This window comes from Haliotis rufescens, unplaced genomic scaffold (genome assembly GCF_023055435.1).
Source record: "Haliotis rufescens isolate VD_foot unplaced genomic scaffold, xgHalRufe1.0.p SCAF_2, whole genome shotgun sequence".
NCBI classification, from domain to species: domain Eukaryota; kingdom Metazoa; phylum Mollusca; class Gastropoda; order Lepetellida; family Haliotidae; genus Haliotis; species Haliotis rufescens.
The window spans coordinates 41,606,906-41,666,121 of NW_025963890.1; the positions used below are offsets into that span (position 1 = coordinate 41,606,906).

Consider the following 59,216-nt stretch of genomic DNA (forward strand, 5'->3'; position numbering starts at 1 on the left):
TGTCTTTTTCTGTTCACTAACCATTGCAGGAGACATATGTCTGCAGCCTGTAGTGTGTACATGCATAATTTATGTTTTCTTTGTAACATATAACCCATGCACTAGTTAGAGTGATGGTATCCTTACCAACCCATCTCATGATGCCACTCAACCGTGAAGTCTTGGTCTTCAGCAACCCATTAAGAGGCGGCTAACGGGATCGGGTGGTCAGGCTCGCTGACTTGGCTGATGCATGTCATCGTATCCCAGTTGCGAAGATCGCTCTATACACTACACCACGGAGACAGTGATATGGGTAAATTTACAGCAGTGGAATACTATTTCATCAGATTTATTGCCTGTAAATTCTAGGTAAGAGTACAGATGAAACAGATAAATTCATATATGTAACGCATTGAATAACCAATGCATTTATCTGACAAGGGATACGCTCATCCTCTCGAGAACACCTGGGCCCACTTGCACAAAGTGATCTTAGCGCTAAGATGATCTTAACTCCCATACTTTAACATAGGCTTACAATAGTCGTAGCGCTAAGATCGCTTTGTGCAAGTGGTCCCTGGTATCATCACCATGTGACATTGATTCAGAAACACGATGCTCTTATGATCATGGAAATGATGCAGCGTCCTCTAAATTAACATTTTGTCAGTTTCACTGCAGGTTGGGCGAATCGCTTCTGTGAGTGAGTGAGTGAGTGAGTGAGTGAGTGTGTGAGTGAGTGAGTTGGGTTTAACGCCGCTTTTAACAGTATTCCAGTTATATCGCGGCGTGTCAGTTTAATGTGCATTCAGCTAACCAGATGGTTCGGCCGTTATTTAACCATTCGTTTCCGATGTTTGATAGCATTGTTTCACCTCAGAACAACGCCAGCTGTTATGAGATAACAAAGCCATGTGCAAATCCCAACTCTCATCATGTACATGCATATTTTAATAAATTCATCCGATATCTTGAAGTGGCTTTAAGAAGCTGTGGTGCCAATGAAGACATGACTAGCTAATGGGTTTCGAAACCTTCCTATTCTACCAGGGGCACGGGTGGCCCAGTCGTCTAAGGCGCCGCGATTCGCTGTGCAGAGTTGCGTCCCTTGGGCACGCCAGAAACCTATGATTGTGGGTTCGAATCCCGGTTCGCCCAGATTATGTTTCTAGGTTTGTCAGCACCTTACCCGTGCTCGTGGGTTTCACCGAAGTGGTAAACGTCTGAGACCTGCATCACTTCGGGCTTTCCTCCCACATTAAGCTGACACGCCGTGATATAACTGGAATACTGTTAAAAGCGGCGTTAAACCCAACTCACTCACTCACTCACTCCTATTCTACCAATATGGTGGATCAGTTGAGGTGCTGGTACAATTATCAAGCAAGTGATCAACATCTGGTTATGACATGGTTAAGTGTGGTTACTTATGTCTTTGCGATAAGTATGTAAGCGGGTCCCTGGACATTCATTTTTGGATGACACGCTGAAGGATATGTGCGATTTCGAAAGATGTACAATCACGTCCGTATTAATATATACATATTATCATTGATAGTGACTATATAAAAATGGGGGACAAACACAATTTGAACCAAATGGACATAAGAATACCCTGTAACCGTAGATTAATGTCAATTAGACTTAAGTTTGAGATTAGGAGGATTGACTGCTATCGGATCCCCATCCAAGACACGGGTCTCTTTAGTCTTTGTCCTGCTCCACAACAGGACTACCAGGTTACCCATTGGTGCCACACATAGCAGATGTACTAGGAGGGATGTTGACAGCGCATAGACAGTAACCCAGGTGTAGGAGGTGATCTGCAACATATTTGAACTTTCATGCACAACGTAATCTTTCAAGAGCACCGAAGCAGCTGGGCTTTTTTCAATTTTCAATCCATATCAATACACACAGCCTTGCTCATCCAATACTTACTGAGTGTTATTTTGAAGATGGATCCGAAATGAATATGCTATAATACCCAAGATATACATAAATATGCTTTTGTACCTCAACACTTCTATATGTAGATGTTATTGCACCAATAAAAGTGCAATCATCTTGGACGCGACGTTAAACCGAATTTCACCTCACCTCACCTCAGAGGCATCAGTAGATGGCATATCCCCCACGTTCCCATCATATTTCCGAGTTCATAATAGCAAAACTTGAAGACAGAGCTATTGTAAAGAACATGTTCGACAGTATTTGCTAACTCTTAAACACAGCCATCATTTATGGGACATAAAGTACAATCAATAAGTACACTCATGCCACAGTGTAGGTCACAGACTGTAGGTCTGACAGAAACAAACCGCATCCAAAGTCCAACTTGTTTTCATCAAATGGCAACAAAATATAAAATATAAATATATCCCTAAATATCAAATGGTATTATTTATCTACCTAATTGATATACGTGCAGAGTTAATGATAGAATGGTGAAAGCGTTTTTAGTTCTGCTTCGGAAAAGAAAAAGATGAAGACATGTTGACGGCTACATCTTCCGCACATCAGCTTATAGTTTTAATCAATCGCTCACTTTATGTGGACATTACAAACCGTATCAAACCCGTGAAGATCCGGGGTAGAATAGGTCTTCCGCAACCCATGCTTGCCATAAAAGGCGACTATGCTTGTCGTAAAAGGCGACTATGCTTGTCGTAAAAGGCGACTAACGGGATCGGGTGGTCAGGCTCGCTGACTTGGTTGATGCATGTCATCGATCCCAATGGCATGGATCGATGCTCATGATATTAATTACTGGATTGTCTGGTCCAGACTCGATTATTTACAGACCGCCGTCATATAGCTGGAATATTGCTGAGTGCGGCGTTAAACAACAAACCAACCAATCAACCAACCAACCAACAAACAAACCAACAAACCGTATCAAGCCAGGTGTAGTGCCAGTTGTCCTGTAATCTGGAGCTGTAGATATGACCCACGGCAATGCGGGTGAGAAAGGAGCTGTAGCCAAGCTTACTGAGGGGAGCCATCACCTTCCACGACAGAAACTTGTTGATGATGCCTGTTGATAAACGTATTCATACAATCAGAAATTCATGTAATCATTTTTTTTGTTTAACGCCGCACCCGGTAATATTGCAGCTACATGTACATGTATACGACAGCGGCCTGTAGATGATGCATCAGTTAGGTTATCTCGTATAGTAAGCATTGGTTCATGAGGATTGTAACACTGAATCTACATGGGGAGATATATTATCCACGTGTGTCTGTTTTATGTTTTGTGAAACCTTTCTCCTTTTCCACACACACACACACACACACACACACACACACACACACACAGACACACACACACACACACACACACACACACACACACACACACACACACACACACACACACACACAAAGGCACACATTGACACTCACATGCAAACACACACTCACACACATACAAACACACATACAAACACACACACACACACACACACACACACACACACACACACACACACACACACACACACCGACCTGCTCTAATTCCAAAAAACGTTATATTGAGTTCTCCAGTTCAAAGAGCCGTGACCCGGATCAGACTCCATAGCGGTACGTACCTCCATTCCCGGTAGAACAGGCGATAACGATCCATCCGAAACTTACAGTCCACAAAACCTTGAATACCGGTTCATGATAAAAGCCCAGGATGTCTCTGATGACTGCTTTACAAGTTAAACTCTCGCCAAAGACATGGAAGAAAATGACGCCAAGAGCACAACTCCAACCGATTATCTGTGCTGTCTAAGGCAACAAAACACAAGCAAAAAGTCCCTTAAGTTAATGGTTCGTACAAATGGAACGTCAATAAGATCTCAAACAGGAGAATCTATTGGAATATATACTACTCAACTATTCATAGGTATGGTCAATTAACTACAATAAAACCATATCCATAAATCATTGTACGATTCCGACTACTACTACTAGTATGTCATAAGCATGTTTTTATTAATCACTATCATATAGTGATCCTACCAGGTGTTTGCGAAAAGGTCTCAAATACTTTCTGCGAATATAAAGAAAGACCTCTCTTGATTGTATTAAGGATTATGGTCAATATTATATGTGTTCCAAATTACTATAATTTTGTTTTTCTACCTGATATGAAATATCTCAATATCCCTATCAATGGTTGAGTAGCATATATGCCAATCACATGCGTAGTTACATCAAATAGTTACACATGAAGCTTTAGTGCTTTCAGAATTGGCATACCTCTTACGACTAACACATACTTTTTATGTCTTCGTTTTAGTTGGTTCTAGACGCCAAGCCGAATAAATGCGGACGCCTTCATACGTTTCATCTGTAAAAGTGTTCCAATTTTTTCAATCAGCTGAAGCATTTTCGATCTCCAGAATCTTTAACAGTTGATGAGGCTTGAGTCACATTACAAACATAGAGTAGGAAGTACATTTTGAGGACAAAAGCAGATAAAGAGATCATGAGCTTGAAACCTACCTTGCTTAGTGCAATTTTGTCTTTGTTCTTGAACAGTATATAGCCAACGAGGACACCGACTATGTAGGATCCAAACCGTCTGAAATATTGACAAATGTACCAACCTACAATCGTAAAGACTTTGACAGACATTCACCTGATGAAGGAGCAACAAGTAGCTCAGAAGCGTCGTACAAAGAATAAAAGAAGTTGCTATCCATAAAAAAGTGTCATGTGTTCATCCAATCGTAAAGGCTTACATATATTCACTTTTGCATAACTATTATTACAACAATAGAAATATAACACGTTGACGCCGGAGAATATCCAGTCTCTATTATCCTCCGAAACAGATTCCCTTGGGCGAAAAAGACAAAATAGCGTGCTCTGCCATGCGACAGCGGCCTGTGAGAACAAAAAGACCATATCCCCACCCTTTTCAATATGTACATAAAATAACAAGAAAATATGTCATATACCTCATGATATCAAAATCCTAACGGTTGTAAGCACAACTGACATTATGATCAATGACTGAACCAAATGATTCCCTATTTTTTACATACTTTCTGCACCTTCCAACGACATGAAATAGTAATGGAACCTTTCAATCGTTGGTTGGTTGGCTTGTTCGGTGTTTAACACCGCACTCAGCAACATTCAAGTCTGGACCAGAAAATCCAGTGATTATTATCATGAACATCGATCCAGGCAATAGGGATCGATGACATGCATCAACAAAGTCAGCAGCCTGACCACCCGATCCCGATAGTCGCCTTTTACGACAAGCATAGTCACTTTTTACGGCAAGCATGAGTTGCTGAAGACCTATTCTACCCCGGAATCTTCAAGGGTCCTTTCAAGCGACAGAACTTTTAATTTGAGAGCAATGGTATATGTAATACTTTTTAAAGTTTCAATTGTAATTCCACAACAAAATAGAGTAAATGAGTGAGTTAATATTTAACGTCACATCGGCAGTATTTCACCCATATCGTGACGAGAAGTTATACATAAATGATACATATATTTAGACTTAATAAAAAGCAGTACAATAACTAGAATATCACAGATTTGATCTAACTAGTTGAGAATATTAAAAAGCAGTAAGTATAATGAAGAATACAAAATAGAAATAGTTATGGGTCTTTGTTTGCTTGATTTATAATACACACTTCATTATGTCTCACTCTATCAGGGTAGGATGTCACACAATCCACCACTCGATCCATTTAGTCACTTCTTAAAACAAGCATAGGTTGCTTTGAAATTTCGTACCTGAACATTTGTTGTGCGTACATTGTTTCCATAATTCTATCATCAAATGACATTATCAGGCATGTGATTCCATTTTCGCACAATAACCTGCATGTGAATAGTCTGCACATTGATGCACATAAAAATAGTTGTCGATAACCAATTAGACCTGTCTGTATACGTTCGATATCGGAACATTTTCAGATGTTGTTGTCACTCGCTGATACACTGCTGAAGAAATCCATTCCAGAACACGCACTATTAAGTAAAACATACTGTAACCACTGTCGCAAAAGTGAGTAGTCTCCCATGTTGTATTCACACACAGGTGGTTATTTATGAACTGTATATCTATGGAGAATTATGATAACTCAGTAATATAAACATTAGCGACAAACCCATTTGTACGATTCCTGTAACAGTAAGTAGTCTTGAACTTGAGTAATCATATTTGTGACGTTGTCACTACCTGTCACCCAATAATGGAATATTCTAAGACAACTGACCTATTTACCCATGTGAAATTACGCATTCCAAAAAAGTTTTAAAAGCGCCCGTGTCGTCATAGTATGCAGAATTTAAGGCAGTCAAAACAGAGTTAGTCTATCACCTAAATATTTCAACGGTTTATAAGATATGTCCATAAAATGAAACCATAAAAATTTGAACCAAAATCAAAACTTGTTATTTATTGTCTTAGACGCATAATATTTTATAACGCTCCTGAATAGCCAAATGCAACAGTTTATCACTTGTCTGGTGGACGGACAGACGGACGGACAAACAGACAGACAGACAGGTCAAGGACACGTTCCCCACAGTAATCGTGCGGAAAGGCGAGGTATCCGGACTAATGAAGCTTCAACGCCAGAAAATAACTAGTCTCGATTATCTGCCGAAACAGATTCCACTGGGCGCGAAGGGCAACACATGAGGAACATTATAGGAATGGATCACTGAAAATCAGTGATGACACCAGGTGTTCGCGGAAAGGGTACTCATGTCATGATCTACCGGTAGCTTTAGCTTAGAATTAATGCATGAGTATGGTTTTACGACAATTTTAGCAACATTCCAGCAATATCACTGCGGGGATACCAGAAAGGGGCCACACATTGTACCCATTTTGAATTAGAATTAGATGTAGCATTGGCTTTCATAATGGTCTCTTCTAATGGGCACTTTTTCTATTGTTATACTTACAACGTACATGTTAACAACTTCAAATAAGTCTTCACACAAGCAAACATTCACTCTCATCTCTACTTGTCGGAGGAGCCATACTACGTGTTAATTACCTTTTACCAAGCAGGCGATGCAGTAGCGAGTTTGGACGAAAGCGTACTTCACTCACAAGGTAGAATGACACACTCGCAACAATTGACAAGATGAACCCAGGGATTGGTGATCTGGAATAAACAAGTATGATCCCCAAACATGAAAAAGCATCACGTATTGGCAAATGATTACCAACAATGAAAAACCAGCTATGTGTTTTACATTGCAGTCTAATAACATATATGATTCATAATGCTCATGTATCGCAAAGTTCTCACTAATCCTACATATGATGCATTGCTTGTTAGTATCGCAAAGTTCTCACTAATCCTACACATGATGCATTGCTTGTTAGTATCGCAAAGTTCTCACTAATCCTACATATGACGCATTGCTTGTAAGTATCGCAAAGTTCTCACTAATCCTACATATGATGCATTGCTGTTAGTATCGCAAAGTTCTCACTAATCCTACATATGATGCATTGCTTGTTAGTATCGCAAAGTTCTCACTAATCCTACATATGATGCATCGCTGTTAGTATTGCAAAGTTCTCTCTAATCCTACATTTGATGCATTGCTTGTTAGTATCGCAAAGTTCTCACTAATCCTACATATGATGCATTGCTTGTTAGTATCGCAAAGTTCTCACTAATCCTACATATGATGCATTGCTTGTTAGTATCGCAAAGTTCTCACTAATCCTACATATGATGCATTGCTTGTTAGTATCGAAAAGTTCTCACTAATCCTACATATGATGCATTGCTTGTTAGTATCGCAAAGTTCTCACTAATCCTACATATGATGCATTGCTTGTTAGTATCGCAAAGTTCTCACTAATCCTACATATGATGCATTGCTTGTTAGTATCGCAAAGTTCTCACTAATCCTACATATGATGCATTGCTTGTTAGTATCGCAAAGTTCTCACTAATCCTACATATGATGCATTGCTTGTTAGTATCGCAAAGTTCTCGCTTATCCTACATATGATGCATTGCTTGTTAGTATCGCAAAGTTCTCACTAATCCTACATATGATGCATTGCTTGTTAGTATCGCAAAGTTCTCACTAATCCTATATATGATGCATTGCTTGTTAGTATCGCAAAGTTCTCGCTTATCCTACATATGATGCATTGCTTGTTAGTATCGCAAAGTTCTCACTAATCCTACATATGATGCATTGCTTGTTAGTATCGCAAAGTTCTCACTAATCCTACATATGATGCATTGCTTGTTAGTATCGCAAAGTTCTAACTAATCCTACATATGATGCATTGCTTGTTAGTATCGCAAAGTTCTCACTAATCCTACATTTGATGCATTGCTTGTTAGTATCGCAAAGTTCTCACTAATCCTACATATGATGCATTGCTTGTTAGTATCGCAAAGTTCTCACTAATCCTACATATGATGCATTGCTTGTTAGTATCGCAAAGTTCTCAATAATCCTACATATGATGCATTGCTTGTTGTATCGCAAAGTTCTCGCTTATCCTACATATGATGCATTGCTTGTTAGTATCGCAAAGTTCTCACTAATCCTACATATGATGCATTGCTTGTTAGTATCGCAAAGTTCTCACTAATCCTACATATGATGCATTGCTTGTTAGTATCGCAAAGTTCTCACTGATCCTACATATGATGCATTGCTTGTTAGTATCGCAAAGTTCTCACTTATCGTACATATGATGCATTGCTTGTAAGTATCGCAAATTTTTCACTAATCGTACATATGATTTATAACTTGAGAGTATTGTATAAGTCTCACTAATAGTACTCTGACAAGTGTATTAATGTTATATGTTCTACATGTTCATACAACAATGAAAATTCAATAACTTACCATGGACAGGTCATATAGCATTGAGGTCTTGTTTAATGCTATGTATTCATTTATAGAAAATACGATGTCTGAATCAGAAACGGCGTTTTCCAATTTAGCGCCTAATCTACACTACTGTCTAGAAGTTCATTCCCCTTACATGCATTGGCAATGCGAGCGCAACCCTTTGGTTACTCGTGCGGAACCCGTGATACACGCATTTCGGAGGTAACAAACTTTTGACCAAAGGAGGACCCATGTTAAGCTGAAAATGGAGGATATAATAAGGAGAGCCAGTTGTGTTGGTCCTGACGAAAATGTTGAAACACACTATGATATGTACCAGCTGATGTCTCCTTTTTAGATGTGAATTTGAGAAAAAATGAGTACTGTTGTGATCAATCAGATGCATCTTGTTTGTACGACCATTGGCTTCTACATGTTGTTTAGCGGTGATGTGAAAGGGATACAACGTTCCAAGTTATGAATTCTTCAAACATAGATTGTTTTTACTTGCCTTCCGCGGCAATCCATTGGTCTGTCCGCTAGAGTAACTGCCCTTTGTCAAAGGGAAGCTACTCTAACCCTAGTCTATGAGACGTCACGGCCTCGTTCAGACATTGTTGACAGTCGGCCTGTCCTGTCATAACGTTAAGAAGACTAGTGCAGTCCGATGTACACACAACGACAAAACGAACAATGTAACAATTCAAACATATTTCGGTCAAATATTAATCCAACTATTTTTATTTGTGGAAAAGGTTTCATGCCGCAGAGGTCTACAAGCACAGATATGGCTACCATCCCGCTTGGCTAGGCTTAGTGTCTTCGCAAAATTGTTTCGAAATTTATATCTCCAAAGTTGCCAAAACTTATAAAATGCCTTAGCTACGTCACAGTTAGACACGGATTTTCAGTATATTTAATGTTCTTTTGATGATAGCAATTATCCCTGTAGTTTATCCAGATTCTCGATGGTTAATTCTGACTTGATCGCCGAATGACAAGGGCGAGGCCATGTTTGTTTATAAACACTGAAAGTTGTCCCTACTCGACCTTTGATATTTGCATCTCTATCCGCATATGACCCCAACGGATATCGTTTTTATCCGTTGGCTTTATCCTGCCGAGAAACCGACCCATTATATGATAAATCAACGTGTTATCGGCTAATTAATTCTTTGAACAAAATATGTTGTTTTTACAGCGGCACTTCACGCCCAGATATGGGTGTATCCCGTCTGCTTTAGTAAACCTACATATATAAACACTTACTTTTGACAAATCCACTGTGCAAAATAACAGTGATTAATCAATCAACGTATTATCGGTCAATCCTTTAATCGATGTTTTTTGGCAACTCTATTGATCATTCCTCTCTTGCTGCACTGCCACATGAAGTATCTCCAAATCAGATCTGGATATATTACCCAATCGTATATTAAATAATTACCCCAGACACTATGCGAACCATTGAGTGCTTTATTACCATGACATCCTCATGGCCAGCGGTGAACGTTATTGAGAAATTTGGCAGTCTTTGTCAGGTGATCGGAGTACATGTACTTCTACCACTAATTATACCTGTAATAAAGTCATTAAATGGGAATCAAGTGAATGACGACAAATACACAGGTAGGAGGTTATGGATGACAAGGAGGGAATAATTGTCGTCTCGCATCAAAACACGGGCTGTGTACACCCTCTGTCCCTGGCTACAATGTGTGTGTTCCGATGATGGCGTCTATCTGGTACACAGCAATCAGTGGTTCTCATTTGTAGTATACACCCTCTGTCCCTGCCTACAATGTGTGTGTTCCTATGATGGCGTCTATCTGGTATACATCAATCAGTGGTTCTCATTTGTAATGTATTGATGTTAAATCAACACACCTACGGATACGGATTGAACATCATAAGTGGGTGTGTCTGGTTTCTTAATGATTAACTATATTTCTGGATAATTTGGTTCTGCGCGTTGCGTTTGAAGATAAATCGTTTAACCGGGTAAAATAGTTCAATACCTCTTTACACGGAAACATTTATATTAATTCCAGCGATAGAATAGAAAGCATTACTACAAAGTGTGTTTCGTATAAACGATGGTACAGAATAGTGTTTAGAAAAATATTTGTCGATTTCTGTTCATATTCAAGACCTCTATTTCAGTCCAGCTGCTTCAACACTGCTACATACCGACATAAATAATTCTTATAACGCCAGTCTATTGTTACAACCGTCTATTATTTCCAACGAACAATTTTAGCCAAACAGATGTGCCTAAAACCCGATATCAACTTGACGTAAATGCCGGTACGATCCCGCGCAAAGACTTAATTATTTCATTATGTTACTGCCTATTTGTTACTCCATGAAATGAACTAACGATTTGTTTTTAATTCATTGCCTTTGTCATTCATAATGCATCATGAAGTCGGACATCTCTCCACACAGACATTTCCCCACAATTCCCTATTAATTAAAGGACAATTAGCCACACCCATCGATACTTTAAAACATGAACATTATTTTATTTCATGGATTACATACAGATCTCACTAAGTATATATTTTACATTTTACCAGCACGGAGGATGGGATTAAAGGAGAATGCAAAATGTTTACTTTTGTTTTCATTACGTTATGATCATGTTTACGTTGATCCAAACAGTTTGAAATGGAAATGAATTAAATTGGAAAATGAGAGAAGAAATTAGTAGCCAATGTTTTCATAAAAACAACGGTTGTTATTTTAGTACTTGTCTAAAGGAATATAATTTCCAAAACCTTCTATTTCTCTGTTACAGTATGTAATGTTAGATGTAAACAAAACAATGAACGTGCAACAAAGCAGGATTCATGGACGTATCAGTTATCTTATTGTTGTGTCGAAATTAATTAAAACATTGTGTATAAATTATATGTCACGTGGGCATTTCTTTTTTTGTTATTTACACTACGCCTCCGCAGTAGCCATACAACCAGTGTGCAACCCGTTGAGCACCCGTGTCGCCCGTGTTCTCAAAGCGTGTAAGGGGAATGAACTTCTGGGCAGTAGCGTAAATGTATGTTACTATTGCTAATTAACACACGTTAGTTTAAATTACAAGCCATATGATCTATAAACCCATACTCACAACATAAGAGGTAGAAAGATGAGAGGACATGCCAAAGCATATATCAAATCCGTCCTTCTTGATAACACTTGAGGCAAACAGTCTGAAGGCTGGAACAGGAAGAGAGAAAAAAACACATAAATATCTTACACACAGTAAACTACGTATATAACGTTTTGGTTTGGGTTTGGTTTGTTGTTTAACGCCGCACTCAGCAATATTACAGCTATATGACGGCGGTCTGTAAATAATCGAGTCTGGACCAGACAATCCAGTGATTGACAACATGAGCATCGATCCATGGGACCGATGACATGTTTCAACCAAGTCACCGACCCTGACCACCCGATCCCGTTAGTCGTCTTTTACGACAAGCATAGTCGCCTTTTACGGCAAGCATGGGTTGCTGAATACCTATTCTACCCCGGATCTTCACGGGCAAAAGTATATAACGAACACGCTTATAAGGAACAGACGGATATAACGAACTTATTTTTTGGTCCCGACCATTTGCTGTTTATACAGGTAAACATGCTTATAACGAACTACATTTATATCGAACTAAAATCAGTGGTCCCTTTGGGTTCGTTTTAACCGTAGTTTACTGTATAATCCTCTACAAGGTGACAATGCTGTTGTTGCAACATCATGGTATGATGCCAAGTTTTAGCTTATATTCCCTTAGATGACAAACGGTGTGAGATAATTATTCTTAACATTGTTTCCTTTGCTTTTTGCCTTTAAACATGTGAAGATCATTTACCATTTGCATCGGATTTTGTTCTGTTTTAGAGAAGAAGAACCTCCTGATGGTTTGGTTTGAGCCTCCGGTGTAGGATTTGTTTGTTTGTTTGTTTGTTGTTTAATGCCGAACTCGAGAAAATATATTCGAGTCTGGGCCGGACAATCCAGCAATTGGGATACTATGATATGCATCAACTAAGCCAGCGAGCCTGACCACCCGATCCCTTTAGTCGCCTCTTACGACAAGCATAGTCGCTTTTTACGGCAAGCATGGGTTGCTGAAGACCTATTCTAACCCGTAACTAACATGGTAACGATTCACAGACAGGATATTATATTGAAGTCTCTACCCGTATATACAGATACGAAAAGCATTGTACGGCGATAAATAAATTCAAGCCACTCCAATGTGACGTGAAACAACAACCAAATATTTAAACCCTAGCATAAAAGAAATAAAGACAGGAAAATCATTATAATAATCTAGTAATATTGTGGTAGCTTCTAACTAATCGACCGCCTCCGTGGTCTAGTGGTAGAGCGTCCGCCCGGAGAGCGGAAGGTCCGGGGTTCGATCCCCGACCGCGTCATACCAAAAGACGTTAAAAGATGGTACTTGTTGTAACCCTGTCTGGCGCTCGGCACTAAAGGGCTGAAACAAGGACTGGTCGGCTCGGAGTCAGTATACTGTGTCTGAGTGGGGTATTCATGTTAAACTGCGGCATGGTATCTCAGTGAGCTAGCACTATAAATCGGCATCAGTCCGGACTAGTACAAGCAGCCACACAAACACACACACGTACATGCACGTCGCTATATAAGTGCAATAATCTTGGACGCGACGTTAAACAACATTTCACCTCACCTCACCTCTAACTAATCGAGTAAAGACCAACCAATGACACACAATAAGCCGAGTTATATGTTGTATTCAAATAGTCCCATTGCTGTCAGTGTTTCTAAGGAAAGGATTCTTGAAAGTTGTTCTGCGTTCGAATCCAGGACGATTCGTCATAACAGAGTCTTACCGGAGGATGATGTAATTTAATTGGTGTGACGAAACTCCACCATGGTAAACAGCGTTGCATGTTCACGCCTTGAGATCCATTAAGAAAATAAGGTAGGAACGTGGTCAGTAACACCAGGACAAGGATGGCCGGTGGTGTCGCTCTGAAAACAAGAAACAAAGGGCACATGTGTAGTGTTTAGCGCCGCTTTTAGCTTTGGGACTATCGTTTGTTTGTTGTTTAACGCCGCACTCAGCAATATTCCAGCTATATGACGGCGGTTTGTACAATCTAGGACCAGACAATCCAGTAATTGATATCATGAACATCGATCCACGCAATTGGGATACGATGACATGCATCAACCAAGTCAGCGAGACTGACCACCCGATCCCGTTAGTCGCCATTTGCTACTTGCATAGGCGCCTTTTACGGCAAGCATGGGTTGCTGAAAATCTATTCTACCCCGGATCTTCACGGGTCATGGGACTATCGACCAACTGCGAACGCTTTGATGTAGCTGAAATACAGTTCAAAGCGCCCTTAAACAAAAATGTAATGACTCCTCCTCCCAAACAATGTACTTTTGTAATTATATGTGTAATATTTTGTATTGACGCCTGCAACAACAGTGCTAATTGCTTACCGTAAATATCTTTGTAAATACAGCTTCTTCCAGTCTATTTTCCCTTTCTGCTTTTGTTCCAGACTGGTCAGAGTTGTCTGTAAACCACTTAAAATATAAAAAAATATCAACTAGTATACAGCTCATGCCTACATATACTGTTATACTCTGGATACAATTTTTTAGTAAGTTCTGTCAATATTCAATATTTTCATTTTCCTGTATTTGTGAAGCTTGAACTTTTGTCAGCTACAGCAAAGTCTCAAAGGGTAGTCATTTAAGTTACTTCTACAACCATAGTATTTTCATGAAATGTTTCAAATAACTAACCAAAGATTACCTCATAACATATGCTGATTCCGTCAGATAACCCCTTACATATGGCCTCAATATTCTCCATGTCAACGGTAGAGCTACATCGAACCCTTTCGTCACGACTTTATCTGCAACAAGATACATGCATTCAACAATGATACACATATCCAGCATCTGCAACAATGATACACATATCTAGCATCTGCAACAGTGATACACTCATATCCAACTTCTGCAACCTTGATACACCTATCCAACATCTGCAACAATGATACACGTATCCAACATCTTCAACAGTGACAAACATATCCAACATCTGCAACAGTGATACACGTATCCAACATCTACAACAATGATACACATATCCAACAACTACAACAGTGATACACATATCCAACAAATGCAACAATGATACACATATCCAACAAATGCAACAATGATACACGTATCCAACATCTGCAACAATGAAACACATATCCAACATCTGCAACAGTGATACACATGTCCAACATCTGCAACAATGATACACATATCCAACATCTGCAACAATGATACACGTATCTAACATCTGCAACAGTGATACACGTATCTAACATCTGCAACAATGATACACGTATCTAACATCTGCAACAGTGATACACATATCCAACATCTGCAACAGTGATACACATATCCAACATCTGCAGCAATGATTAACATATCCAACATCTGCAACAATGATTCACATATCCAACATCTGCAACAGTGATACACATATCCAACATCTGCAACAATGATTCACATATCCAACATCTGCAACAATGATACACGTATCTAAAATCTGCAACAGTGATACACATATCCAACATCTACAACAGTGATACACATATCCAACATCTGCAACAGTGATACACATATCCAACATCTGCAACAGTGATACACATATCCAACAACTACAACAGTGATACACATATCCAACATCTACAACAGTGATACACATATCCAACAACTACAACAGTGATACACAAATCCAACAACTACAACAGTGATACACATATCCAACAAATGCAACAATGAAACACGTATCCAACATCTGCAACAATGAAACACGTATCCAACATCTGCAACAATGATACACATGTCCAACATCTGCAACAGTTATACACATATCAAACATCTGCAACAGTGATACACATATCCAACAACTACAACAGTGATACACATATCCAACAAATGCAACAATGAAACACGTATCCAACATCTGCAACAATGAAACACATATCCAACATCTGCAACAGTGATACACATATCCAACATCTGCAACAATGATACACGCATCCAACATCTGCAACAGTGATACACATGTCCAACATCTGCAACAGTGATACACATATCCAACATCTGCAACAGTGATACACATATCCAACATCTGCAACAGTGATACACATATCCAACATCTGCAACAATGATACACGCATCCAACATCTGCAACAGTGATACACATGTCCAACATCTGCAACAGTGATACACATATCCAACATCTGCAACAGTGATACACATATCCAACATCTGCAACAGTGATACACATATCTAACATCTGCAACAGTGATACACATATCCAACAAATGCAACAATGAAACACGTATCCAACATCTGCAACAATGAAACACATATCCAACATCTGCAACAGTGATACACATGTCCAACATCTGCAACAATGATACACGTATCCAACATCTGCAACAGTGATACACATGTCCAACATTTGCAACAGTGATACACATATCCAACATCTGCAACAGTGATACACATGTCCAACATTTGCAACAGTGATACACATATCCAACATTTGCAACAGTGATACACATATCCAACATCTGCAACAGTGATACACGTATCTAACATCTGCAACACTGATACAAATATCAAACATCTGCAACAGTGATACACATATCCAACAAATGCAACAATGATACACGTATCCAACATCTGCAACAGTGATACAAATATCCAACAACTGCAACAATGATACACATGTCCAACATCTGCAACACTGATACACATATCCAACATCTGCAACAGTGATACACATATCAAACATCTGCAACAATGATACACATATCCAACAACTACAACAGTGATACACATATCCAACATCTGCAACAATGATACACATATCCAACATCTGCAACAATGATACACGTATCTAACATCTGCAACAGTGATACACATATCCAGCATCTGCAACAGTGAAACTCATATCCAACATCTGCAACAGTGATACATGTATTCAGCATCAGATTCTGATGGAAGTTAATAACGCGTCAACATAAAACTCGGTACTTAGACATTTATCACATATCTTGTATATAATCTTGGGAAATGTTTTTGACACATAGATATGTCATCTCAAGGTCATAGTCTAAAACAAGTATTACCGCCTTACTCGCCTAACTCGAGAAGGAATTACTAAGATCAAACTTGGAAAATGTCATCCTTAGGGCAGGGTCAATATCAAGAAAGGTCGTGAGTGATCTACAAATAATGTCAAGGCCAAGTTGCATGCATGAAATGGTTATACTATTTGAATACTTTCACATGAAAAGTGAAGGCAATGTTAGGATATCAGCATTTAGGTTACTGTGATCTACTCTCAATGTGGAGCTTTGCTTTGCTACATTAGGAGGTTACACCCGAAATATCCTGGTTAATGGCGACGAACGGGATCGGGTGATCAGGTTCACTGACTTGGTTGATGCATGTCATCGTCTCCTAATTGCGTAGATTGGTGCTTATGATGTCAATCACTAGATTGTCCGGCCGAGACTCGATTGTTTACAAACCGCCGTCATATAACTGGGATATTGCTGAGCGTGGCGTTAAATAACAAAAAATCCTAACAACTTTAGATATCACATAGAATCCCACCTTTGGAATACATAAATAAATTGATGTGTTTGGAAGCCCGTGAATTAATATGAGTTTCTGTTTAAATTTGTTTTGCATTAGACGTGTTTCTCAACCAGGAAGTGATGCCATAAGACCATAAGTGCATATAATTTTCTTGTTAGGGTATGTGAAGGGAGGGACGTTTCTCTTCAAAAATGTCACATTGCATATTGCGTGTAAACCTTTTTTATTATGGTATATGTAGTTAGATTTAAAGGACTTTGTTGGTTTAATTGTACAGTAAACTACGTTTATAACAGACACGCTTATAACGAACTTCCGGATATACCGAACTGTTTCTTGGTCCCGTCCATTTTGTGTGTATATGTTGTAAAAATGCTTATAACGAACCACGGTTATAACGAATTAAAATTAGTGGTCCCTTTGAGTTCGTTTTAACCGTAGTTGACTGTAATGTATTGGGCATGTGTTGTCCCAACCAGAACTGATGTCATAAACCTAGAAGGGTTGTCATCAAAGTGGAGGTTACTCTAATCTGCTTTGAAATTGTAGTAGAACGGTCTGTCGCAGGGCATTTCTGAGGCATTCTAGAGCCAGAGAAGGGACTGTTTCTGTGATTTTTTCAACTACCTTTCACAATGAGTTTATTAAAAGTATGCCTTCTACTATTTCTATTGAAGCTACTTAAACAGTCATTGTATGATAGTCAAGCGAAGACACCTCACGGCACCCATTGTTTGAAGACCTACATACAAATCTCACACTGGCATTACATGCAATTCCCAATGGCTGTCGTAAGGGGCGACTAACGGGATCGGGTGGTCAGGCTCGCTGACTTGGTTGAAGCATGTCATCGATCCCAATTGCGTGAATCGATGCTCATGATATCAATCACTGGATTGTCTCACCCAGACTCGATTATTTACAGACCGCCGTCATATAGCTGGAATATGCGGCGTAAAACAACAAACCAACCGAAGGATTCGAAGGATGTGACATTCTTTCAAGCTTGAATTTTTCCATGGCTTTATTGCCATACATGAATGGCAATGTCGACAGTTGACAATATCCACGCTAGACTGTTGATAGTTTAGATGGACATAATATACATAGATGAGAAAATCCCCGCAATGTTGACAGTGCTGTGCAATTTTAATTTTATCAAAACTACATCAAAGTACACATTCAAGTCTTTGAATGCATTTAGACAGAAAAGAAAAAAACAGTGTCAAGTTTTCAAGCATTCCAGCAGAGATCATATAGGCCTGTCCCTCGGTATATGGTCTCTGATTCTAGGCATAGCAATATCACAATATCAATGCAGAAGTTTAAAATGCCACAGCTTCCAAGCGATTGGCGCTTTGCAACGGACCCCTGGTTTTGCTTAATGCCACCTCATATCGGTAAATGTCAACTTGAGGTGAGGAGAAATACTGAGTTTAGTCAGAGTCGTTTACCACTTTGGTGAAACCCACGGGCACAAGAAAGAATAAGGGGGATCGAGACACTGCATCTGTTTCACGTGCACATTTAGTAATAGATTATCAGCACTAAGTCAGTTGATGAAGCTGGGACCCCCATGTTTCGATCACCATGTATGGCCGGGAATACTGGGGCCATATTTTAAAAAAACTATCAGAACTAAACCATCCCGAGAGGATGTGCATCACGCCCTATATACCACGACTTTTGACCTTCTAAAGTGTGGTGAGTTCACCTGCATCTCTTTTCAAAAAATACTTTGGAGAAAACGATATATTCGCGAGTTCTTTATTTCATTGTAAAAAAGCGTTTTAATTTGCTGCAAGTTACGGATGTAAAAATGAAAATAAAGTATTCAAACATTTGATTAAGACTTCTGTTTATCTTAGGATTAGAGTGAGTGAGTGAGTATGGTTTTACGCCAATATTCTAGCAATATCACGTCGGGGTACACCAGAAATGGGCTTCACACATTTTGAACACGGAGGGAATCGAACCCGGGTCTTCAGCGTGACGAGCGAACGCTTTAGCCACTAGGCTACCCGGCCGCCCCCTTAGAATTAGAGGGCGAATTAATTCTTTGACCAACGACAACGTGCCTTACGACAAATTTCGAAATATGAACCACTGATAATGCGGTTTAACCGAAATTGTAGCAGGAAATAGTTATACAATAGCTAGCAGATAATAATTGAACTAATTGAAATATTTGAGATTGGAAATAATTGATGTACAGTCTCAACATTGCTGTGTGCATCGACAAACAACAAACACACTTTAATCCAAACCAATTTTATCGTAGAAATATCTTTTGGAACGTACCTAGAGTTGACGCATGCAGGCGGCTGAAGAGAATCCAGAAGAAGGAGAGTGTCTTGATACCATTTAGGCATCCCAGTCTTTCAGAGGACACCGTCACATCGAACAGCTTCAGGGTGTTAGTGTACACGGAGAAACATCGCAGGACTCTACACCAAGTCACTAGAAATGGACAAGGAGTAGCTTTAAACAATACATTACAATGACATGAACGCTTATCTGAATGGTAAAATGCAACTGGAAACTGTAATTTTGTTTCGGTTCATGGCATACGAGTAATGACTCGGGGATCCATGTGTGAAGCAGATTCTTACAAATGTTTGCACTTACTTTGCTTCAGGAATCATGACTCGACGAACCGAAACTTCATGATAATCAACTCCCTTATTGTTGAGATAGGGCGCTGGTTTTTGGGAGTGAGTGAGTTGGGTTTAACGCCGCTTTTAACAGTATTCCAGTTATATCACGGCGTGTCAGCTTAATGTGGGAGGAAAGCCCGAAGTGATGCATGTCTCAGACGTTTACCACTTCAGTGAAACCCACGAGCACGGGTATGGTGCTGACAAACCTAGAAACATAATCGGGGCGAACCGGGATTCGAACCCACAACCATGGGGTTTCTGGTGTGCCCTAGGAACGCAACTCTGCACAGCAAATCGCGACGCCTAAGACGACTGGGCCACCCGTGCCTCCTTGTTTTTGAGGATTGCATGACATAAACAAATACATTGAGAAACAAACGTTTTGTTCCGTACGAAATCCAGTACGATTTGAAGCATTTGAGAAACCCTTAGCACATTATATGGTTTCCGTGCTCAAATTGAACAATGGCTGTTCGTGGGTTGTCAGTTCTCTCTTGGTATCCGCAGCGCACAGATAGAAACCAATCAGTACATATTATCAGTAAATATAAGACGGGTACAAGATAAATCGCAAAGAACAACTTTGAACGAAGCGTGGTTTATTTCACGTTAAAACATAGTTCTATCATGACGTCATTGCGGGAGATTCCAAAATATGCTCGCAACTTGTACACTACATTGGACGACGTTGTTTTTGAGAGGGAAGTTGTTCCCCTAAGATGTAGCTGGGCATACTCAATGGCCGAATGGTCGCATTCAAATGTGGGTGAGATACGACAATTAGTATTGACAGAAAAGGTACAGATAATCAACGTCAAAGATGTGAGAATATCCAACACCAATATCAACCCTCCTGTTCATAAAATGGACTTGTCCGACATTGCCGAGTCAGGATTGTATCCAGGGAGTCATCATTATTCAAATACGGGTAAATAGTTTTATTAAAGCTTGTACATTTTATTAACATCCTTAAACATTATGTTGATATCTCATTTAAGACATGAACGAGGAGAGGGAGTTGTTTATCGTACAATAAAACATTTTCTTAAATATCAGCGACAAAACCGTCAAAGTAGAGTCCATTAGGTGTCCAGACTATAACGAAATGTTTTCAGTTTTGTTGGTTGTTTACCTTTTAACGTATATTTAGTATAATTTAGTATATTAATATTAGTTGTCCTCAATGGAACATAATCACTCATATTTCTTTGCATTGTTTAGTAGTGGTCAACTAACGCTTTATCCACTTTCAGAATACAAGCTTATGGAACCATTTGCTATGAATATAGCATGTAGAAAGAACCAAAGATGAGTCCTCATTAAGATAATACAGACAACTCACCGCGTTTTAAATAGGTTCTGAGATTAATTGACTGTGGCAGTTTGGTACAGATCAGTAAGTCAATACTCGTTCCCGTGACCAACATCGTGACAAGGACCAGCAGGAGGGTTCTGAAAAGCAGCAAAGACAGACAGTGCTTGCAATCAGGTGAGGTGAGGTGGGGTGGGGTGAAATGGGGTTTAACGTCGTGTCCAAGATTATTGCACTTTATAGCGACGTGCATGTACGTGTGTTTGTGTGGCTGCTTGTACTAGTCCGGACTGATGCCGATTTATAGTGCTAGCTCACTGAGATACCATGCCGCAGTTTAACATGAATACACCACTCAGACACAGTATACTGATTCCGGGCCGACCGGTCCTTGTTTTAGCCCCTTAATGCCGAGCGACAGACAGGGTAACAACAAGTACCATCTTTAAACGTCTTTTGGTATGACGCGGTCGGGGATCGAACCCCGGACATTCCGCTCTCCGGGCGGACGCTCTACCACTAGACCACGGAGGCGGTCTCAGCCGTAAGGACAACGTGATGATAGGAGCAAGAAAATAGTCACACTGGGTATCAGACTGATCGCAATGCCGGAGCTTTGTCGTGGTTAATATCATGGCGGCGGTGAGTAACAGCAGTATATATACATGTATATATCAGAGGACATGATCATGATGTATTCAGAGGGTGCCGGATATATATTGTCTGATCAACGCAGACGTCGATATTTGTACGTCTTGTCAGAGAGGAGGTTGCTCTCTCGCCCACCTCTCGCCAGCAAACATTTGTTTTGTTCGTACTGTTCATGGTACCAACCTAAATGTTTTCAATCAGTCGCCAGAATGATCTTATTGTCTGCTTCTGATAATAACAGCATAGTTTCGGGGGCAAATCATCAAATAAATCCAACTTACATGACAAGTTTTGTTTGTAGATGTATGCGAGAGTTTCTGTGACGAAGTCTTTCCATGGCCGCATCGTCATGTCGAACAGCTGAAATCAAATACAACCGGAAATAACACTTTAATTTATTTAGGAGATGAACATTAATTGAACTGAACGCTCAACGTGGATTTCAACTGTTTCATGTGGACTGGTTAAGTTTACAAGTAACCTATTTATCCATTCTACCGTGACAAAATCAAACGTGAACTCCTTGGGGAGCGAAGCGCCATTGGTTGAGTCCAATGTTTTGGATGTGTTTTCGATCTGAATTAAGGAAACATTGATAATAACCTTCAGACATTGTGTGGCGTCGTATATGTTCTAAGATTGTTTTTCAGATCATTGTAGGGGCGGTCGGGTAGCCTAGTGGTTAAAGCGTTCGCTAGTCACGCCGAAGACCCGGGTTCGATTCCCGACATGGGTACAACGTGTGAAGCCCATTTCTGGTGTCACCCGCCGTGATATTGCTTGAATATTGCTAAAAGCGGCGTAAAACCATAATCACTCACTCACTCACATCATTGTACTTATTTCGCATAATTGACAGGTACTGAAAGTAAAAGTTCAAAAGTTAAAGTCGGATAAAAATCTCAATTCAGTTTGGGTCAGGGAGGTGTGTGGGGTGAAATGTTTCTCTGTTTTATGTGGTGACAAAAGTAGGCAAGGACCCCGATCCTATTTCAACAATCCTACTTTTACCATGAGGTCGTCATCACTGTCAGAGCAAGTTCGGACAAAAAGCAGCTAATCTGTCCACAAGCTCTGAACACCACTGAAAATGTAAACTGGAACATAATAGGATTCGCCAGGCATACGCTGTTCGGAGTTATCTTTATAATACTTTCAGGAGTCAAGTCTGTTTACTCTACATTGACCTGGTCCCTGAGTTGGGATCAAGTTGGGATCCATAAAGAAAAATAAGCAAGCCTTGCAAGTTTCGTTCTACTCCGCACGTGATTACTAAGACGTCACATAACGTTGCATTCGTCACCACTCGCCCCTTTCCGTAACCTGCAAGAAGACTCGTCCCCCTTTCGATGAATGTTATGTGCGAAAATACGACAAACCAATCAGAATGCGCGTATGATTTCAAGTTTTTCGTCAAAGAATCCCTCAGAAACAATTTTAATTTAACATACGTCTTACATCTACAAATATACCCAAGACACAGTTAAAATGTGGTCAATCATACTGTAAAATTCCGCATGTCCCGATGTGCTTTAAATTGCATCTGAAATATATATAAAATATAGGGAAATATATGTGAACCATTACGCAACGAGGTGACAATTGTTTTAGGTATGCCCGTTTGCGCTAAGACGGCACCCGGTCGCAAAAATGGCCATGAGAGGGGCACGAGTCGCTATTCGGCTTGTCCCGGAATAACACGAGTTGGTCACGAATGATTACGTTGACGTAAGACACATGACGTCACAGTCGGCGACAAAATAGCACCAAAGCGCTTTTGTTGCTAGAACTTGAAATGCACACGCTTCATGCTCTTAGTCGATGTCTAACGTGGGTTATGCCAAATATTTATTTTGTGCCAAACATACATTGAATAGTTTGAACAGGCACCTCTGCATTTTGTATCATACAATTGTACATATCATCTTTCTTTCACTGTTTGTTTCGCAATGATGCGGCCGTCAGCCTATTACGATATGAGGCAGTTGTTTTGTGATTTGAAACCTCAGATTTACCACTCGACAAATGTCACTCGTAATTCATCGTAGAATTATCAATGTTTACATTTGTATCTCTACATTTAAGAAATGTGTAGTTGTCAGATGTTACTGTTTATACAAGTTTGTCATACAAATATCCACTGTCGTTACATGATTATTATCCAGTAAACTACGGTTATAACGAAGTCAAAGGGGCCACTAATTTTAGTTATAACCGCAGTTCGTTGTAAGCATATATACAGCAACGTATACAGTAAATGGCCGGGCCCAAAAACTAAGTTCGTTATATCCGCCAGTTCGTTATAAGCGTGTTCGTTATAAACGTAGTTAACTGTACATACATGAAGTTTTTCCTGAAACGATACCCATCCTCAAATAACCTGAGGAGATATCACAATAGTTACCTTTGTTGCGAAGTGATCTGTCCCGGAAATACCAACCCAGATCTGAGTTCAACCGGTGTATCTAAAATTAAAAAACAACAATCATGAACCAACAGTATGTTCTTTGTTTAACGCGCCACTCAGCATCATCGAAAATCGATTGCTGCGGAACTATTCACCCAGAATTCCCACTGGGCTCAGAACCATCAGGTTTTGTTTGTTTGTTTGTTTGTTTGTTTGTTGTTTAATGCCGCACTCAGCACAGCAATATTCAAGCTATATGACGGCGGTCTGTAAATAATCGAGTCTGGTCGAGACAATCCAGTGATTGACATCATGAGCATCGACCTACGCAATTGGGATACGATGTCACGCATCAACCAAGTCAGCGAGTCCGACGACCTGATCCCGTTAGTCGCCTCTTACGACAAGCATAGTCGCCTTTTGCAGCATACATGGGGGGGGGGGGGGGGGGGGGGGGGGTCGGAGCTGAGATTTTTCCAGGTCGCATTTCAAATTATACATATGGACGGAGAATGTTGAAATTTTCTCACTACCTACTTAAATATAATTTAACAGTACAGACATATGTGCTTTTATAACAATCCACGTATTTCTGGGTAAAAAAGAATTTGATTGATTTATGGCCCTATTTAGCTATTGGTTACCCCGCCTCCGGGCCAAGTTATCGAAACAAATAGCAAATAACACCGCTCAATAGCGCTGAGTAGTACGTACTTCCTAAAAGGCAATAGTGTTTTCCTAAAAACAACGCTTATATCAATGCTTATTCTGTTTGCGGAGTAGATGTCATCAAAGTGGGAGTCCTCACCCAAGCAATGGTAATACTACCGGATGTTTATTATGTTCAGTGAGGCCGTCTTATCAACAGTCATTTCTGAGACATAAATGCAAAGTATAATTGCCGTATTCGACGTAATAAGCGCCCCGCTCTAATAAACCTCACGGCGTTATTTGCTAATATAATGGCTAGTGAACAATCCCAACACCCCTTCCGATTGATTAATGTACACAAGACTTATCTATTCGCGTATAATAAGCATTCGTTATATGCACACTTAATTATGGGCAATTAAATTCGGGAAAAATATATCTGTCGTACATAAACATTTCAGGCTGTCAGAATAAACCACGAAATTCATCTTTAGTATGTACGTTAAGAAGAGATGTTTCCAATGTGTACCAATTAATGACAAAACTAACAATCACTCAAGCGTTACCACAGAGTGTCTTAATTCTTATCACGATATGCTGCACGTAATTTCCAAACTTTACATGCTAATCCCGCACCAGACAAATGGTCCATCTCGAGTCATGGATCTATGACGTCACATGTGATGCGTTCATGAGCGTCGGTTCAAACAACGTACTAGTATGCCTGTTTGAGTATAAACAAATCTAACATCTCTTGAATATGAGTAATTCTTCATAAATTAACTAACATATATGGTATTCGTGTTTCTTTTGTCGGTGAGTATATGATTACTGCACTGTTCTATAAAGACCTGTTTGAATAAATTGTTGCCTGTAGACGAGACCAGTAATTTCCCGTAAGGATGTCGATTCCGCTTGTACATATCAGGTTGTCTTCCGATATCTGACTTCAGACATTCTTGATACGGTCCAAAACCGATTGCTGTTTCACTGGTGTGTTCCAGACGTGGTGCACGGGCGCCAGATTGCTGAACGGCTGAAATAGTGAATGAGTGAGTGAGCTTTTAACAATATTCCAGTTATATCGCGGCGTGTCAGCTTAATGTGGGAGGAAAGCCCGAAGTGATGCCGGTCTAAGACGTTTACCACTTCGGTGAAACCCACGAGCACGGGTATGATGCTGACAAACCTAGAAACATAATCGGGGCGAACCGGGATTCGAACCCACTTTCATAGGTTTCCGGCGTGCCCAAGGGACGCAACTCTGCACAGCGAATCGCGGCGCCTTAGACGACTGGGATTGTCTTGTCCAGACCCGATTATTTTTCAGACCGCCGTCATATAGCTGGAATATTGCCGAGTGTGGCGTTAAAGAACAAGCAAAAAGAACAAACGAAAAAGTCAGAGAAGTCACTCGAATCTGTTGATTCTCAAGATTATCCATCATATAAATGTTCCACATCCGGGCAGGTCTGCCGGAGGGCTTTCGTCAAAATATCGATAAAGCTGAAAAAACCAGGTTGTAACTTTTAAGGTTGAGAATGTTGTAATTCCATATAGTTTCTGCTTTAACACTAAACAAAGGTTGAATCAGCAGAGGTTCAGACCGCCTTTGTCAGTATTTCAGTGATCATCTTCCCAAGACAAGAGAGTTAACTGACTATAAAAGTCCAGTTTCCACCCTTGCCGAACTAGGCTGGTTTTATGGGGTTACATTTTGGCTGGACTAACGAGTCTATGCATAGTCCAATCAAAATCGCGCACCGAAATAAAAAGCCGGTTCGTAAACTGTCGTGCAGATTTCGGTCGATTGCAGGATTCGCAAAGCATGTGCACCGCCAACTCGTTGTCAGCAGATATTTTCCAAATCTTTTCATGTCTTTAATCAAGGTGCTCACGTGATTTGATGCATTTCACGATGTGAGACCCGTTTTATCACAATATAGATCTTGATTATCGATCAGATCGTCCTGACTGGGAGCCGCCATTTTGTGTGAAGCAAACGCAAGTGATACGAGAGGTGGAATCTGATTGGTCCATAGGGGAGAGGCTTAGAAGGGACATAACTGGTAATAGCCAGGGGCGGTCGGGCAGCCTAGTGGTTACAGCGTTCGCTCGTTACGCTGAACACCAGGGTTCGATTCCCGACATGGGTACAATGTGTGAAGCCCTTTTGTTGTTTCCCCCGCCGATATTACTGGAATATTGCTTAAAGCGGCGTGAAACTAAACTCACTCACTCACTGTTTAGGTGAACAATTGACTTGCCTTTGCATGTGTTTGTGACGGGTGTCTACGGTGGGACACTCATTTTTTCGGGAAGACCTGGTATCATCACTATTTGGTAGTGATTCATAAACACATGTTCATGCTGTAGTCGGAATCGTACAATCGAATCTAGTTTCTATCGAATATGGAAAGGGTTTTGTCACTTTTATTATTTACCATAGATTTAAGATAGACGTAGCACCAGTAATGAGCCTCTAACGTCCAAAAAACCCATAGAAACGTTTTTTGTTTAAGGCCATTTCATATTCTTTGTCCTCAGGTTATACTCCCCCATCCCCATCAACATCGTTCATCAGATATGCAGGATGCTAAGAGAAGTTTGTTTGAATCATTTGGAACAAATATGTGTCAATACCATGCTACAATTATATATATTTACACGTTTTATATGAGAATTAATTGTTTGACAGAACATTGTTGTCTATCGATCCAACAAGTTCATCTGGTATACATAAACATAGCGGTTAACGTGTTGTCATTATTGAATTATATGAAATGAACCGGACAACCTATTGAATTTTAAACCTATTGACATTTTAAACATGGCACAAAAATAATTAAATACTGTATATCTTTCATTTTATTTTATGAAATATGACGCACATTGGTAAAATTCCACTCACACAATGTAATTCGAAAAATGCTAGGCCTACATTACATAGGGCCATCAATTCAGTATTGTGGTATTGTCTTCGAATATAGTTTAAAAATATTTCTGATGATTTGTGATACAATTTGGATAAAGTGAATGTTTCAATGTCAATTTTAGTGTTTTTCGTTCAAAGTTGGCTCCAAGACAACTATCCTCCCACAGTTCATAAATGAACTAGCGTTTGGGTGGAATGGCGGTAGATATGTCTCCTTTAAACATAACTGAACTGGAAAAACTTACTTGGATATAACTTTTACTAAAACAACGAGAAGACCTGAACAATAATGTGTTTGGGTCCAAACACATTTGTTTAGAGAAAAGGTCGTATGCTTAAAAGCACTCTCAAACAACAACCTTGTGAGATGGTGGTGGCTCACTGAAGATGTCGGCGATCAGGATCAGAATAGGTCTTCAGGAACAGGACAGACGATGACACGTATCAACCAAGTCAGCGAGTCTGACCACCCGATCCCGTTAGTCGCCTTTTACGGCAAGCGTTGGTTGCTGAAGACCTATTCTACCCAGAATCTTTACGGGTCCATAAGCATACGAAACTTCTACTAAAAGCATTGTACGCTTCCGACTATATCATAATCCCGTGTTTAAGAATGACTATCAAATGATGATACTAGGTGTTCGCAAAAAGATGAGCGTATCCTGCACCACCGCTGGCACCCTTCCCAAACACATGCAAAGGCAAGTCAATTGTTCACCTAAATAAACACGGATATTATTGCATCGGAAATATCCTCCTTATGTCTTCCGGGGCGGTCGGGTAGCCTAGTGGTTAAAGCGTTCGCTCGTCACGCCGAAGACCCGGGTTCGATACACGGCATGGGTACAATGTGTGTCCCCCGCCGTGATATTGCTGGTTAAAACCATACTCACTCACTCCTTATGTCTACCATACAATCTTTTGAAAGCAATACTGATGCCTTGAATGTTAACGACCAATGGAAAGATTCCGATGTACCTGTTTCACAGAAGAAAACAAGATGCATGGCGAAAAAATACTTGCACTTTCGAAATAAACATACGGAGCAATGTAATATTGTTTAAACTAATCTACTTACGATGGATAGTACATTTCTGATCATCCTTGACGATGTTCAAACCACGTGTGGCATAACTGGATAGGTGTTTGACCACTGGGGTCCCTGGAATCCCAAAATAATAATGGGATCCTTGAAGCCGCTCACATGAGAGTATCTGAGTGATCAGGGTTAGGACAACTGCACAGACCAAGGACACATCCATTGCCATACTATCTTTCTGAGTAAGACCACTCCTCGACGTGTTGCAAATGCACCTGAACACTTAGATTGACACCGTGACGACAAAACGTAAGGTAACATATGGTTAATATTATTTATACGCAGTTATTTCGAAGTGCAACAGGTGTTCGAACACGATCTCGACGCTGAGTGGAACTCCAATGCATGATTCAGTGGAGGTTAATTATAAATTAATGTTTTGTTAAGACCGTTTCATCATAAACGTTCGCACCATCAAATTTTAACAATAATTCAATAATAAACCTGTGGTATCCCTCAGATATAACTCTTACCGAAACCTGTTTAGTTAGCTACTATTAATTTAAAAGTAACTGTAACATATGTTATACTAATTGGCAGTAATGTATATCTTGTATATGCTCACTTCGAAACCGATGTCATGTGGAAATACCGAATAAAACATGGAAAATAGTCCTTCTCAGATCACGAATTGTTGTATAACGAATATAAATGTGTACCACAATATGATTAGAAAAAAGATTGTGAAATTGGATTTGGAGTCCCGGAATTGTTCTTGGGTTTTCACTGGGTGTTGATGTCTATTGGTTTTGGAAAAGGCAATTCGTCAGGCACGTGATTACCATATAATCAATTTGATTCATATTTATATACGATTTAGCATTTACAAAATGGGACAGCAAGGAGGTGAGTGTGTATATAGTTGCAATACCGATAAATCATATGTATATGTATTTTTAGGTCTGCATTTCTCATTGAGCATTTACGCCGTCATGTGCCTTGCGCCGTCAGTTCCAGGTAATTCATTCGTTTGTTGTTTAACGCCGCACTCAGCAATAGTCCAGCTATATGACGGCGGTCTGTAAATAATCGAGTCTGGACCAGACAATCCAGTGATTAATATCATGAACATCGATCCACGCAATTGGGATCAATGACATGCATCAACCAAGCCAGCTAGCCTGACCACCCGATCCCGTTAGTCGCCTTTTACGACAAACATAGTCGCCTTTGACGGCAAGCATGGGTTGCTGAAGACCTATTCTACCCCGGATCTTCACGGGTCCAGTTCCAGGTAAACATCCCGGCATCAGCAACTCTGATAGTGTTAGGCAACTAACGGGATCGGGTGGTCAGGCTCGCTGACTTGGTTGATGCATGTCATCGTATCCCAAAGGCGTAGATCGATGCTCATGATGTCAATCACTGAATTTGGCTGGTCGTGACTCGATTATATGCAGACCGCCGTCATATAGCTGGAATATTGCTGAGTGCGGCGTAAAACAACAAACAAACAAACAAATCCACTGGTTATACCCACCTGAACTAGAAATAAAGGAGACCAGTGAGACCAACTCATCTGTTTCATATTTAGATCTATGCATCAAGAATAAGTGTGACAAAACACTGTCAGCACCATACCCGTGCTCGTGGGTTTCACCCAAGTGGTAAACGTCTCAGACCTGCATCACTGCGGGCTTTCCTCCCACATTAAGCTGACACGCCGCGATATAACTGGAATACTGTTAAAAGCGGCGTTAAACCAAACTCACTCACTCACTAACCACTTTGAACAGTGAAAGTCGTTTCTTGGTGGGTAACTTCCCACAGTTGTTGCACTCAAGCGCCAGGTGCTGAGATCGTATCCCGCTAGTGACCGGGTTGTTATTCAGCCTTGGGACCAACAATGATTCCAGGTGTTTACAGTGTTGTCACGACGCCTAGTGTACACCATGTGCACTTAAAGGAACCCACTCGAACACGATGGTTGATGACCAGAAGGTGGGAACACGAATACGTACATACACTCGAAACACAAGTGTCACAACTTTTTGGTGTCGCCCAGGGCAAATGCTTCTGTTCACCCGGAAGGGAACAGGTACCCGATATATGAGGTGGATGTAAAAACCTCTTGCACCTATAGGCAGCTTGGGGTGTGTACTCCCCAGGGAGTTGAGAATGATAAAACTGGAACGCAAACGGATCCACTGGTCGGGGGACAAATAAATCTGCATTTGAGTCGATACTAGTGAGTGAGTTAGTTTTATAGTTTATAGTCACATCGGCAATATTTCAGCCATATCGTGACTAAATCAAGTTATATATTCATGAAACACAAAACTGAACTATGAAACCTGTCGACAAAGGACAGTACAATAACTAGAGTATCACAGATTTTAGTTAAAACTAGTTTGAGAGTATATAAAAGAATAAAGTACAATTCAACAACACAATATAAAAACGGGTTATAGATCGCCAGCAACCAAAGTTAGGCCACCACACCAGGGACCGAGGGGACTTACGATGCTTTTGCTACCTGCACGGCTCCCCAGCAGGATTTACACCATCCCTTCAGTCGCTGGCGATTGTAGTCAATATTAACCACCAATTAAAACGAACAAATATTCTACGATTAAAAATGTGATATCTATAAATTTACTTTGAAAGAAATGGAACATATGTATCCTCTCCAGGGGACAATAAGTTTACTGTACTTTAACCCCCTTCGAGGATACAGCCACTTACAATCGCAGTTGTTAATCTATTCTACCAAGTTTAAAACATAGTTTTTATACAATATTGTTAATCAAAACTTTGCAAACAATTCAATATGTTTAAAAAAATCTATAATTAAACGAGAGTTGATACTAGTAAAAAGATCCTTAAGAGATGATGTTTTGAAATATTGATCCCTTGTGATGGAAAAATCAATACAGTCAAGCAGGACATGCTTGACCGTGATTCTTTCATCACAAGGGATGCAGAATGGAGGATCCTCACCTTTCAACAAATATTCATTAGTATATCGAGAATGGCCAATACGACATCGTCTTAATACGACCTCTTCAAATCTGGACTGACAATCCAAGTAGGTATAACCTATATTCGCTTTTATTGCATGTAATTAATTGATTCCTACTTGGGTGTCCCACTTCTTCTGCATTAGATCTCTGATGTAACATCTAATGACAGGTTTATAATCACTGTAGGGTAGAAGAAGTGGTGTCACAGATTTGTTGAAAGCTGCCTTAGCAGCAGCAGCAGCCATTGTATTACCAACAATCCCAACAATAATACCTGGATACCTGCGCTATATACGTCACTAGGATGAAACAAGACGGCTGGAATAATGCATGCCCTAATAAGGATCCACAAGGATCTTTCATGAATAATTAAATGTGACCAATTTATAGGCATTATTAAGGATTTAATTACCATCGTTTTATTACTTCCAAATCGATGTCCTACAATGGATGTTTAAACCACATAGAATTTCATCCATTATTCAAGAGAACTGATTGGCAAACCAAATCATTGGCTTGCGACCCCATTTAATAGTAGAACAAGGACTTTGAATTGTCCTTTGACGGTATTGCCATAATGATTGTAGAGGAGACCAAAATACTTCTAATACTGAGTGGTGAAAGCATGTAAACTAGACCTATAGCCTCGTTTGGTTTCATTCTCTTGATTGATTATCAGTTTTCAAATTCACATACAAACACGAATCAGTCATGTTATTAATGCTTTTCTCTTTACTTAATTTCACAAAGTTAATCTATTTCATTTGATGTATAATTATGAATATATAATATTATACACATGAATGACGTTTTAGCAGTCATTATCAGTATTATCTTATGTATTTCTAAAACTTAAAGGATTCAGATATATCTACATGAAATGCTTTAACTAGGGGTTGGATTTGAAACTATGTCTTTAAAATATTTGATTTAATTACCCACGTGACGTCATTTCCTTTACAAAAAATTACTACTACCAGACACGAGTGAAGGAATCTCATAAAACGAGAGACATTTACAAACACTTTATTAAGAAAGACAAGACAGTCACACGCATCAGATTCATTTGGTTGGTTGGATGGTTTGTTGTTTAACGCCACACTCAGCAATATTCCAGCTATATGACGGCGGTCTGTAAATAATCGAGTCTGGACCAGACAATCCAGTGATTAACATCATGAGCATCGATCCACGCAATTGGGATCGATGACATGCATCAACCAAGTCAGCGAGCCTGACCACCCGATCCCGTTAGTCGCCTTTTACGACAAGCATAGTCACCTTTTACATCAAGCATGGGTTGCTGAAGACATATTCTACCCCGGATCTTCACGGGTCCCATCTGTAAGAAATGAATTTTTCAGACATATGCCAATAAAGAGATACTCTGCTAAAACAGACAACTGCAAATGCTGTAAAATCTCATGATAATTGTCCAGGCTCATGTATTCTAGAATCAGAATCTGCAAGAACGTTAAACTTGGCAGGCACATGGATAGCTTTTCAACACAAAGTTGTACTGCGCGTGGAGCCAACACAAATAGCGCAAATACTGAATCACAAGACATTATGAGTGTCTTACTTGTTTTGTGGCATACATGGTTGATATAAAGCATTTTAAGTACAGTACTGTGAGACAATATTTGTGCATTGTGTCTAATATTCACAAAATGAATGATCTTGATGATCCATTGAAGGATAACTGGCATGTGCAGAACCTGCTCAGGGGTGTACGAAGAGAGCTAGGTGATGCTCTAAAAGTGTGCAGCACCCATTATTCCCCATCACTTATTGATGATTCGTTCTAAGCTGAACTTGACAAATTTATTGGGTGCGTCCATCCGGACTGCATGTTTAACAGGATTTTTCGGTATGCTTAGATCTAGCAACTTTTTGTGTAAAAGTGTGTTTGATGCCAGCAAGCACATGTGTGTTGAAGATGTCTCCCTGAGCGATGGAGCGTTTGTGATAGATTTAAAATGGTCTAAAACTCCATAGTTTAGGGAGAGAATTCTGCAGGTGCTTCTCCCTAACATCAAGGGACATCCCCTCAATCTGTTTGAAGCTATGTCGTCTTTGCTGCTGCTGCATGCAGATACTGGGCAGCTACAACCGCTGTTGTGTGACAATAATCTATGTGCTTTAGCTCGTGACAGATTTTTTAGTAGAGTTCAGTACAATTTAGCATTATGTGGTTCAAATGTTGTAGTTACAGGGCACTCATTTAGACGTGGTGGTGGTGCATCATGGGCCGTTAAGTACAGGCCTACCCGGTGAGATAATCCAAGATATTGGATTCTGGAAAAGTCAAGCTTATTTACGCTACCTAAATGTCAGTACGGCTTCTAGACTGGAGGCCCTTAAGGTATTTGGAAGATCTCTTCCATCCAGGTGATACGTAACTGCATATGTGCTATATATTGAGGTTTAACTATTTTTGTCCATCTTAATCAGATAACCTAATTAACATCAACTGTATCTTTCCCTTCCACATCATTTCGGGGCTTTTGGACTTTATTTACTCAATAACTTAACTTTGGCAAATTGACTAACAGGATCGGGTGGTCAGACTCGCTGACTTGGTTGATGCATGTCATCGATCCCAATTGCGTGGATCGGTGCTCATGATGTCATCACTGGATGATCTGGTCCAGACTCGATTATTTACAGACCGCCGTCATATAGCTGGAATATTGCTGAGTGCGGCGTTACACAGCAAACAAACAAACCAGTGTAATTGTGTGTGTTATTCTCATTACGTGTATATAATTTGTATGCACTGTAATTTATTTTGCACTATTATTATTCACATACATGTATTACAATGAATGAAAAATATGTAGAAGGCCTTGTAAGTGTGTCACATGTGCATAATCAATTTGACTTTTCGCACAAATATGTTTCAATCAAATCAAATGGTTAAATAGTTAGTTTGCTATTCATGTTTTCCCCACAATTCTGTTCGCCGACGAGACTGGATGTCCTCTCCAAGGTCAACATGTCAGGCTACAGCGCTACCGAGTGTAATTATCGCCAGGAACCGTTAGACCCTGACGGGTCGTTCTACTACAGTATGAACGTTTGAACTTCGTTTCGCTATTCGGTAATTATTGGGCAGTGTTGATCTTATGCTGACTAACCCCTGGTGGTACGGCGCTAAACGTATTGGCTAGGGTATTATATTTAAATAATATACCCCTTTTATCTAGTAATCATGAATAACACATTTTCTCAGAATTATCTAGCAAAGGTCGTTGTTTCTTGTTGGGTGTCAAGAACTTGTGTTTGTTTGTTTGTTGTTTTACGCCGCACTCAAGAACTTATGTTAGTCAAGTACGTGTATACTTAGAAAGTGAAGTATTTTTTTCTTTTGAGACTTTTTAGAGATAGGTGCACAGTAGCCATTTCTCCCCATCTAGCCAAGCCTAGGTTATTCACTCATTAGAGAGTGCAGAGTTAATTAACTCCCAGGTATTATTGGTCTCAGCCGGTTTAATCTGCTGTCTATATATGTGTCTTACAGATTGCATTGCCAGAGTGTTGTTTTAGCCATATTTCTTAATAGCTGGTTGTTTAGTTAACGAGTTTGCATATTCGTTCATTGTTTATGTATCATATTGTTTGCCTGTGGCAATTGAAGCCCACTTTAGATTGTCTCTCGTTATTATTTCTTCAGCAACCCATGCTTGCCGTAAAAAGCGACTATGCTTGTCGTAAAAGGCGACTAACGGGATCGGGTGGTCAGGCTCGCTGACTTGGTTGATGCATGTCATCGATCCCAATTGCGTGGATCGATGCTCATGTTGTCAGTCATATAATATTGCTGAGTGCAGCGTTAAACAACAAACAAACACAATTTGTAACACATGTCCGCCCGGAGAGCGGAAGGTCCGGGGTTCGATCCCGCCCGCGTCCTACCAAAAGACGTTAAAAGATGGTACTTGTTGTTACCCTGCCTGGCGCTCTGCATTAAGGGGCTAAAACAAGGACTGGTCGGCTCGAAGTCAGTATACGGCGTCTGAGTGGGGTATTCGTGTTAAACTGCGGCATGGAATCTCAGTAAGCTAGCACTATAACATCGGCATCAGTCCGGACTAGTACAAGCAGCCACACACATGTGCATGCACGTCGCTATATAAGTGCAATAATCTTGGACGCGACGTTAAAACCCAATTCACCTAACCTCACCTGCCTTCAGATTAGATTACACCGAATGAGTGCAACTACGAAATGATCGGCTTGGGGTTGTGTTGTACTCCACACTATCCCGGAATCTGCTATCAACTGTCGCTTTATACGTGGTTAAGCTAGTGTGATCTTGCATAAGTGATTGTGAAATTTCGACGACTGTCAAATAGCAAAGGGAAATATTTATGAATGTGTTTCCCAATGTATATGGATTATTTGGTTTCCTGTTAGTTATAAACTGGATGCCATGCCTCTACCTCGAATTACCTATTCTCTATGGACGTCCTTCACAAAAATTGTATTATTGGACAATTATTGGGAATATATTGTTCAGCTCGCTCAAAAACGGTCACATGTCGGGTGACCTGTATGCCGTTATATAGCTGAGATAATTAATGCTCAGAGTAAAACACACAAATATTGATTTGGTATTGGTTTTAGTAGTAATATGTCACGCTTTGGTTTTCGTCTTAATGACAACTGGGCGTTCCTCATCTATTGTTAATCCTACAAACGTTTGACAATAAAGAAGTCATGAAAATCAGTCAACAGTGCAAACTGCATTGATATTCTCCGTGTGGTTTCTATCTGTGTCGGAATCAACAAATTGGATTCAACAACGCTTACTACACGGACGTACTATTGCATCTGACATATTAGTTTCCAATCACTCTCGGACACAACAAAATGACAGCCTTTGTCATGTGTAAGTTTTTCTCTGTTGTATCTCTACTACTCCAAATACACTCTTACACCTGTTCTCGGTGTGAAAAAACCCAACTTGTGCCCTTAGCTGACTTTGACAATTTATTCGTGAACGAGCACGTGTTGTGGAATGACCAAATGGACAGCGTAGCGGAGTGTATCAGTCGCTGTTTCCAAGATACTCGCTGTCGAAGTGTGCAGGTACACGGGATCACGAGCGGGTGTACGGGTCATGCTACAAGCTTTGCTAGTCCTACCAAGATATACCCTCCGGCCACTGCTCTAGAAGGTTCCAGACTCTTCCTACTGCCAAGAGGTAATTATGAATATCAAATATAATACATCTTCTTTTACCTTCCTAGGACAAAAAAGTGTTTCACAAAAGTATCCTAATTCTAAGACACCCATCACGTGTGGCTTTCCTCTCACATCAATCTGACAGGCCGTGATATAACTGTGCATAGACACACCATGCCAAAAGTCAGAGTTACGTTAGAAATGAGAGTTTGTTATGTGGCCATTGTAAATTATAAGGTCTTAGAATGGAGTACATTATTAGAGGAGCCGTATGCACAAAGATTTTAGTACATAAAACTCTAACGAGAAACGTGTTCACAAGTACCTTTAAGAGGAGCTCTAAATCCTTTGCTATTAATTGATTGATTTTGAAGTTAACATAATCGTAATGTGCCATGTGCCTCTAAACAAGCACCTGTTCAGAAACTGAGAGTTTAAAGAAAAATAACTAATTGCATTATGTGTATTATGTGGCTGAGTGAAATATATATTATGTACCACCCATTCTTATGTTATTAGGACTTGTCACATCTACATAGTGTAGAATGCCCGTGAAGATCCGGGGTAGAATAGGTCTTCAGCAACCCATACTTGCCGTAAAAGGCGACTATGGTTGTCGTAAAAGGCGACTAACGGGATCGGGTGGTCAGGCTCGCTGACTTGGTTGATGCATGTCATCGATCCCAATTGCGTGGATCGATGCTCATGATATTAATCACTGGATTGTCTGGTCCAGACTCGATTATTTAAAGGCCGCCGTCATATAGCTGGAATATTGCTGAGTCCGGCGTAAAACAACCAACCAACCAACCAACAGTATAGAAAATATTAGTGTAGATACAGAATACTCCTACATTCATATTGATTGAGATATGGAAATATGTCAGAAAATAGAATACAGGATAAAATAAACAATGTTAATATTCAAATAAATTGTATATCACTTAAATAGTCTCATGTCTTTGTCATATTTCATTCGCTCCATGAGTGATACGAGGTCTGGTCAAAAAGTTCTAAGCCCTGATCAACTTTCAACTATGTACGATAACAAAGTGAATTTGTCAGTGTAGCACATTTTTTTAGTAGTTCATTGCAAGTGTCTGTTGAGACCGTTTGTATATAACTGACAGCCAGTCGAACGTGATAGAGGTTCAAATGGACACAGACATGGAAAAGAAGGAGTACCGAACAGTCATCAAGTTGTTTTTCAATTTAGAGAAAAATACTCCACAAGAAATTCATGACCGCATGTCACAAGTGTATGGGCATATTCCACTGTTAAACGTTAGGCAGCTATGTTTAAGGCTGGGATGATGGCCCTAGGTCTAGACGCCCTCGACTTCCATCAATGAAGATTCAATAGTCAAGGACCAACCTGTAGGTCCCGTGACCAAATCATGGAAACACAGGTTTAAAAGTGTTTTTGAGTTTCCTGATGTATACTGAACAATTTTGACTTGGGCTGCCCAGTTGTAAATCCCGGGCATTTTGGGGAAGGGTCAACAAAGGTCAAACAGGGGTCAACATTCACTTTTGGCAGTCGGTGAAATTCACAAACACAGTTAACATTGTCCGATAGTCATGATTTTAGTGTCTAATAATATGTTTTCTGACATGACAAATTCAACCAAGCAACTTTTAAAAGTAAAGGCTGACAATGTTTCTCAGAGACTAGGGTTGTTTTTCACTTTAAGAACATTTGACAGTTTAATTTCAACCTTGATGATCAGTTTTGCCAAGTTTCATCTTTCATCTCAAAGTATGTTTACAGTGTTTGGACAAATAAAGTTTCTCATATATCTATCCATTGTGACGTTTCTTTTGCGGTTCAGTATATGTTCATCACGTCAGGCATTCACATTATCATAACAGGTTCAATTGTGTTAATGCCAGATGATGTAATCAAAACTTTATATGCACTAACTAAATTGACAATCATGTCAGTTAGACACGACAGGGTATGCTTTATGTTCAATCCCGTTATGACTACTGAAAAAGAAGACCCGTGAAGATCCAGGGTAGAATAGGTCTTCAGCAACCAATGCTTGCCATAAAAGGCAACTATGCTTGTCGTAAAAGGCGACTAACGGGATCGGGTGGTCAGGCTGCTGACTTGATGGATGCATGTCATCGATCCCAACTGCGTGGATCGATGTTTATGATGTAAATCACTGGATTGTCTGGTCCAGACTCGATTATTTACAGACCGCCGTCATATAGCTGGAATATTGCTGAGTGCGGCGTTAACCAACAAACCAACCAAGCAACTAAAAAAGAAAGGGGTAAAATTAGCATACCTATAGAATAATGGACTACTCCAGTCGTCATCTGTACTCTGCCCAACATACACGAACAGTTAAGAGATTAAAGGGGCACTGATCTAACGCAATTCCCCGGGACTGGTTGTTGCCTTTGTTATTGTTTTTTCCCAGTGAGTACCCGGATGTATAGCAGAAATCTAGACTAGTTCGCGACCTCTGCTGCGCCTTTCGTAAGCGCATTAGTCGCTTTTATGGGTAGTAATAAGGGCGTATGGTCACATTGATGAACAAAATGAAATACAGTTTTCGAGATAATAAGGAAATGTAGGTATCTTTGTGGGTAGCATCGGTAATGGTGACGAAGTTTTGATAAGTCACTTGCTTGGTAATTTTGCGATTTTCGTTTACACTATTTTGACTTGCAACACAAAGTACATATTTCACCTGAGCATTGCTTTTTTTATAGTGTGTATTTTCTTTTACTGTCAAATGTGTAACGTCGTAATATTTAAACGTCTAAATATTCAGTTATTTTCAGTGACTGAAAAACATTTCCATCTGTATTATTATGATAACAAATTCCAAACATTTTGATGTTTAATGTCATCACCAAGAGATTGAAAATGTTACGTTGAGAAAAGTACATTTATATGTTGTTTGGCTTCTAATCCTACATAATAATCTGTTGTGATGTTTGTAGGCCCTTTTGATCGTCTCAATCAATCTGGAGAGATTTTTTAGTCAAAATGACTGAAATATTTACACATTTTATAAATTGCCTCAGAGAATCACATTTTACAAATTGACGGTAATATATACACGCTTACAAAGGAAAAGACCTGTGAAAACAACGTCTATCGCGCATTGAAGAATTTCCCAACCAAGACGAGGGGAAACAAGAACGAATCGGTTCAAATGAAGGAAAACAAAATGCAAATATCATAATTACAACCTACCAAATTTATGTGTATAAATTTTAGGCAGCTTCCTTGTTCGAGGAATGTATCCGTGAATATCCACACAAAGGAATAATATCCCACTCGTCTGCAGATGTACAAAGAAACTTATTCGATGTCACGTGTCTCAGTAACAATCAAATATTTTAAAAGATATATGTCGTTTCGGGATATTATAACCCGTGTTCGTTTCTCAACTGATCACTTGGATTGTTTCAGGTGTTTTACATAGGTGTCAAGTCTCAATGGTCGGCTGAGAAAGCCCACGTGACAACTGTTTTCATAACGTTCACGGTTCCTAAAAAATCCATTGAGTGATAGATAACAATGATCAATCAATCAACGTATTATAAGTTAACCCTCTGAACAAAGTATGTTGTTTTTACATCGGCACTTCACGCCATGGTATGAGTGTATTCCCTTTGTTTTAGTAAACCTAGACATGTAAACACTCACTCTTGACATATCCACTGTGCAAGATAACAGTGATTAATCAATCAACGTATTTTCTGTTAATCCTTTGATGACTAGGAACGATCCGTTGATTTACAAAAAAAGGTAAATCAACTGATCATTCATCTCTTGCTGGGCTGCCACGTGCATATTACATAACACACATTTCACCTCACTTCAAACCTGGATTTAGATTGAATAATTACCCCAGACACAATAAATGCCAAATGGGAAGCTTTGTCAGGTAATCTAACTGGTGCTACCACTAATTGTACCTGTAATAAATTCATTAACTGAGCATCAAGTGAATGACGTCAAATACACAAGTGAAGGGTTATACGAGAAAACGTGGATGTCAACAAAGGAGTAGTAATCGTATTATCGACGCAAGCCGAAATCCGAAAATGCTTTCACTGCATGGATACTTTTTTAGTATAAAACTATAACCATCTGGGGTATTTCCAAATGACGACATCCGATGAGCTCCGCTGTTCTTTTTGTCTGCTTGTTTAGGCTGAAGAAATTAATTAACATGCGGCCTTTGTCGAAATCTGTATAGATCACAGTTAACCAATCAGTGTTTATGCAAAAATGCGTAAAACAAATATTGCCTCCAGCCTCCAAGTTTATTTAGCTGTCCTTGCAGACGGTAGCCCAGTTTCTGGTCACGCTCAGTTGCGTTGCGTATCATCCGGGTACTCACGGGGGAAAAAACAATAACAAAGGCAACAACCAGTCCGGGGAATTGCGTTAGATCAGTGCCCCTTTAAGAGATGTGGTTTTTTTTGTAAGTGGATGTCAATTTCGTTGCATTATTTCTTCTTATATTACTTATTTTCATAACGACTACAGATAATACCTTACATTATTAGGATAATCTTGGGATAATCTCTGTGAGTAAAGAGCGCTAATCTGGTGGTGAACCAGATATTTGTAAGGACCTGGTTCTTGAAACAGGAATACAGTTTCGTCCTTATAAACAATTCAAAATGACTTTAAATATCCAGTTCACCAGGCTGTCAAAGATGAACTTTACCACTGACATATACATGTAGGGGTGTTTTGGCCCATTACACTCAATGTGATTGGGGAAAAAGTATGACACTTGTAACTTTAAACGTGTGAATTCATGAACATATGAATAATAATAGGAATGATCAAATGATTACTACAAGGAATGTGTTTTCTTTTTTCCCAGTATGACTACTATTTCTTAGTATCTATCCATTGAACTGTCAGGGGATGTCAGGTAGTAATTAGCAGTCACTGCACCATGAGTGAGTGAGTTGGGTTTTACGCCGCTTTTAACAGTATTCCAGTTATATCACGGCGTGTCAGCTTAATGTGGGAGGAAAGCCCGAAGTGATGCAGGTCTCAGATGTTTACCACTTCGGTGAAACCCACGAGCACGGGTATGGTGCTGACAAACCTAGAAATCGGGGGTGAACCGGGATTCGAACCCACAATCATAGGTTTCTGGCGTGCCCAAGGGACGCAACTCTGCACAGCGAATCAGGGCGCCTTACACGACTGGGCCACCCGTGCCCCCCCGCGCACCATGAGGTATGCGTATTGAAACAGTAGTCATAATGGGAAGGTGTCTTGTGTTTCCTGTATCAGTGAAGCCACACCGCTGTAAATTAGTACCTAGATCTAATGCATAATTTCAACGTTTTGTGAAACGGTTTGTTAATCTTCAGAATAAGGCGCAGAGTGGTGTGGTGCATGTAGTTAATGATATATTACTGCAGCAGTGATGGCGGGAGAAGAACCAAGGAGCGCCTTCGAACATATTCGAGTGATGTTTCGATTACTTCATCAGAAACTGGGGGGCACGGGTGGCCCAGTCGTCTAAGGGGCCGCGATTCGCTGTGTAGAGTTGCGTCCCTTGGGCACGCCAGAAACCTATGATTGTGGGTTCGAATCCCGGTTCGTCCCTATTAAGTTTCTAGGTTTGTCAGCACTATACCCATGCTCATGGGTTTCACCGAAGTGGTAAACGTCTCAGACCTGCATCACTTCGGGCTTTCCTCCCACATTAAGCTGACACGCCGCGATATAACTGGAAGACTGTTAAAAGCGGCGTTAAACCCAACTCACTCACTCACTCACTCGCTCATCAGAAACTGGCTCCATTCAACACACCGATCTACGAGCTGTCATTAATCTGTGTTAGAGTATTTGTGCCCGGATAGTCGTATCATTACGAGTGAGTGAGTGAGTATGGCTTTACGCCGCTTTTAGCAATATTACAGCAATATCACGGCGGTGGACACCAGAAATGGGCCTCACACATTGTACCAATGTCGGAATCGAACCCGGGTCTTCGACGTGATGAGCGAACGTTTTAAACCACTCGGTTACCCGACCTCCCCCTTAATATTAAGAACCTTCGGGGAGTGGAGCCCTGATATTCATGTTTTCTTTGTATACTTTCAGCCTCCCACTTCATAGGTAGTGCTTGTGCCAGTGATGGTGACTGTCATGTGGCGACCTCTGTGTGCAATGATGGAGTCTGCACCTGTCAGATTGGGTACTGGTTTTCCGCCTCACAACAGGCCTGTGTCACTGGTAAGTTTTGTACGTCATGGTTGGGGCGGTTGTAAAGCGGTTAAAACGTCATGAAGACGTCATGGTCATTGGTACAATGTGGAAAGTCCATTCTTATGTCCCTCTTCATGAATTGTCGTATTGCTGGAGCATTAACGTGAGTGAGTGAGTGAGTGAGTAAGTGGGGTTTAACGACCCTTTGAAAAATAGCCCACAATCACAAGTGTGTTGCCAAGGGAATTAACTCTGTACGTTGAATTAATGCGCCTCGGGCGACTGGGTCACCGGTGCCCGGATATCACCAAAGCCATACTCACTTACTATCTCTAATGTACACCGTGACACGAGTTGTTACCGTTTACTTGCTGTGATGTTAACAACCCTAAAAAAGATTGGCATACGAGCTGAGCACGCAAACTGGAATAATATCAAAGTATTATTGCAAGAATGATTGTGCAAGTTACATGAATACTGAATCAACTCACTTTTGTAAAACAGGCATAGGTTGGTAGGCACCCATTATAGTCCCGAATCACAACGGGGTCTTCTTCATACATAACAACATTGATTTCAGCACTTGACATAGTTGTCTGTAGGGTTTTCTTTTTTTATATTGTTTGGTTTTTGTTGTTTTTCATCTATTTTTAGGGGGGAGGGGGGTGTAGCAACGTTGCACGCGGTCGGGGGTATGGTGACACGCTATCAGCCAAGTCACAGAAGACCCGTGAAGATTCCGGGGTAGAATAGGTCTTCAGCAACCCATGCTTACCGTAAAAGGCGACTATGCTTGTCGTAAAAGGCGACTAACGGGATCGGGTGGTCAGGCTCGCTGACTTGGTTGATACATGTCATCGATCCCACTTGCGTAGATCGATGCGCATGATGTCAATCACTGGATTGTCTGGTGCAGACTCGATTATATATTACAGACCGCCGTCATATAGCTGGAATATTGCTGAGTGCGGCGTTAAACAACAAACAAACAAACAAACAAACCTTGCAACCCAATCCATTTAGCCGCCTCATACGGTCACCAGATGCTGATGCTGGTTATGGTAATTTGGAATCATCACTGGGCCGTAAGTGGTTTGTCCTGCAATATGGGGATATGTACAAATGGAATTTAAACGACTCCGAAAAGTAAACTCTATGGTCCTGTCTTTTTTGGACAGCCTATGTGGCATATATTTGTGGCAGTATATATTGAATTAACCACACAAAGGAAAATTATGTCTTCAACTGTTCATCCGAGAGTAGCATAATTCATAAATCCTTCAATACTTCTTTCTGAAACTTCGTATGAGACTATTGCTGGACTGACGCTTCCTGCTGATAAGGTATATTTTGGCGTATCTATGGTAGCATGTTGGACATCAAATGAGGGTAAGATCCTTCCAAACTCAAACAGTTTGTATGTACATCAGGCAAATCGGTGTGTCACCCATACAGATTCAAAGGTCCATTGAAAAATGTGGCTCTGAGCATCTGTCGCCATGTACTTGAATTCATGCCATACGCGATAAAAATACATAAATGTACTTATAGGGTAACATTATACCTGATGGATGACAGGTGTTGAGTGAGATATATATTCAAGGTCAAAAGATCATTTCTTATAATAATCGTAGATGGGCACTCTTAACGAGACAAGAGAGTTGAGAGACTGACGCAGTTTTACTGATCTTTCACTGACATAACTATCTCAACCTTATAACATGTATCAACTACAATGGATATAACGTTACTATATAGCTAACCCAGTTCTAGAGAGAAAGGGACCCCTGAAGATTCCGGGGTAGAATAGGTCTTCAGCCACCAATGCTTGCCGTAAAAGGTGACCATGCTTGTCGTAAAAGGCGACTAACGGGATCGGGTGTCTTGGATCGCTGACTTGGTTGATGCATGTCATCGATCCCAATTGCGTGGATCGATGCTCATGATATCAATCACTGTTCCAGACTCGATTATTTTCAGAACGCCGTCATATAGCTGGAATATTGCTGAGTGCGGCGTTAAACAACAAACCAACCAACAACCAACTAGAGAGAAAGGATGACAAAATAAATTTACATTCACTTGGAATTAAGCAGTATTTAACTTTCTTAATGGTATAATGTAAGCATTATACTAAAATAAAATCTCCCTATCGTTTTATATCTATCGTTGTGGCTGATGTTATGACGTTCATGAAAACCGCTTCTTTGCCAAATGGTGCAAACCGAAAGGTCTCACGCTCTAAGTGAAAACAAGAACAATATATATTACCGACGCACACCGTGTATTGTTACAGTTGCTCCTAACACGCTTACGCATATACTCACGCACCTACAGTCATGAAAATGCTGATACTATTAGACAAATACCTAGACTTGTATAAGTGACTCTGTAGAACATAAATACTCCTTAGTCCGTTGAGACCCGTGAAGATCCGTTGTAGAATAGATCTTCAGCAACCCATGCTTGCCGTAAAGGCGACCATGCTTGTCGTAAGAGGCGACTAACGGGATCGGGTGGTCAGGCTCGCTGACTTGGTTGAAGCACGTCATCGATCCCAATTGTGTGGATCGATGCTCATGATATCAATCACTGGATTGTCTGGTCCAGACTCGATTATTTACAGACCGCCATCGAGTGCGGCGTTAAACAACAAACCAACCAACCAACTCAGACCGTTGTAAATGGACATTGGGTCCTGGAATATATGACATTAAGCACTAAAATTTAAAGATAGACACAAATAATACCTTGAAATCTAACTCCGACCATGATGATTTCTCAGGAATGATAACCACTGGGGTTTTGAATATAATGAAGATGTTCGTAATATCTGACCAAGAAAGTGCCAGTATTCTTCTGGGTATGTACCAATTATTAGAAGGTATACCTTCGACAATACTTTGACTGATAACGTTGCTTTGAGTGACTCCTCGTTTGTTGTACAATAAAGTACGGTTATAACGAACTCAAAGGGACTACTAATTTAAGTTCGTTATAACCGTAGTTCGTTATAAGCATATATACAGCATAACTACAGCAAATAGTCGGGACCAAAAAGTAGGTTCGTTATATCCGTCAGTTCGTTATAAGCGTGTTCGTTATAACCGTACTTTACTGTATTATCTGAGAGCTATAGGAACAGAAACACGACAGCTGAACTTTTGACGTATCGAGGAAGGGGGTATATGTCACTGATTGATAAAGCTCACTGCCAAATAGTCCATGTAGCAAAAGTAATGTAAGTCACCACGGTCCCTAGTGAGGTGGCCTAACTTTGGTTGCTGTGATCTATAGCCCATTTTTATATTGTATTGTTGATTGAAAATGTATTCTTTTAACTGTTCTCGACTAGTTTTAAAATCGAAACTGTGATATTCTAGTTATCTTACTTTCCACCGTTGACAGGTTTTAATTAAATCAAAATATAGTTATTATAACTGTTTCGTCACGATATGGCTGAAATATTGCCGATGTGAAGTTAAATTTCACTCACTCACTCACTGCCAAATATTCAATAAATTAGGTTTTATTCCTAATCTAAACTGGGAAAGTAGACAACCAATACAAAAAAATTCAATGTTATGTGAACCTCGCTGTAGAGTTTGTAACGTGCGGTTTGTTATTTGTTTTAGAATGTTCTTCTTTGGGGCTTGGTCTCGTTCGTTACGATGGACACGTCATCTTTGGATATGATATGACTGTCCATCTGATGGAAGAAACGTCTTGCCAACACCTCTGCAACGGCACCTGCTCCAGCTTGGACTACGACGAAAAAAGATCTCGTTGTTATATTAATAACGGCACATACCTCTCAGTGGACGTCGCATCTCGGGGTGAAGAGGATAAATGGGTGTACTACCAACGTAACTGTGCTCAATAGACAAAGGACAAAAAAGCACACTACCAGAATATCTGGATCATATGCTGTCAGTGGACATTATCTAGGTGGATGGGTATTTACGTATGTATTTATACGAGGATTTATACGATATTTAAGGGACCCCCCCCCCCCCCCCCCCCCCCCCCCTGTTTCCCGACATGCCTGGGACGATGGGTTCTCAACCGACCTCTGCGTCCCAAGAATTTGCAACAGCTTGGGCAGGCCCTACAAGAAAAATGGTAAATGATATAAAGGGAGACAACCCGGCATTGGATTTCTAGGATCCCTAAAAGACGTCGTGCCTGCATCGATATTCACGTGGCATCGACAAGATATTGACTTTACTCTGAAGATTCCACAAGGTCTTTTCTTTCGTCAGTTTCTGAATAAGCTTAGGGAGTCCCTTAAATATGGGATTTGTATCTATATGTTGTTGGTGGATATATATTGAAATGTTGACAGTGGATATGTAGATGCATGTTGTCGGTGGATGTGTATATATATACTGTTAATTGATATGTATTATATGTGGTGAATTGGTATTCGCGTTATATATGTAGAAGAGAGTAGTTCTGTGTATATTGATCATGTTTCAATAACTAGATGTTTCACTTCAGTATGTTGTCAATAATGTTGTTTTGTATATTTCACATACTGCATTAACGAACAATTATTTATTTATTTATCATTTCAGGATGCATAAGGTATTTAAGTAGTTGTAAGTTAAGTATCATCATTAAACTTAAGCTCTATTCTTTTGTTAGGTTTTATTCATTAGGTCTGTCAACTGCATTGTAGGGTAGACATCAAAGGCGAACAATAAACACATTCCTGGCTATTACAAAGAGATAATTAAGAACGGGACAGATTTGCCATCTTCGATCGATCGAGGGCAGGTTTTGCCTCTTTCGAGATGAAGGTCAGCGATTTGGAGGCGGTGGAGTCATGGCCAGGGGGGGAATCTGTGGAGACTTCAAGACAAGGCCGGTTGCCATTCAAGACATCTATCCTGCACAGAGGTATTTGGAACAAGTTCTGAGACCTGTTGTGCTGCCATTTATCAACAACAGCTACGGGGTAAATCCTCCCGGCAGAACAACGTTAGACCCCATACCGCAAGGCAAACACGACACTTCCTGAACAACATGAACGTCAATATTTGGCCATGGCCTACATATGTTCTCCTGACATAAAACCCCATCGAACATTCGTGGGATCATGTTGACAGGCAAATCTATACTAGAAACACCAGACAACCGTCAGGGCCTGGAGCATACCTAATTCCGTCCTCGTTCCATGAATATTTTGCTTATGAAGACAAAGAACAAAATATTTGATGAAGCAATATCTTTCGTAATATCGATATTTACGCACAATTTAGTTACACGGTAAATAATCACATTGTGTTTAAGGTAATTGATGATGGTTGCAGCAGCGAGTACTTCAAGTCTCAACCTACCAGTGTACGATTTGTTTGGGGGCACTGATATACGGTTTTTTTCAAACAATTTCTGTTCCATTTGATATAAACATATTTATTTCCATAAAGTGGAGGGATTGGCAAAAAAGAAAATTTTGCTTATCTGAATGCCTCTCCCAAAGTTCCATTTCAATAGTATGCAGAGAATATACTAGTATTAAGGAAGGTATTGCATAACAGCATGTGATATTAATTAAATTGTACATGGTGGGGGCATTATTTTTAAACAGTGGATGTGTGAGTATAAACAAGTGTATAATGTATTCAGAATTGTACTTACATTACATGTTATGAGTGCTTCAGTCGATTAGTGGTGTCAGGAACTTGACTTGAAATACATTAAAATCAAATTAAATGAAATTGTTTGCTAAGGTTACAAAATTAGTTTTAAATAAACAGTAGGATTTAAATCTTTAAAATCAAATAAGAAGTGAGATCATTGATCAAACAGAGCAAATGATTCCATTTTTGTGATATAAATATTGAGTATTATTCTTATAAGCAATATATTTTTTCTGTTTTACAAATGTCCGTGACAACCTTTAGAAAGGTCTCATAAGATAACCTTCGAGGCTTGATGCTTGAGACATAAATACATCTTTCACTTTCTAGGAGAATATGGTTCACAACAGTGAATTAAGTCCAAAGACAAAAGAATATCTTGTGAAAGTGATATCAAGTTGAAGGCTTCTTTTCATAAGTGACTGCACTTGCATCCAAAATGAACGAACACGTTCACAATCACAATATAAATGTATAAATGATCTTCGCTATTACATTTGCAAAAAGGTTTTTTTTCTTTCTAATTTGGGTAAATACTTTATTCCGTTGTATTTTTAGATAATATATTTTTTCCATTTCTCAAGATGTTTATCAAATTTGTTTTAACTGATGAATTCATCATAACAAATTTTAGATCCTTTTGTAGATTCTAATAAACCATGTTGATACCTTTGTTGTATAAAATCAAATCTTCATCTTTAATTATTTCTCTCATTGTCTCGGTATGTTATTTAAAAGATGTTGATAATCTAATATTGTTCCTTTTATGTTAAATCTTTCTGTTAGTTCTTCAAACGAAAGAAAACCATTGTTATGACAAATATCACTCATTAATTGATTTCCTTGATTTAACCGATTTTTAATTAAGTATGATTTTTCATATTGATGATTCAACCATAATGGTTCTTCCATTATTTGTAGGGGGCACGGGTGGCCCAGTCGTCTAAGGCGCCGCGATTCGCTGTGCAGAGTTCTTGGGCACGCCAGAAACCTATGATTGTGGGTTCGAATCTCGGTTCTCCCAGATTATGTTTCTAGGTTTGTCAGCACCATACCCGTGCTCATGGGTTTCATCGAAGTGGTAAACGTCTTAGACCTGCATCACTTCGGGCTTTCCTCCCACATTAAGCTGACACGCCGCGATATACCTGGAATACTGTTAAAAGCGGCGTTAAACCAAACTCACTCACTCACTCACTCCATTATTTGTTCTATAGTTATACTGTCCCCAAGATTGTGTTCCTCACAGTATTTTCCCCATGCATAAATAGCATCTTTACAGAAAGGATTATCTTGGCTTGTGTAGTTTCCTGTATTAGCCCACAACAAAAAGATATCTTAAATTGGCAAGTTGTTGTGATATATACTTATTAAAGCAGGATAAATAGACAGACTATACTCTCATTGAAACCTTGATATGTAACTGTGACGTTAAATAATAACTCCCTCACTCACTCACTCACTTGATATGTAACTGTGACGTTAAATAATAACTCACTCACTCACTCACTCACTTGATATGTAACTGAAACGCAATACAATCTTCGGTGAGACTTGGAGCATGCTGCTTGGTTTGTTGTTTTACGCCGCACTCAGCAATATTTCAGCTATATGACGGCGGTCTGTAAATAGTCGAGTCAGGACCAGACAATCCAGTGATTGACAGCATGAGCATCAATCCAAGCAAATGGGATACGATGACATGCTTCAGCCAAATTTCAGTGAACCTGACCACCCGATCCCGTTAGTCGCCTTTTACGACAAGCATAGTCGCCTGTTACGGCAAGTATGGGTTGCTGAAGACCTATTCTACCCCGGAATCTTCACGGGTCGCGAATAATGTAATTCCGTAAGACAAAGACAAACGTGATTCGAGTCTGTGGCGTTCTCAGCTAACGAGTGAGTGAGTGAAATTTATCGTCACATCGGCAGTATTTCAGCCATATCGGGACGAAACAGTTATAATAATTATATTTTGATTTAATTAAAAACCTGTCAACGATGGACAGTCAGATCACTAGAGCATCACAGTTTCGATGTTAAAACTAGTTGGGAACATTTAAAAGAATACATTTTCATTCAACAATACAATAGAAAAATGGGCTATAGATCACCAGCAACCAAAGTTAGGCCACCTCACTAGGGACCGTGGGGACTTACATTACTTTTGCTACCTGCACGGCTCCCCAGCAGGATTTATAACAACCCTTCAGCTGCTGGTGATGGGATGCAATTAAGCCAACACTTAAACTCAGCTAACGATGTCACTGGGAGGTCACCCTTGGATTACGCCTCTTTAAAGCAACGCCACTGATTCCAAAGGTTTGTTGCTGAGACAACCAAAACAGACATGACCACTTAACACTTGAGAACACATCAGCAAGGGCCATATCTAGGTAAAGATATCATGTGCTTTATTTGGCAAAATGTTTCCTTGAAAAAGTACTGAAGTGTAGCGTAATTCATATAACAATTATCGCTGACAAAGCACCACTGTGGTGTTTGCCTTTACGAATATATTCCAGATGAGTATCTAATATCGTCAACTTGAACGTCGTTCCACTGCAGGTAAACAATGGAATCATATTGGACGTAAAGGGAATATTTTGTTGTGAAAATGATAGTCGCTACGTTTCAACCGAATACAAATGTCATACTATTGATTTGTAACTGTGAATGAGCATGAACACAACACCGGAAAATATAATGAAACATTAACTGCACATTGTGCTACTGTTTTACTGTCCAAATCACATTACACTGCAGTTAATCACCTCCAGTTAAATCAATGATACTTCACATAAATAACACGATCATTTAGCTTTTTACGCTGAATATTATAGTTGGCAGTGCCCGCCTCCGTGGTCTAGTGGTAGAGCGTCCGCCCGGAGAGCGGATGGTCCGGGGTTCAGTCCCCGGCCGCGTCATACTAAAATACGTTAAAAGATTGTACTTGTTGTTACCCTGTCTGGCGCTCGGCATTAAGGGGCTAAAGCAAGGACTGGTCGGCCCGGAGTCAGTATATTGTGTCTGAGTGGGGTATTCATGTTAAACGGCGGCATGGTATTTCAGTGGGCTAGAACTATAAAACGGCATTAGTCCGGACTAGTCCAAGTACCTACACACACGTGTAATCACGTCACTAAATAGGTGCAATAATTTTGGACGCGACGTTAAACCCAATTTCACCTCACCTAACTATAGTTGACAGTTGATGTAGCAACTTCTCTATGTACGTTGGTAAATTGCCCCACTGTTTTCATGAGGTTATACATACATGTGTCATGTGCACTAGTGAATCAGTATTCAGTGTATTGACTTTAGCGTAAGGATGTTATTTTCACGTAGACTGGGGTGTGTATATACCTGGAAATATATTAATGGATCCTGCCTTAAACATATGATATTACGTCTCGAAACAATAATTTTATTGAAACAATATTTTAATCCAAAAATCTGTATGTGAAGAACTTAAGTGTGAAACCACCAAACAAACAACAAATGATATAGAAGCAACAATTGTATTACAAAATTGACTAGGTTTACAAATCAATAAAAAAATAATGCGTAGAAATTACAATGGCAGTACACAATAGAGAGCAGTGGAAAAGACAATGACAAGAATAATAATCACCTCGCCGCAACAGTGGTAAAGTTCCCGAGATATACCTAGCCTGAACACCAGAGTGAAAAGTGAAAAGCTGGTCTTGATATAATGTCAGATGAAAAGTGAGATCAGACAGGGACGCACACGTCCCACTGATACAGTCTAACTAGCTTCCAGCACTTTCTACACAGTTCTAGTCCAGTGTCACTTGAACATCACAGAATACTCCAAATGTTTCAATAACGCTTGACACCCATCCATGCTATTCCGGAAGTTTACAGATGATTCGAGCATCTAAATATATTAACTTCCTCACTATTGTTTACATTAAAAAGAACGACATTCATTGTCCAAATTCAATGTAATGAACTTATACTGAATATCAACACAAACGATGTAATATACTCACAAGCATTGTGTAACAATAAATTGCAATCATAACAGTGGTATCAATTATATTTACATAGATATTTCAAAACAGGTAGGAGAAAAGTTACATACAAACTTTATACCAAAAGGATCATTCAAATGGACAGCGCGCGTGCTTTTGTGTACAAAAAATACATTTTGGACAGTGCGTTGTTCATGAACTTTGACTACCATACATAACTAATTATTATAGGATGTGTCAACTATGCTGGGCCCAATAGTCTATTAAAAGAGTCATTGGGATTCGGAAGTCGGTAGTAGGCAAGACGAAACATGATTACAAGCGCTAGTGCGTTAACATCCTCCCGAGGCAAGAGAGTTAACTGACTTTAAAAGTCCAGTTTCCACCCTTGCCGAACCAGGCTGGAATTACTGGGCACAATCGTAGCGCCACCAGTGGCTATTACCAGTTATGTCTCTTCTATGACTCTCCTATGGACCAATCAGATTCCACCTCTCTCATCACTTGCGTTTGCTTCACACAAATTGGTGGCGCCGAGTCAGGACGATCTGATTGATAATAAAGATCTATATTGTGATAAAACGGGTCTTACATGATCGCAAAATGCATCAAATCACGTGTGCACCTTGATTAAAAACATGAAAAGATTTGGAAAATATCTGCTGACAACGAGTTGGCGGTGCACATGCTTTGCAATTTCTGCAATCGACCGAAATCTGCACGACAGTTTACGAACCGGATTTCGATTTCGGTGCGCGATTTTGATTGGACTATGCATAGACTCGTTAGTCCAGCCAAAATGTAACTCCATAATACCAGCCTAGTTCGGCAAGGGTGGAAAATGGACTTTTATAGTCAGTTAACTCCCTTGCCTCGGGAAGATGGATCGTTGAAAGGCCGAACAACGGCATTATTTCAACAGAGTTTAGCAAGTCACCAACTGGGGATCAGCGTCTGTTCAATGAAAGAGTTACATATCTTTGATTTCTGAATAAACAAATGGACAGATGTTCGGTTATTTAATTAAGGTTATGAAGCTACGTGGCCGCCCATTGCTTCGAGGAAATGTCCAGGCTACAAACCAGATCTTTAAGGCGTAATACATGTCTAAACAGATGTGTTAGGACCTGATTCACACTTTCTGATGTGATACAAATATACTCTGATCATAACACAGTTGTTTCTTCTATATATGTATCCATGTTCATAAGAATACATACACTTACTTGAGTATTAACAATATTATATGAAATTCGTCAATGCTGCTGAGCATTTACAGTGAGAGTTTATGTATTTACGCTTAATCAGCAATATTGAAGGTATTCACGTATATTACAATATTATTGAACAATAGAGTTAACTTTCCTTTCTAGAAATAGCATTGAGTGGTCATATAGATGCACTTTTTTTCCCTAAGGGTGTGTGGCTGGCTACAATCTGCTTCTTCCTTTTTTTTATTTCAAACGATAGCTTTCACCTGGAAGGAGTGTTTTGTTGCTCTCTTCAGTTGTGTTTCTTTTCGTACATACGAATAGGAATATGACGAGAAATTGGGTAGCATAATTTATTGGGTTTTTTAATCGGAATTTTTTCGTAATTTCAATTATTTTCTCGAAAATTCGATTTTTTTTCTCGTTACATAGATTTTTTCTCTCATTGCTTCGATTATTTTCTCGTTATTTATAAAACTCGAAATTTCGATTTTTTTTCTCGTTACTTCGATTTTTCTCTCGTAATTTCGAGTTTATTCTCCTTGCTTCGATTATTTTCTCGTTATTTAAAAAACTCCAAATTTCGAAAACATTTTCTCGTTACTTCGATTTTTCTCTCGTAATTTCGAGTTTATTCTCCTTGCTTCGATTATTTTCACGTTATTTTAAAAACTCGAAGTTTCGAGTTTTTTCTCGTTAGTTTCCTCGAAAATTTGATTATTTTCTCCTTACTTCAATTACTTGGAAATAAACCTGAAATAACGAGAAAATAATCGAATTCGAAGTAACAAGAAAATAATCGAATTTTCGAGTTTTCTAAATAAACATTAAATAAAGAAAAACTAATAGAATTATCGAGTTTTTGAAATAAACATGAAATAACGAGAAAATAATCGAAAAACGAGTAAAAACTCGAAATAACTTGAAATAACGAGGAAATAATCGAAGAAACGAAAAACAACTCGAAATGTCAAGTGTTTTAAATAAACTCGAAGTAACGAGAAAATAATTGAAATAACGAGAAATTTTGATTTGAAAAAAAATATTATTATGGTTCCAAAGTGGCATCATTAGGCGTTCGTATTGAAATATCATGTCTCAGAAATTACTCCTGCTTTCCAAAATGCGCCCCATCTTTGAACGAGCCACATTCGCTCAGCACAGTGGGTCCTTAGACGTACCAGAATCCCAGAATTCAATTTTATGATGTATTTCAGGGTGTACAGTGGTTATTACTGATAAGTTATCAGTAAACAGAATACATACCCGTAGCCGCGTGGACCTTATTCAGCGAAGCAAACAATTCTTCTGCACCTGTTGTCGTCACTATTTGATAGTAATACATAAACAGTTGGGTATGATATCATCTTAATCTACAATGGACAAAGCTGTTAACTGAGATTACTTATGACCAAGGAAGATTTTATCGCTTTTGTCAACTGTCAACACTGATGTGTAAGTCACAACAAACTGTCCATACCCAATGTGAATGATAACACGTGCGTAAACGCTCAATGGTTCAAACAGTTAACTGGAGCATTGGTCTCTCAGCAGCCTGAAGTCATTACAGATTATTAAGAAAATGTATGATTGCTTAAATACCAAGATATTTCTGACCCGTGAAGATCCGGGGTAGAATAGGTTTTCAGCAACCCATGCTTGACGTAACAGCTGCAGGTGACCATGCTTGTCGTAAGAGGCGACTAACAGGATCGGGTGGTCAGGCTGGCCGTCTTGGTTGATGCATGTCATCGTTGGTTTGTTGTTTAACGACGCTCTCAGCAACATTCCAGCTATATGACGGCGGTCTGTAAATAATCGAGTTTGGACCAGACAATGCAGTGATTAATATCTCGAGCATCGATCCACGCAATAGGGACCGATGACATGCATCAACCAAGTCAGCGAGCCTGGCATGTCATCGATCCCAATTGCGTTGATCGATACTCATGATGTACATCACTGGACTGTATAATCCGCCGTCATATAGCTGGAATATTGCTGTGTGCGGCGTTAACCTACAAACCAACCACGATGTTTCTATTCATCCGCAAAATCCAAATAATTTTCATTCAAAATATATTACCTTCTTTTGTCAATTGTAGCACCATCGTTTTATCCATGTTTACAGATAGTTCCCACAATTTACAATAGGTTTCAAATCAATTTCTTGACGTTACAGAAGTAGAAATAAAACTAGTGCAATAGAATCAGTTAAGTGTAGCTGACTCGAGCTGCAGCCCTGTACAATCCTGTTGTGTGAAACAGAATTCTATCTCATTCAAATACAAGAATTTGTGATACATTTTCCTCCAATTTACAATAAAAAGCTCTGACTTTAAACTTTAATCACAAGTCCCCGTGTACAACAATATTTTACTCTTCGATGCAAATAGTACACATCAATCTTAACTCTTAGTTTCTGTGACTATTGTTCTCTTTCCGTTAAGGGGCGGTCGGGTAGCCAAGTGGTTAAAGCGTTCGCTCGTCACGCCGAAGACCCGGGTTCGATTCCCGACATGGGTACAATGTGTGAAGCCCATTCCTGGTGTCCCCCGCCGTGATATTGCTGGAATATTGCTAAAAGCGGCGTAAAACCATACTCACTCACTCACTCACTCTTTCCGTTAATTTCAGCAAACTGAAATTCTCCTTTTTAATAATAGAGGGGGATTATCGATATCCGAGAAATGGGCGTGTAATAATGCTCATATTAAAATGGTTTCAGGTTAAACTTACTATGGGATACTGTTTACGAGAACCTTTAGCTGGAAAAATCTTCAGAAGTCACATCAGCCAAAAAAGCGTTTAAATACTGATTCTCAATTATTGATTCATATAGCTTTATCCATTAGTTTGCCTTTTACGTCCAAAGGAATCTGTTTCGGCAGATAATCGAGACTGATTATTCTTTGGCGTTAATAATTTTATATTTATGTCAATATTTAAAACAATTCCATAATTTTTAGAATAACCCCTGTAAAAAAAGCGAATTTCTTTCAATACATGTAAACGGATGCTTCGGGTTGATCTTCCACCTCAAATAGTATTGTATTTTACTATTCCTATATTTTGTCTTAAACACTGTATATATTTGTGGTTGAAATTAACAACCCTTTAATCCCAACGATCTCTAACTGAAGCGTTAAAAATGTATTCACGTAATAAAATTAATTGGGCAACATATATAAGTTTAGGTCTTAGAACCGCATGCATTGATCAGAGTTTTGATAATATAAATATATATTATTAGATTGTTACTTCAAAGAGCAAAGTATTGCTTTCAGCATTTGTGGTGAGAAAGGTTACAATAGTCAATGTACATACATGTACGTATATTTCTATTTTCAGGTTTTGTGTGAAGATTATATTCATTCTGTTACTGTTTAGAAAATTTGCGCTGCAATCGCTCACGTTAGACCTGGATTCTAGGACGTAATATATTTATATTAATATATATCAAAATATAATTCAGACGTCTGAAATGCAATAGAAACCGAATACCATTGTATTGTTTGCATGTAAAAAATACCATCAGCACATATGTACCAACGAAGTATAAATGCATACCTATATTAACCTAGATTGTGCATTGTAAATTATAAAAGCAATATTGCTTTATTATACACATTGTACCATGCGTTGCCTTTAAGAAAATATGACACCATACCTTGTGAATACCTTCTCACTTTAACATGTGCTATGGATCTATGGTCTCACAGCTTTCATTTAAAAACGGGGCGGTCGGGTAGCCTATTGGTTAAAGCGTTTGCTCGTCACGCCGAAGACCCGGGTTCGATTCCCGACATGGTACAATGTGTGAAGCCCATTTTCTGGTGTCCCCCGCCGTGATATTGCTGGAATAGTGCTAAAAGCGGCGTAAAACCATACTCACTCACTCACTCATTTAAAAACAATTAGAACTCTTTAGTCACGCAATATTTCCATGATCCGTACGCCACTATCTGTATTATATATCGTGGACCATCAATGACTTGATCCATGAGCAAGGGGTGGTCGGGTAGCCTAGTGGTTAAAGTGTTCGCCCGTCACGCCGAAGACCCGGGTTTGATTCCGAACATGGGTACAATGTGTGAAGCCCATTTCTGATGTCCCCCGCCGTGATATTGCTGGAATATTGCTAAAAGTGACGTAAAACCATAACTCAATGTTTCATGAGCAAATGCCACACCGCCCGGACACAGTGGGCCGATGACACACAATGACATTATCAGCGTGTCTGACTTCTGTGCAAAACTGAGAGTACATCATTCTGTCTCATTATATATTGGTGTTCCAGTGACCTATGGCGCTAAAACTCGCCATGATTGCGTCCATGTGCCATGCCTTGGTCAGCATGTCGTGACCAGGTGTCCTCAATATAGCTGGAGTACACTGAGTCAGTTAAATTAGGCACCGAGTCACCGATTCCCATCCTCATCAATAAGTGCAGTGGCATGAATATCACCTCTTGCCTCTTTCATAATGAAAACAACGAAAACATAACTGTCCATGCAAATAAATGTCCGCAACAGCGTACGTCAACATCAGTAAAACGGTCTAAAAAGCATGGGTCCAGATTTGGTAACAGGGCACGATCACATGACTACCAATCCTGTTGTTCTTGGATTGACAGTATTGACTGTTGCAATCTCCTTCGGTACATGTCTCATCCGTTACGTTTGTGGTTGAGCGTTTCTGCTCACTGACACTCATGAACTGTAAAAGGCTTAGACATCGAGTTTCTGATATTGGT

At 39.7% G+C, this 59,216-nt stretch overlaps 2 protein-coding genes across 2 annotated transcripts; one reads left to right on the forward strand and one right to left on the reverse strand.

Moving 5' to 3' along the window:
• Window positions 1-1,327: 1,327 nt before the first annotated feature.
• On the reverse strand, window positions 1,328-29,462 carry LOC124118743 (nose resistant to fluoxetine protein 6-like). The gene is made up of 15 exons (XM_046480988.2): window positions 29,219-29,462; window positions 26,057-26,241; window positions 24,552-24,612; window positions 22,429-22,507; window positions 21,527-21,636; window positions 19,826-19,984; window positions 14,658-14,760; window positions 14,339-14,425; window positions 13,714-13,855; window positions 11,963-12,051; window positions 7,014-7,124; window positions 4,480-4,558; window positions 3,576-3,759; window positions 2,877-3,019; window positions 1,328-1,805 (listed from the first exon to the last, which is right to left on the reverse strand). The coding sequence occupies exons 1-15, from the start codon at window positions 29,406-29,408 to the stop codon at window positions 1,617-1,619; spliced, it is 1,911 nt and encodes a 636-aa protein (XP_046336944.2). The 5' UTR covers window positions 29,409-29,462; the 3' UTR covers window positions 1,328-1,616.
• A 7,514-nt stretch (window positions 29,463-36,976) lies between these two features.
• On the forward strand, window positions 36,977-47,607 carry LOC124118733. Its single transcript, XM_046480977.2, has 3 exons — window positions 36,977-37,411; window positions 43,502-43,633; window positions 47,242-47,607. Exons 1-3 carry the CDS (start codon window positions 37,078-37,080, stop codon window positions 47,487-47,489), a joined length of 714 nt encoding a protein of 237 aa, XP_046336933.2. The 5' UTR covers window positions 36,977-37,077; the 3' UTR covers window positions 47,490-47,607.
• The last annotated feature ends 11,609 nt before the right edge of the window (window positions 47,608-59,216 follow it).

Bases quoted from the DNA above. Each gene is read 5' to 3' on its own strand.
- LOC124118733 (XM_046480977.2), top strand. From the start codon at position 37,078: ATGACAGCCTTTGTCATGTGTAAGTTTTTCTCTGTTGTATCTCTACTA. The intron at 37,412-43,501 runs GTAATTATGAAT...GTATACTTTCAG, and splicing joins ACTCTTCCTACTGCCAAGAG to CCTCCCACTTCATAGGTAGT. The intron at 43,634-47,241 runs GTAAGTTTTGTA...TATTTGTTTTAG, and splicing joins ACAACAGGCCTGTGTCACTG to AATGTTCTTCTTTGGGGCTT.
- LOC124118743 (XM_046480988.2), bottom strand. From the start codon at position 29,408: ATGGCAATGGATGTGTCCTTGGTCTGTGCAGTTGTCCTAACCCTGATC. The intron at 3,020-3,575 runs GTACGTACCGCT...GTTTATCAACAG, and splicing joins CTGTTCTACCGGGAATGGAG to GCATCATCAACAAGTTTCTG. The intron at 1,806-2,876 runs GTTTGTTGGTTT...AATATGTTGCAG, and splicing joins ACTACACCTGGCTTGATACG to ATCACCTCCTACACCTGGGT.